Source organism: Schistocerca gregaria, chromosome 3 (genome assembly GCF_023897955.1).
Source record: "Schistocerca gregaria isolate iqSchGreg1 chromosome 3, iqSchGreg1.2, whole genome shotgun sequence".
In the NCBI taxonomy this organism is placed as follows: Eukaryota; Metazoa; Arthropoda; class Insecta; order Orthoptera; family Acrididae; genus Schistocerca; species Schistocerca gregaria.
Genome location: NC_064922.1, coordinates 43657890 through 43729978, shown reverse-complemented (window position 1 = coordinate 43729978; position 72089 = coordinate 43657890).

The window sequence follows — 72089 nt, the reverse complement described above, 5'->3', positions numbered from 1 at the left end:
CACATCTGGTGGCATTCTGTAAACTGTGGAGTATCAGAGTGTTGATGAAACACAGAAATTGCATCGGGATTGAACACAACAGTCACCATCCGCACTTTCCTCCAGGGTAGTAATTTCTGAAACAGTCTACGCTTTGATCGTTCCCTGTAAGACCAGTAGTAGTTTCCGATGCACATCTCGTGGCATTCTGTAATCTGTGGACTATCAGAGTGTTAATGAAACAAAGAAAATGCATCGGGATTGAATACAACAGTCACCATGTGCACTTTCCTCCATGGGAGTAATGTCTCAAAGAGTTTACGCTTTGATCGATCCCTGGAAGACCAGTAATCGTTTACGATGCACATCTGGAGGCATTCTGTAACCTGTGGAATATTAGAGTGATGATGAAACACAGAAATAGCATCGAGATTGAATACAACAGTCACCATGCGCATATTGCTCCATAAAAGTAATATCTCAAAGAGTCTACGCTTTGATCGTTCCCTGGAAGACCAGTAGTAGTTACCGATGAACATCTGGAGGTTTTCTGTAATCTGTGGACTATCAGAGTGCTGATGAAACACAGAAATTGCAATTGGATTGAATACTACAGTCACCATGCGCACTTTCCTCCATGGGAGTAATGTCTCAAAGAGTCTACGCTTTGATCGTTCCCTGGAAGACCGGTAGTAGTTTCCGATGAACATCTGGAGGCATTCTGTAATCTGTGGACTATCAGAGTGTTGATGAAACACAGAAATTGCATTGGGATTGAATACAACAGTCACCATGCAAACTTTCCTCCACGCTAGTAATGTCTCAAACAGTCTGCGCTTTGATCGTTCCCAGGAACACCAGTAGTAGTTTCCGATGGACATCTGGTGGCATTCTGTAATCTGTGGACTATCAGAGTGTTGATGAAACACAGAAAATGCATCGGGTTTGAATACAACAGTCACCATGCGCACTTTCCTCCTTGGGAGTAATTCTCAAACAGTCTATGCTTTGATCGTTCCCTGAATACCAGTAGTAGTTTCCGATGCATATCTGGTGCCATTCTGTAATCTGTTTACTATCTGAGTGTTGATGAAACACAAAAATTGCATCGGGAATGAATACAACAGTCACCATGCGCACTTTCCTCCACGGGAGGTATGTCTTAAACAGTCTACGCTTTGATCGTTCCCTGGAAGCCCGGTAGTAGTTTGCGATGCACATCTCGTGGCATTCTGTAATCTGTGGACTATCAGAGTATTGATGAAACACAGAAAATGCATCGGGATTGAATACAACAGTCACCATGCACACTTTCCTCCACGGGGGGTATGTCTCTAACAGTCTACGCTTTGATCGTTCCCTGGAAGACCAGTAGTAGTTTCCAATGCACATCTGGAGGCTTTCCGTGGTCTGTGGACTATCAGAGTGTTGATGAAACACAGAAATTGCATCGGGATTGAATACAACAATCACCATGCGCACTTGCCTAAATGGGAGTATTGTCTCTAACAGTCTACGATTTGATCGTTCCCTGGAAGACCAGTAGTAGTTTCCGATGCACATCTGGAGGCTTTCCGAAATCTGTGGACTATCAGAGTGATGATGAAACACAGAAATTACTTCGTGATTGAATACAACAGCCACCATGCGCACGTTCCTCCATGGGAATAATGTCTCAAACAGTCTACGCTTTGATCGTTCCCTGGAAGACCAGTAGTAGTTTCCGATGCACATCTGGAGGCTTTCCGTAATCTGTGGACTATCAGAGTGTTGATGAATCACAGAAATTGCATCGGAATTGATTACAACAGTCACCATGCGCACTTTCCTCCATGGGAGTAATGTCCCGAACAGTCTACGCTTTGATCGTTCCCTCGAAGACCAGTAGTAGTTTCCGATGCACATCTGGAGGCATTCTGAAATCTGTGGACTATCAGTGTGTTGATGAAACACCGAAATTGCATCGGGATTGAATACAACAGTCACCATGCGCACTTTCCTCCACGGGAGGTATGTCTCAAACACGTTCGCTTTTACCGTTAACTGGAAGACCAGTAGTAGATTCCGATGCACATCTGGAGGCATTCTGTAATTTTTGGACTATCAGGGTGTTGATGAAACACAGAAATTGCATCGGGATTGAATACAACAGTCACCATCCGCACTTTCCTCTATGGGAGTAATGTCTGAAACAGTCTTGGCTTTGATCGTTCCTGGAAGACCAGTAGATGTTTCCGATGCACATCTCGTGGCATTCTGTAAACTGTGGACTATCAGAGAGTTGATGAAACACAGAGAATGCATCGGGATTGAATACAACAGTCACCATGCGCACTTTCCTCCATGGGAGTTCATGTCTCAAAGAGTCTACGCTTTGATCGTTCCCTGGAAGTTCAGAAGTAGTTTCCGATGCACATCTGGAGGCATTCTGTAATCTGTGGAGTATCAGAGTGTTGATGAGACACAGAAATTGCATCGGGATTGAATACAACAGTCACCATGCGCACATTCCTCCATGGGAGTAATTATCAAACAGTCTACGCTTTGATCGTTCCCTGGAAGACCAGTAGTAGTTTCCGATGAACATCTGGTGGCATTCTGTAATCTGTGGACTATCAGAGTGTTGATGAAACACAGAAATTGCAACGGGATTGAATACAACATTCACCATGCGCACTTTCCTCCACGGAAGGTATGTCTCGAACAGTCTACGCTTTGATCGTTCCATGGAAGACCAGTAGTAGTTTCCGATGCACATCTGGAGGCATTCTGTAATCTGTGGACTATCAGAGTGTTGAAGAAAAACAGAAATTGCATCGGGATTGAATACAACAGTCACCATGCGCACATTCCTCCACAGGAGTAATGTCTCAAGCAGTCTACGCTTTGATCGTTCCCTGGAACACCAGTAGTAGTTTCCGATGCACATCTGGTGGCATTCTGTAATCTGTAGACAATCAGAGTGTTTTTGAAACACAGAAATTGCTTCGGGATTGAATACAACAGTCACCATGCGCACTTTCCTCCATGGGAGTAATGTGTCCAACAGTCTTCGCTTTGATCGTTCCCTGGAAGACCGGTAGTAGTTTCCGATTCACATCTGGAGGATTTCTTTAATCTGTGCACTATCAGAGTGTTGATGAAACACAGAAATTGCCTCGGGATTGAAACAACATTCACCATGCGCACTTTCCTCCATGGGAGTAATTCTCAAACAGTCTATGCTTTGATCATTCCTTGAAAGACCAGTAGTAGTTTCCGATGCATATCTGGTGCCATTCTGTATTCTGTGGACTATCAGAGTGTTGATGAAACACAGAAATAGCATTGGGATTGAATACAACAGTCACCATCCGCACTTTTCTCCATGGGAGTAATGTCTGAAACAGTCTACGCTTTGATCGATCCCTGGAAGACCAGTAGTAGTTTCCGATGCACATCTGGAGGCATTCTGTAATCTCTGGACTATCAGAGTGTTGATGAATCATAGAAAATGCATCGGGATTGAATACAACAGTCACCATGCGCACTTTCCTCCACGGGAGGTATGTCTCAAACACGTTCGCTTTGACCGTTATCTGGAAGACCAGTAGTAGTTTCCGATGCATATCTGGTGGCATTCAGCAATCTGTGGACTATCAGAGTGTTGATGAGACACAGAAATTGTTTCGGGAATGAATACAACAGTCAACATACGCACTTTCCTCCACGGGAGGTATGTCTCTAACAGTCTACGCTTTGATCGTTCCCTGGAAGACCAGTAGCAGTTTCCGATGCACATCCGGTGGCATTCTGTAAACTGTGGACTATCAGAGTGTTGATGAAACACAGAAATTGCATCGGGATTGAACACAACAGTCACGATACGCACTTTCCTCCATGGTAGTAGTTTCTGAAACAGTCTACGCTTTGATCGTTCCCTGTAAGACCAGTAGTAGTTTCCGATGCACATCTCGTGGCATTCTGTAATCTGTGGACTATCAGAGTGTTGATGAAACAAAGAAAATGCATCGGGATTGAATACAACAGTCACCATGCGCACTTTCCTCCACGGGAGGTATGTCTTAAACAGTCTACGCTTTGATCGTTCCCTGGAAGACCGGTAGTAGTTTGCGATGCACATCTCGTGGCATTCTGTAATCTGTGGACTATCAGAGTGTTGATGAAACAAAGAAAATGCATCGGGATTGAATACAACAGTCACCATGTGCACTTTCCTCCATGGGAGTAATGTCTCAAAGAGTTTACGCTTTGATCGATCCCTGGAAGACCAGTAATAGTTTACGATGCACATCTGGAGGCATCCTGTAACCTGTGGAATATTAGAGTGATGATGAAACACAGAAATAACATCGAGATTGAATACAACAGTCACCATGCGCATATTCCTCCATAAAAGTAATGTCTCAAAGAGTCTACGCTTTGATCGTTCCCTGGAAGACCAGTAGTAGTTACCGATGAACATCTGGAGGTTTTCTGTAATATGTGGACTATCAGAGTGCTGATGAAACGCAGAAATTGCAATTGGATTGAATACTACAGTCACCATGCGCACTTTCCTCCATGGGAGTAATGTCTCAAACAGTCTACGCTTTGATCGTTAGCTGGAAGACCAGTAGTAGTTTCCGATGCACATCGTGAAACATTCTGTAACCTGTGGACTATCAGAGTGTTGATGTAACACAGATATTGCATCGGGATTGAATACAACAGTCACCATGACATCATTCCTCCACGGGAGTATTGTCTCAAACAGTCTGCGCTTTGATCGTTCCCTGGAACACCAGTAGTAGTTTCCGATGCACATCTGGAGGCATTCTGTAATCTGTGGACTAACAGAGTGTTGATGAAACACAGAAATTGCATCGGGATTGAATACAACAGTCACCATGCGCACATTCCTCCATAAAAGTAATGTCTCAAAGAGTCTACGCTTTGATCGTTCCCTAGAAGACCGGTAGTAGTTTCCGATGAACATCTGGAGGCATTCTGTAATCTGTGGACTATCAGAGTTTTGATGAAACACAGAAATTGCATTGGGATTGAATACAACAGTCACCAAGCAAACTTTCCTCCACGCTAGTAATGTCTCAAACAGTCTGCGCTTTGATCGTTCCCAGGAACACCAGTAGTAGTTTCCGATGGACATCTGGTGGCATTCTGTAATCTGTGGACTATCAGAGTGTTGATGAAACACAGAAATTGCATCGGGTTTGAATACAACAGTCACCGTGCGCACTTTCCTCCTTGGGAGTAATTCTCAAACAGTCTATGCTTTGATCGTTCCCTGAATACCAGTAGTAGTTTCCGATGAATATCTGGCCCCATTCTGTAATCTGTTTACTATCAGAGTATTGATGAAACACAGAAAATGCATCGGGATTGAATACAACAGTCACCATGCACACTTTCCTCCACGGGGGGGTATGTCTCTAACAGTCTACGCTTTGATCGTTCCCTGGAAGACCAGTAGTAGTTTCCAATGCACATCTGGAGGCTTTCCGTGGTCTGTGGACTATCAGAGTGTTGATGAAACACAGAAATTGCATCGGGATTGAATACAACAATCACCATGCGCACTTTCCTAAATGGGAGTATTGTCTCTAACAGTCTACGATTTGATCGTTCCCTGGAAGACCAGTAGTAGTTTCCGATGCACATCTGGAGGCTTTCCGTAATCTGTGGACTATCAGAGTGATGATGAAACACAGAAATTACTTCGTGATTGAATACAACAGCCACCATGCGCACTTTCCTCCATGGGAATAATGTCTGAAACAGTCTACGCTTTGATCGTTCCCTGGAAGACCAGTAGTAGTTTCCGATGCACATCTGGAGGCTTTCCGTAATCTGTGGACTATCAGAGTGTTGATGAATCACAGAAATTGCATCGGAATTGATTACAACAGTCACCATGCGCACTTTCCTCCATGGGAGTAATGTCCCGAACAGTCTACGCTTTGATCGTTCCCTCGAAGACCAGTAGTAGTTTCCGATGCACATCTGGAAGCATTCTGAAATCTGTGGACTATCAGTGTGTTGATGAAACACAGAAATTGCATCGGGATTCAATACAACAGTCACCATGCGCACTTTCCTCCACGGGAGGTATGTCTCAAACACGTTCGCTTTGACCGTTAACTGGAAGACCAGTAGTAGTTTCCGATGCACATCTGGAGGCATTCTGTAATTTTTGGACTATCAGGGTGTCGATGAAACACATAAATTGCATCGGGATTGAATACAACAGTCACCATCCGCACTTTCCTCTATGGGAGTAATGTCTGAAACAGTCTTGGCTTTGATCGTTCCCTGGAAGACCAGTAGATGTTTCCGATGCACATCTCGTGGCATTCTGTAAACTGTGGACTATCAGAGAGTTGATGAAACACAGAGAATGCATCGGGATTGAATACAACAGTAACCATGCGCACTTTCCTCCATGGGAGTTCATGTCTCAAAGAGTCTACGCTTTGATCGTTCCCTGGAAGACCAGAAGTAGTTTCCGATGCACATCTGGAGGCATTCTGTAATCTGTGGAGTATCAGAGTGTTGATGAGACACAGAAATTGCATTGGGATTGAATACAACAGTCACCATGCACACGTTCCTCCATGGGAGTAATTATCAAACAGTCTACGCTTTGATCGTTCCCTGGAAGACCAGTAGTAGTTTCCGATGAACATCTGGTGGCATTCTGTAATCTGTGGACTATCAGAGTGTTGATGAAACACAGAAATTGCAACGGGATTGAATACAACATTCACCATGCGCACTTTCCTCCACGGGAGGTATGTCTCGAACAGTCTACGCTTTGATCGTTCCATGGAAGACCAGTAGTAGTTTCCGATGCACATCTGGAGGCATTCTGTAATCTGTGGACTATCAGAGTGTTGATGAAACACAGAAATTGCATCGGGATTGAATACAACAGTCACCATGCGCACATTCCTCCACACGAGTAATGTCTCAAGCAGTCTACGCTTTGATCTTTCCCTGGAACATCAGTAGTAGTTTCCGATGCACATCTGGTGGCATTTTGTAATCTGTAGACAATCAGAGTGTTGATGAAACACAGAAATTGCATCCGGATTGAATACAAGAGTCACCATGCGCACTTTCCTCCATGGGAGTAATGTGTCCAACAGTCTTCGCTTTGATCGTTCCCTGGAAGACCGGTAGTAGTTTCCGATTCACATCTGGAGGATTTCTGTAATCTGTGCACTATCAGAGTGTTGATGAAACACAGAAATTGCCTCGGGATTGAAACAACATTCACCATGCGCACTTTCCTACATGGGAGTAATTCTCAAACAGTCTGTGCTTTGATCATTCCTTGAAAGACCAGTAGTAGTTTCCGATGCATATCTGGTGAAATTCTGTATTCTGTGGACTATCAGAGTGTTGATGAAACACAGAAATTGCATCAAGATTGAATACAACAGTCACCATCCGCACTTCCCTCCATGGGAGTAATGTCTGAAACAGTCTTGGCTTTGATCGTTCCCTGGAAGACCAGTAGTAGTTTCCGATGCACATCTGGAGGCATTCTGTAATCTCTGGACATCAGAGTGTTGATGAATCATAGAAAACGCATCGGGATTGAATACAACGGTCACCATGCGAACTTTCCTCAATGGGAGTAATTCTCAAACAGTCTACGCTTTGATCGTTCCCTGGAACACCAGTAGTAGTTTCCGATGAGCATCTGGTGGCATTCTGTAATCTGTCGACTATCAGAGTGTTGGTGAAACACAGAAATTGCATCCTGATTGAATACAACAGTCACCATACGCACTTTCCTCCATGGGAGTAATGTCTCAAACAGTCTACGCTTTGATCATTCCCTGGAAGTAAAGAAGTAGTTTCCGATGCACATCTGGAGTCATTCTGTAATTTGTGGAGTACCAGAGTGTTGATGAGACACAGAATTTGCATCGGGATTGAATACAACAGTCACCATGCGCACTTTCCTCCAAGGGAGTTATATCTCAAGGAGTTTACGGTTTGATCGTTCCCTGCAAGACCAGTAGTAGTTTCCGATGCACATCTTGAGGCATTCTGTAATCTGTGAAGTATCAGAGTGTTGATGAGACACAGAATTTGCATCGGGATTGAATACAACAGTCACCATGCGCACTCTCCTCCATGGGAGTAATTCTCAAACAGTCTACGCTTTGATCGTTCCCTGGGAGACCAGTAGTAGTTTCCGAAGAACATCTGGTGGCATTCTGTAATCTGTGGACTATCAGAGTGTTGATGAAACACAGAAATTGCAACGGGATTGAATACAACATTCACCATGCGCCCTTTCCTCCACGGGAGGTATGTCTCAAAGAGTCTACGCTTTGATCGTTAGCTGGAAGACCAGTAGTAGTTTTCGATGCACATCTCGAGGCATTCTGTAATCTGTGGACTATTAGAGTGTTGATGAAACACAGAAATTACATCGGGATTGAATACAACAGTCACCATGTGCACATTCCACCATAAAAGTAAAGTCTCATACAATCTATGCTTTGATCGTTCCCTGGAAGACCGGTAGTAGTTTCCGATGAACATCTGGAGGCATTCTGTAACCTGTGGACTATCAGAGTGTTGATGTAACACAGAAATTGCATCGGGATTGATTACAACAGTCACCATGACCTCATTTCTCCACGGGAGTATTGTCTCAAACAGTCTGCGCTTTGATCGTTCCCTGGAACACCAGTAGTAGTTTCCGATGCACATCTGGAGGCATTCTGTAATCTGTGGACTAACAGAGTGTTGATGAAACACAGAAATTGCAACGGGATTGAATACAACAGTCACCATGCGCACTTTCCTACACGGGAGTAAAGTCTCAGACAATCTACGCTTTGATCATTCCCTGGAAGTAAAGAAGTAGTTTCCGATGCACTTCAGGAGGCATTCTGTAATTTGTGGAGTACCAGAGTGTTGATAAGACACAGAAATGGCATCGGGATTGATTACAAAAGTCACCATGCGCACTTTCCTCCATGGGAGTAATTCTCAAACAGTCTTGGGTTTGGTCGTTCCCTGGAAGACCAGTAGTAGTTTCCGATGCACATCTCGTGGCATTCTGTTATGTGTGGACTATCAGAGTGTTGATGAAACACAGAAAATCCATCGGGATTGAATACAACAGTCACCATGCGCACTTTCCTCCAAGGGAGTTATATCTCAAGGAGTTTACGATTTGATCGTTCCCTGGAAGACCAGTAGTAGTTTCCGATGCACATCTGGAGGCATTCTGTAATCCGTGGACTATCAGAGTTTTGATGAAACACAGAGATTGAATCCTGATTGAATACAACAGTCACCATGTGCACTTTCCTCCATGATAGTAATGTCTCAAACAGACTACGATTTGATCGTTCCCTGGAAGACCAGAAGTAGTTTCCGATGCACATCTGGATTCATTCTGTAATCTGTGGAGTATCAGAGTGTTGATGAGACACAGAAATTGCATCAGGATTGAATACAACAGTCACCATGCGCACTTTCCTCCATGGGAGTAATTCTCAAACAGTCTACGCTTTGATCGTTCCCTGGGAGACCAGTAGTAGTTTCCGATGAACATCTGGTGGCATTCTGTAATCTGTGGACTATCGGAGTGTTGATGAAACACAGAAATTGCAACGGGATTGAATACAACATTCACCATGCGCTCTTTCCTCCACGGGAGGTATGTCTCAAAGGGTCTACGCTTTGATCGTTAGCTGGAAGACCAGTAGTAGTTTCCGATGCACATCTCGACGCATTCTGTAATCTGTGGACTATCAGAGTGTTGATGAAACACAGAAATTGCATCGGGATTGAATACAACAGTCACCATGCGCACATTTCTCCATATAAGTAATGTCTCAAACAATCTATGTTTTGATCGTTCCCTGGAAGACCGGTAGTAGTTTCCGATGAACATCTGGAGGCATTCTGTAATCTGTGGACTATCAGAGTGTTGATGAAACACAGAAATTGCATTGGGATTGAATACAACAGTCACCATGCAAACTTTCCTCCACGCTAGTAATGTCTCAAACAGTCTGCGCTTTGATCGTTCCCAGGAACACCAGTAGTAGTTTCCGATGCACATCTGGTGGCATTCTGTAATCTGTAGACTATCAGAGTGTTGATGAAACACAGAAATTGCATCGGGATTGAATACAACAGTCACCATGCGCACTTTCCTCCTTGGTAGTAATTCTCAAACAGTCTACGCTTTGATCGTTCCCTGAATACCAGTAGTAGTTTTCGATGCATATCTGGTGCCATTCTGTAATCTGTTTACTATTAGAGTGTTGATGAAACACAGAAGTTGCATCGGGAATGAATACAACAGTCACCATGCGCACTTTCCTCCACGGGAGGTATGTCTTAAACAGTCTACGCTTTGATCGTTCCCTGGAAGACCGGTAGTATTTTGCGATGCACAGCTCGTGGCATTCTGTAATCTGTGGACTATCAGGGTATTGATGAAACACAGAAAATGCATCGGGATTGAATACAACAGTCACCATGCGCACTTTCCTCCATGGGAGTAATGACTCTAACAGTCTTCGCTTTGATCGTCCCTGGAAAACCAGTAGTAGTTTCCGATGCACATCTGGAGGCATTCTGTAATCTGTAGACTATCAGAGTGTTGATGAAACACAGAAATTGCATCGGGATTGAATACAACAGTCACCATGCGCACTTTCCTCCTTGGGAGTAATTCTCAAACAGTCTATGCTTTGATCGTTCCCTGAATACAAGTAGTAGTTTCCGATGCATATCTGGTGCCATTCTGTAATCTGTTTACTAACTGAGTGTTGATGAAACACTGAAATTGCATCGGGATTGATTACAACAGTCACCATGCAAACTTTCCTCCATGGGAGTAATTCTCAAACAGTCTTGGCTTTGGTCGTTCCCTGGAAGACCAGTAGTAGGTTCCGATGCACATCTCGTTGCATTCTGTAATCTCTGGACTATGAGAGTGTTGATGAATCACAGAAAATGCATCGGGATTGAATACAACAGTCACCATGCGCACTTTCCTGAATGGGAGTAATTCTCAAACAGTCTACGCTTTGATCGTTCCCTGGAACACCAGTAGTAGTTTCCGATGAACATCTGGTGGCATTCTGTAATCTGTGGACTATCAGAGTGTTGATGAAACACAGAAATTGCATCCTGATTCAATACCACATTCACTATGCGCACTTTCCTCCATGGGAGTAATGTCTCAAACAGTCTACGCTTTGATCATTCCCTGGAAGTAAAGAAGTAGTTTCCGATGCACATCTGGAGGCATTCTGTAATTTGTAGAGTACCAGAGTGTTGATGAGACACAGAAATTGCATCGATATTGATTTCAACAGTCACCATGCGCACTTTCCTCCAAGGGAGTTATATCTCAAGGAGTTTACGATTTGATCGTTCCCTGGAAGACCAGTAGTAGTTTCCGATGAACATCTGGTGGCATTCTGTAATCTGTGGACTATCAGAGTGTTGATGAAACACAGAAATTGCAACGGGATTGAATACAACAGTCACCATGCGCACTTTCCTCAATAGGAGTAATTCTCAAACAGTCTACGCTTTGATCGTTCCCTGGAACACCAGTAGTAGTTTCCGATGCACATCAGGAGGCATTCTGTAATCTGTGGAGTACCAGAGTGTTGATGAGACACTGAAATTGCATCGGGATTGATTACAACAGTCACCATGCAAACTTTCCTCCATGGGAGTAATTCTCAAACAGTCTTGGCTTTGGTCGTTCCCTGGAAGACCAGTAGTAGGTTCCGATGCACATCTCGTTGCATTCTGTTATGTGTGGACTATCAGAGTGTTGATGAAACACAGAAAATGCATCGGGATTGAATACAACAGTCACCGTGCGCACTTTCCTCCAAGGGAGTTATATCTCAAGGAGTTTACGATTTGATCGTTCCCTGGAAGACCAGTAGTAGTTTCCGATGAACATCTGGTGGCATTCTGTAATCTGTGGACTATCAGAGTGTTGATGAAACACAGAAATTGCAACGGGATGAATACAACATTCACCATGCGCTCTTTCCTTCACGGGAGGTATGTCTCAAAGAGTCTACGCTTTGATCGTTAGCTGGAAGACCAGTAGTAGTTTCCGATGCACATCTGGTGGCATTCTGTAATCTGTAGACTATCAGAGTGTTGATGAAACACAGAAATTGCATCGGGAATGAATACAACAGTCACCATGCGCACTTTCCTCCTTGGGAGTAATTCTCAAACAGTCTATGCTTTGATCGTTCCCTGAATACAAGTAGTAGTTTCCGATGCATATCTGGTGCCATTCTGTAATCTGTTTACTAACTGAGTGTTGATGAAACACAGAAATTGCATCGGGAATGAATACAACAGTCACCATGCGCACTTTCCTCCGCGGAAGGTATGTCTTAAACAGTCTGCGCTTTGATCGTTCCCTGGAAGACCGGTAGTAGTTTGCGATGCACATCTCGTGGCATTCTGTAATCTGTGGACTATCAGAGTATTGATGAAACACCGAAAATGCATCAGGATTGAATACAACAGTCACCATGCGCACTTTCCTCCATGGGAGTAATGTCTCAAAGAGTTTACGCTTTAATCGTTCCCTGGAAGACCAGTAGTAGTTTCCGATGCACATCTGGTGGCATTGTGTAATCTGTGGACTATTAGAGTGTTGATGAAACACAGAAATTGCATCGGGATTGAATACAACAGTCACCAGGCGCACTTTCCTCTATGGGAGTAATGTCTCTAACAGTCTTCGCTTTGATCGTCCCTGGAAAACCAGTAGTAGTTTCCGATGCACATCTGGAGGCTTTCTGTAATCTGTGGACTATCAGAGTGTTGATGAAACACAGAAATTGCCTCTGGATTGAAAACAACATTCAACATGCGCACTTTCCTCCATGGGAGTAATTCTCAAACAGTCTATGCTTTGATCGTTCCCTGGAAGACCAGTAGTAGTTTCCGATGCACATCTGGTGGCATTCTGTAATCTGTGGCCTACCAGAGTGTTGATGAAACACAGAAATTCCATCGGGAATGAATACAACAGTCACCATGCGCACTTTGCTCCACAGAAGTAGTTTCCGATGCACATCTCGTGGCATTCTGTAATCTGTGGTCTATCAGAGTGTTGATGAAACACAGAAAATGCATCGGGATTGAATACAACAGTCACCATGCGCACTTTCCTCCAAGGGAGTTATATCTCAAGGAGTTTACGATTTGATCGTTCCCTGGAAGACCAGTAGTAGTTTCCGATGAACATCTGGTGGCATTCTGTAATCTGTGGACTATCAGAGTGTTGATGAAACACAGAAATTGCAACGGGATTGAATACAACATTCACCATGCGCTCTTTCCTCCACGGGAGGTATGTCTCAAAGAGTCTACGCTTTGATCGTTAGCTGGAAGACCAGTAGTAGTTTCCGATGCACATCTGGTGGCATTCTGTAATCTGTAGACTATCAGAGTGTTGATGAACCACAGAAATTACATCGGGATTGAATACAACAGTCACCATGCGCACTTTCCTCCTTGGGAGTAATTCTCAAACAGTCTATGCTTTGATCGTTCCCTGAATACAAGTAGTAGTTTCCGATGCATATCTGGTGCCATTCTGTAATCTGTTTACTAACTGAGTGTTGATGAAACACAGAAATTGCATCGGGAATGAATACAACAGTCACCATGCGCACTTTCCTCCACGGGAGGTATGTCTTAAACAGTCTGCGCGTTGATCGTTCCCTGGAAGACCGGTAGTAGTTTGCGATGCACATCTTGTGGCATTCTGTAATCTGTGGACTATCAGAGTGTTGATGAAACACAGAAATTGCAACGGGATTGAATGCAACAGTCACCATGCGCACTTTCCTCCATGGGAGTAATGTCTCAAAGAGTTTACGCTTTGATCGTTCCCTGGAAGACCAGTAGTAGTTTCCGATGCACATCTGGTGGCATTGTGTAATCTGTAGACTATTAGAGTGTTGATGAAACACAGAAATTGCATCGGGATTGAATACAACAGTCACCATGCGCACTTTCCTCTATGGGAGTAATGTCTCTAACAGTCTTCGCTTTGATCGTTCCCTGGAAAACCAGTAGTAGTTTCCGATGCACATCTGGAGGCTTTCTGTAATCTGTGGACTATCAGAGTGTTGATGAAACACAGAAATTGCCTCTGGATTGAAAACAACATTCTACATGCGCACTTTCCTCCATGGGAGTAATTCTCAAACAGTCTATGCTTTGATCGTTCCCTGGAAGACCAGTAGTAGTTTCCGATGCACATCTGGTGGAATTCTGTAATCTGTGGCCTACCAGAGTGTTGATGAAACACAGAAATTGCATCGGGAATGAATACAACAGTCACCATGCGCACTTTGCTCCACGGGAGGTATGTCTGAAACAGTCTACGCTTCGATCGTTCCCTGGAAGACCATTAGTAGTTTCCGATGCACATCTCGTGGCATTCAGTAATCTGTGGTCTATCAGAGTGTTGATGAAACACCGAAAATGCATCGGGATTGAATACAACAGTCACCATGCGCACATTCCTCCATGGGAGTAAAGTCTCAAAGAGTTTACGATTTGATTATTCCTTGGAAGACCAGTAGTAGTTTCCGATGCACATCTGGGGGCATTCTGTAATCTGTGGACTATCAGAGTGTTTATGAAACACAAAAATAGCATCGGGATTGAATACAACTTTCTCCATGCGCAGTTTCCTCCATGGGAGAAATGTCTCAAACAGTCTACGCTTTGATCGTTCCCTGGAAGACCAGTAGTAGTTTCAATTGCACATCTGGAGGCATTCTGTAATCTGTGGACTATCAGAGTGTTGATGAAACAAAGAAATTGCATTGGGATTGAATACAACAGTCACCATGAGCACATTCCTCCATGAAAGTAATGTCTCAAACAGTCTACGCTTTGATCGTTCCCTGAAAGACCAGTAGTAGTTTCCGGTGCACATCTGGAGGCATACTGTAATCTGTGGACTATCAGAGTGTTGATGAAACACAGAAATTGCAACGGGATTGAATACAACATTCACCATGCGCTCTTTCCTCCACGGGAGGTATGTCTCAAAGAGTCTACGCTTTGATCGTTAGCTGGAAGACCAGTAGTAGTTTCCGATGCACATCTGGTGGCATTCTGTAATCTGTAGACTATCAGAGTGTTGATGAACCACAGAAATTACATCGGGATTGAATACAACAGTCACCATGCGCACTTTCCTCCTTGGGAGTAATTCTCAAACAGTCTATGCTTTGATCGTTCCCTGAATACAAGTAGTAGTTTCCGATGCATATCTGGTGCCATTCTGTAATCTGTTTACTAACTGAGTGTTGATGAAACACAGAAATTGCATCGGGAATGAATACAACAGTCACCATGCGCACTTTCCTCCACGGGAGGTATGTCTTAAACAGTCTGCGCGTTGATCGTTCCCTGGAAGACCGGTAGTAGTTTGCGATGCACATCTTGTGGCATTCTGTAATCTGTGGACTATCAGAGTGTTGATGAAACACAGAAATTGCAACGGGATTGAATGCAACAGTCACCATGCGCACTTTCCTCCATGGGAGTAATGTCTCAAAGAGTTTACGCTTTGATCGTTCCCTGGAAGACCAGTAGTAGTTTCCGATGCACATCTGGTGGCATTGTGTAATCTGTGGACTATCAGAGTGTTGATGAAACACAGAAATTGCAACGGGATTGAATGCAACAGTCACCATGCGCACTTTCCTCCATGGGAGTAATGTCTCAAAGAGTTTACGCTTTGATCGTTCCCTGGAAGACCAGTAGTAGTTTCCGATGCACATCTGGTGGCATTGTGTAATCTGTGGACTATTAGAGTGTTGATGAAACACAGAAATTGCAACGGGATTGAATACAACAGTCACCATGCGCACTTTCCTCACTGGGAGTAATGTCTCAAACAGTCTGCGCTTTGATCGTTCCCAGGAACACCAGTAGTAGTTTCCGATGCACATCTGGTGGCATTCTGTAATCTGTAGACTATCAGAGTGTTGATGAAACACAGAAATTGCATCGGGATTGAATACAACAGTCACCATGCGCACTTTCCTCCTTGGGAGTAATTCTCAAACAGTCTATGCTTTGATCGTTCTCTGATTACCAGTAGTAGTTTCCGATGCATATCTGGTGCCACTCTGTAATCTGTTTACTATCTGAGTGTTGATGAAACACAGAAATTGCATCGGGAATGAATACAACAGTCACCATGCGCACTTTCCTCCACGGGAGGTATGTCTTAAACTGTCTACGCTTTGATCGTTCCCTTGAAACCGGTAGTAGTTTGCGATGCACATCTCGTGGCATTCTGTAATCTGTGGACTATCAGAGTATTGATGAAACACAGAAAATGCATCGGGGTTGAATACAACAGTCACCATGCACACTTTCCTCCACGGGGGATAAGTCTCTAACAGTCTACGCTTTGATCGTTTCCTGGAAGACCAGTAGTAGTTTCCGATGCACATCTGGAGGCTTCCCGTAATCTGTGGACTTTCAGAGTGATGATGAAACACAGAATATACTTCGTGATTGCATACAACAGCAACCATGCGCACTTTCCTCCATGGGAATAATGTCTCAAACAGTCTACGCTTTGATCGTTCCCTGGAAGACCAGTAGTAGTTTCCGATGCACATCTGGAGGCTTCCCGTAATCTGTGGACTATCAGAGTGTTGATGAATCACAGAAATTACATCGGAATTGATTACAACAGTCACCATGCGCACTTTTCTCCATGGGAGTAATGTCCCGAACAGTCTACGCTTTGATCGTTCCCTCGAAGACCAGTAGTAGTTTCCGATGCACATCTGGAGGCATTCTGAAATCTGTGGACTATCAGTGTGTTGATGAAACACAGAAATTGCATCGGGATTGAATACAACAGTCACCATCCGCACTTTCCTTCATGGGAGTAATGTCTGAAACAGTCTTGGCTTTGATCGTTCCCTGGAAGACCAGTAGATGTTTCCGATGCACATCTCGTGGCATTCTGTAATCTGTGGAATATCAGTGTGTTGATGAAACACAGAGAATGTATCGGGATTGAATAAACAGTCACCATGCGCACTTTCCTCCATGGGAGTAATGTCTCAAAGAGTCTACGCTTTGATCGTTCCCTGAAAGACCAGAAGTAGTTTCCGATGCACATCTTGTGGCATTCTGTTATGTGTGGACTATCAGAGTGTTGATGAAACACAGAAAATGCATCGGGATTGAATACAACAGTCACCATGCGCACTTTCCTCATAGGGAGTTATATCTCAAGGAGTTTACGATTTGATCGTTCCCTGCAAGACCAGTAGTAGTTTCCGATGCACATCTGGAGGCATTCTGTAATCTTTGGAGTATCAGAGTGTTGATGAGACACAGAAATTGCATCGGGATTGATTACAACAGTCACCATGCGCACTTTCCTCCATGGGAGTACTTCTCAAACAGTCTTGGCTTTGGTCGTTCCCTGGAAGACCAGTAGTAGTTTCCGAAGCACATCTTGTGGCATTCTGTTATGTGTGGACTATCAGAGTGTTGATGAAACACAGAAAATGCATCGGGATTGAATACAACAGTCACCATGCGCACTTTCCTCATAGGGAGTTATATCTCAAGGAGTTTACGATTTGATCGTTCCCTGCAAGACCAGTAGTAGTTTCCGATGCACATCTGGAGGCATTCTGTAATCTGTGGAGTATCAGAGTGTTGATGAGACACAGAAATTGCATCGGGATTGAATACAACAGTCACCATGCGCACTTTCCTCCATGGGAGTAATTCTCAAACAGTCTACGCTTTGATCGTTAACTGGGAGACCAGTAGTAGTTTCCGATGAACATCTGGTGGCATTCTGTAATCTGTGGACTATCAGAGTGTTGATGAAACACAGAAATTGCAACGGGATTGAATACAACATTCACCATGCGCTCTTGACTCCACGGGAGGTATGTCTCAAAGAGTCTACGCTTTGATCGTTAGCTGGAAGACCAGTAGTAGTTTCCGATGCACATCTGGTGGCATTCTGTAATCTGTAGACTATCAAAGTGTTGATGAAACACAGAAATTGCATCGGGATTGAATACAACAGTCACCATGCGCACTTTCCTCCTTGGGAGTAATTCTCAAACAGTCTATGCTTTGATCGTTCCCTGAATACAAGTAGTAGTTTCCGATGCATATCTGGTGCCATTCTGTAATCTGTTTACTAACTGAGTGTTGATGAAACACAGAAATTGCATCGGGAATGAATACAACAGTCACCATGCGCACTTTCCTCCACGGGAGGTATGTCTTAAACAGTCTGCGCTTTGATCGTTCCCTGGAAGACCGGTAGTAGTTTGCGATGCACATCTCGTGACATTCTGTAATCTGTGGACTATCAGAGTATTGATGAAACACAGAAAATGCATCGGGGTTGAATACAACAGTCACCATGCACACTTTCCTCCACGGGGGATAAGTCTCTAACAGTCTACGGTTTGATCGTTCCCTGGAAGACCAGTAGTAGTTTCCGATGAACATCTGGTGGCATTCTGTAATCTGTGGACTATCAGAGTGTTGATGAAACACAGAAATTGCAACGGGATTGAATACAACATTCACCATGCGCTCTTTCCTCCACGGGAGGTATGTCTCAAAGAGTCTACGCTTTGATCGTTAGCTGGAAGACCAGTAGTAGTTTCCGATGCACATCTGGTGGCATTCTGTAATCTGTAGACTATCAGAGTGTTGATGAACCACAGAAATTACATCGGGATTGAATACAACAGTCACCATGCGCACTTTCCTCCTTGGGAGTAATTCTCAAACAGTCTATGCTTTGATCGTTCCCTGAATACAAGTAGTAGTTTCCGATGCATATCTGGTGCCATTCTGTAATCTGTTTACTAACTGAGTGTTGATGAAACACAGAAATTGCATCGGGAATGAATACAACAGTCACCATGCGCACTTTCCTCCACGGGAGGTATGTCTTAAACAGTCTGCGCGTTGATCGTTCCCTGGAAGACCGGTAGTAGTTTGCGATGCACATCTTGTGGCATTCTGTAATCTGTGGACTATCAGAGTGTTGATGAAACACAGAAATTGCAACGGGATTGAATGCAACAGTCACCATGCGCACTTTCCTCCATGGGAGTAATGTCTCAAAGAGTTTACGCTTTGATCGTTCCCTGGAAGACCAGTAGTAGTTTCCGATGCACATCTGGTGGCATTGTGTAATCTGTGGACTATTAGAGTGTTGATGAAACACAGAAATTGCATCGGGATTGAATACAACAGTCACCATGCGCACTTTCCTCTATGGGAGTAATGTCTCTAACAGTCTTCGCTTTGATCGTTCCCTGGAAAACCAGTAGTAGTTTCCGATGCACATCTGGAGGCTTTCTGTAATCTGTGGACTATCAGAGTGTTGATGAAACACAGAAATTGCCTCTGGATTGAAAACAACATTCTACATGCGCACTTTCCTCCATGGGAGTAATTCTCAAACAGTCTATGCTTTGATCGTTCCCTGGAAGACCAGTAGTAGTTTCCGATGCACATCTGGTGGAATTCTGTAATCTGTGGCCTACCAGAGTGTTGATGAAACACAGAAATTGCATCGGGAATGAATACAACAGTCACCATGCGCACTTTGCTCCACGGGAGGTATGTCTGAAACAGTCTACGCTTCGATCGTTCCCTGGAAGACCATTAGTAGTTTCCGATGCACATCTCGTGGCATTCAGTAATCTGTGGTCTATCAGAGTGTTGATGAAACACCGAAAATGCATCGGGATTGAATACAACAGTCACCATGCGCACATTCCTCCATGGGAGTAAAGTCTCAAAGAGTTTACGATTTGATTATTCCTTGGAAGACCAGTAGTAGTTTCCGATGCACATCTGGGGGCATTCTGTAATCTGTGGACTATCAGAGTGTTTATGAAACACAAAAATAGCATCGGGATTGAATACAACTTTCTCCATGCGCAGTTTCCTCCATGGGAGAAATGTCTCAAACAGTCTACGCTTTGATCGTTCCCTGGAAGACCAGTAGTAGTTTCAATTGCACATCTGGAGGCATTCTGTAATCTGTGGACTATCAGAGTGTTGATGAAACAAAGAAATTGCATTGGGATTGAATACAACAGTCACCATGAGCACATTCCTCCATGAAAGTAATGTCTCAAACAGTCTACGCTTTGATCGTTCCCTGAAAGACCAGTAGTAGTTTCCGGTGCACATCTGGAGGCATACTGTAATCTGTGGACTATCAGAGTGTTGATGAAACACAGAAATTGCAACGGGATTGAATACAACATTCACCATGCGCTCTTTCCTCCACGGGAGGTATGTCTCAAAGAGTCTACGCTTTGATCGTTAGCTGGAAGACCAGTAGTAGTTTCCGATGCACATCTGGTGGCATTCTGTAATCTGTAGACTATCAGAGTGTTGATGAACCACAGAAATTACATCGGGATTGAATACAACAGTCACCATGCGCACTTTCCTCCTTGGGAGTAATTCTCAAACAGTCTATGCTTTGATCGTTCCCTGAATACAAGTAGTAGTTTCCGATGCATATCTGGTGCCATTCTGTAATCTGTTTACTAACTGAGTGTTGATGAAACACAGAAATTGCATCGGGAATGAATACAACAGTCACCATGCGCACTTTCCTCCACGGGAGGTATGTCTTAAACAGTCTGCGCGTTGATCGTTCCCTGGAAGACCGGTAGTAGTTTGCGATGCACATCTTGTGGCATTCTGTAATCTGTGGACTATCAGAGTGTTGATGAAACACAGAAATTGCAACGGGATTGAATGCAACAGTCACCATGCGCACTTTCCTCCATGGGAGTAATGTCTCAAAGAGTTTACGCTTTGATCGTTCCCTGGAAGACCAGTAGTAGTTTCCGATGCACATCTGGTGGCATTGTGTAATCTGTGGACTATCAGAGTGTTGATGAAACACAGAAATTGCAACGGGATTGAATGCAACAGTCACCATGCGCACTTTCCTCCATGGGAGTAATGTCTCAAAGAGTTTACGCTTTGATCGTTCCCTGGAAGACCAGTAGTAGTTTCCGATGCACATCTGGTGGCATTGTGTAATCTGTGGACTATTAGAGTGTTGATGAAACACAGAAATTGCAACGGGATTGAATACAACAGTCACCATGCGCACTTTCCTCACTGGGAGTAATGTCTCAAACAGTCTGCGCTTTGATCGTTCCCAGGAACACCAGTAGTAGTTTCCGATGCACATCTGGTGGCATTCTGTAATCTGTAGACTATCAGAGTGTTGATGAAACACAGAAATTGCATCGGGATTGAATACAACAGTCACCATGCGCACTTTCCTCCTTGGGAGTAATTCTCAAACAGTCTATGCTTTGATCGTTCTCTGATTACCAGTAGTAGTTTCCGATGCATATCTGGTGCCACTCTGTAATCTGTTTACTATCTGAGTGTTGATGAAACACAGAAATTGCATCGGGAATGAATACAACAGTCACCATGCGCACTTTCCTCCACGGGAGGTATGTCTTAAACTGTCTACGCTTTGATCGTTCCCTTGAAACCGGTAGTAGTTTGCGATGCACATCTCGTGGCATTCTGTAATCTGTGGACTATCAGAGTATTGATGAAACACAGAAAATGCATCGGGGTTGAATACAACAGTCACCATGCACACTTTCCTCCACGGGGGATAAGTCTCTAACAGTCTACGCTTTGATCGTTTCCTGGAAGACCAGTAGTAGTTTCCGATGCACATCTGGAGGCTTCCCGTAATCTGTGGACTTTCAGAGTGATGATGAAACACAGAATATACTTCGTGATTGCATACAACAGCAACCATGCGCACTTTCCTCCATGGGAATAATGTCTCAAACAGTCTACGCTTTGATCGTTCCCTGGAAGACCAGTAGTAGTTTCCGATGCACATCTGGAGGCTTCCCGTAATCTGTGGACTATCAGAGTGTTGATGAATCACAGAAATTACATCGGAATTGATTACAACAGTCACCATGCGCACTTTTCTCCATGGGAGTAATGTCCCGAACAGTCTACGCTTTGATCGTTCCCTCGAAGACCAGTAGTAGTTTCCGATGCACATCTGGAGGCATTCTGAAATCTGTGGACTATCAGTGTGTTGATGAAACACAGAAATTGCATCGGGATTGAATACAACAGTCACCATCCGCACTTTCCTTCATGGGAGTAATGTCTGAAACAGTCTTGGCTTTGATCGTTCCCTGGAAGACCAGTAGATGTTTCCGATGCACATCTCGTGGCATTCTGTAATCTGTGGAGTATCAGTGTGTTGATGAAACACAGAGAATGTATCGGGATTGAATAAACAGTCACCATGCGCACTTTCCTCCATGGGAGTAATGTCTCAAAGAGTCTACGCTTTGATCGTTCCCTGAAAGACCAGAAGTAGTTTCCGATGCACATCTTGTGGCATTCTGTTATGTGTGGACTATCAGAGTGTTGATGAAACACAGAAAATGCATCGGGATTGAATACAACAGTCACCATGCGCACTTTCCTCATAGGGAGTTATATCTCAAGGAGTTTACGATTTGATCGTTCCCTGCAAGACCAGTAGTAGTTTCCGATGCACATCTGGAGGCATTCTGTAATCTTTGGAGTATCAGAGTGTTGATGAGACACAGAAATTGCATCGGGATTGATTACAACAGTCACCATGCGCACTTTCCTCCATGGGAGTACTTCTCAAACAGTCTTGGCTTTGGTCGTTCCCTGGAAGACCAGTAGTGGTTTCCGAAGCACATCTTGTGGCATTCTGTTATGTGTGGACTATCAGAGTGTTGATGAAACACAGAAAATGCATCGGGATTGAATACAACAGTCACCATGCGCACTTTCCTCATAGGGAGTTATATCTCAAGGAGTTTACGATTTGATCGTTCCCTGCAAGACCAGTAGTAGTTTCCGATGCACATCTGGAGGCATTCTGTAATCTGTGGAGTATCAGAGTGTTGATGAGACACAGAAATTGCATCGGGATTGAATACAACAGTCACCATGCGCACTTTCCTCCATGGGAGTAATTCTCAAACAGTCTACGCTTTGATCGTTAACTGGGAGACCAGTAGTAGTTTCCGATGAACATCTGGTGGCATTCTGTAATCTGTGGACTATCAGAGTGTTGATGAAACACAGAAATTGCAACGGGATTGAATACAACATTCACCATGCGCTCTTGACTCCACGGGAGGTATGTCTCAAAGAGTCTACGCTTTGATCGTTAGCTGGAAGACCAGTAGTAGTTTCCGATGCACATCTGGTGGCATTCTGTAATCTGTAGACTATCAAAGTGTTGATGAAACACAGAAATTGCATCGGGATTGAATACAACAGTCACCATGCGCACTTTCCTCCTTGGGAGTAATTCTCAAACAGTCTATGCTTTGATCGTTCCCTGAATACAAGTAGTAGTTTCCGATGCATATCTGGTGCCATTCTGTAATCTGTTTACTAACTGAGTGTTGATGAAACACAGAAATTGCATCGGGAATGAATACAACAGTCACCATGCGCACTTTCCTCCACGGGAGGTATGTCTTAAACAGTCTGCGCTTTGATCGTTCCCTGGAAGACCGGTAGTAGTTTGCGATGCACATCTCGTGACATTCTGTAATCTGTGGACTATCAGAGTATTGATGAAACACAGAAAATGCATCGGGGTTGAATACAACAGTCACCATGCACACTTTCCTCCACGGGGGATAAGTCTCTAACAGTCTACGGTTTGATCGTTCCCTGGAAGACCAGTAGTAGTTTCCGATGCACATCTGGAGGCTTCCCGTAATCTGTGGACTATCAGAGTGATGATGAAACACAGAAATTACTTCGTGATTGCATACAACAGCAACCATGCGCACTTTCCTCCATGGGAATAATGTCTCAAACAGTCTACGCTTTGATCGTTCCCTGGAAGACCAGTAGTAGTTTCCGATGCACATCTGGAGGCTTCCCGTAATCTGTGGACTATCAGAGTGTTGATGAATCACAGAAATTACATCGGAATTGATTACAACAGTCACCATGCGCACTTTTCCCCATGGGAGTAATGTCCCGAACTGTCTACGCTTTGATCGTTCATTCGAAGACCAGTAGTAGTTTCCGATGCACATCTGGAGGCATTCTGAAATCTGTGGACTATCAGTGTGTTGATGAAACACAGAAATTGCATCGGGATTGAATACAACAGTCACCATGCGCACTTACCTCCACGGGAGGTATGTCTCAAACACGTTCGCTTTGACCGTTAACTGGAAGACCAGTAGTAGTTTCCGATGCACATCTGGAGGCATTCTGTAACTTTTGGACTATCAGGGTATTGATGAAACACAGAAATTGCATCGGGATTGAATACAACAGTCACCATCCGCACTTTCCTCCATGGGAGTAATGTCTGAAACAGTCTTGGCTTTGATCGTTCCCTGGAAGACCAGTAGATGTTTCCGATGCACATCTCGTGGCATTCTGTAATCTGTGGAGTATCAGAGTGTTGATGAAACACAGAGAATGTATCGGGATTGAATAAACAGTCACCATGCGCACTTTCCTCCATGGGAGTAATGTCTCAAAGAGTCTACGCTTTGATCGTTCCCTGAAAGACCAGAAGTAGTTTCCGATGCACATCTAGAGGCATTCTGTAATCTGTGGAGTATCAGAGTGTTGATGAGACACAGAAATTGCATCGGGATTGAATACAACAGTCACCATGCGCACTTTCCTCCATGGGGGTAATTATCAAACAGTCTACGCTTTGATCGTTCCCTGGAAGACCAGTAGTAGTTTCCGATGAACATCTGGTGGCATTCTGTAATCTGTGGACTATCAGAGTGTTGATGAAACACAGAAATTGCAACGGGATTGAATACAACATTCACCATGCGCACTTTCCTCCACGGGAGGTATGTCTCGAACAGTCTACGCTTTGATCGTTTCATGGAAGACCAGTAGTAGTTTCCGATGGACATCTGGAGGCATTCTGTAATCTGTGGACTATCAGAGTGTTGATGAAACACAGAAATTGCATCGGGATTGAATAAAACAGTCGCCATGTGCACATTCCTCCACAGGAGTAATGTCTCAAGCAGTCTACGCTTTGATCGTTCCCTGGAACACCAGTAGTAGTTTCCGATGCACATCTGGTGGAATTCTGTAATCTGTAGACAATCAGAGTGTTGATGAAACACAGAAATTGCCTCGGGATTGAATACAACAGTCACCATGCGCACTTTCCTCCATGGGACTAATGTGTCCAACAGTCTTCGCTTTGATCGTTCCCTGGAACACCGGTAGTAGTTTCCGATTCACATCTGGAGGATTTCTGTAATCTGTGGACTATCAGAGTGTTGATGAATCACAGAAAATGCATCGGGATTGAATACAACAGTCACCATGCGCACTTTCCTTAATGGGAGTAATTCTGAAACAGTCTACGCTTTGATCGTTCCCTGGAACACCAGTAGTAGTTTCCGATGAACATCTGGTGTCATTCTGTAATCTGTGGACTATCAGAGTGTTTATGAAACACAGAAATTGCATCCTGATTGAATACAACAGTCACCATGCGCACTTTCCTCCATGGGAGTAATGTCTCAAACAGTCTACGCTTTGATCATTCCCTGGAAGTAAAGAAGTATTTTCCGATGCACATCTGGAGGCATTCTGTAATTTGTGGAGTACCAGAGTGTTGATGAGACACAGAAATTGCATCGGGATTGATTACAACAGTCACCATGCGCACTTTCCTCCATGGGAGTACTTCTCAAACAGTCTTGGCTTTGGTCGTTCCCTGGAAGAACAGTAGTAGTTTCCGAAGCACATCTTGTGGCATTCTGTTATGTGTGGACTATCAGAGTGTTGATGAAACACAGAAAATGCATCGGGATTGAATACAACAGTCCCCATGCGCACTTTCCTCCAAGGGAGTTATATCTCAAGGAGTTTACGATTTGATCGTTCCCTGCAAGACCAGTAGTAGTTTCCGATGCACATCTGGAGGCATTCTGTAATCTGTGGAGTATCAGAGTGTTGATGAGACACAGAAATTGCATCGGGATTGAATACAACAGTCACCATGCGCACTTTCCTCCATGGGAGTAATTCTCAAACAGTCTACGCTTTGATCGTTCCCTGGGAGACCAGTAGTAGTTTCCGATGAACATCTGGTGGTATTCTGTAATCTGTGGACTATCAGAGTGTTGATGAAACACAGAAATTGCAACTGGATTGAATACAACATTCACCATGCGCTCTTTCCTCCACGGGAGGTATGTCTCAAAGAGTTTACGCTTTGATCGTTAGCTGGAAGACCAGTAGTAGTTTCCGATGCACATCTCGAGGCATTCTGTAATCAGTGGACCATCAGAGTGTTGATGAAACACAGAAATTGCATCGGGATCGAATACAACAGTCACCATGCGCACATACCTCCATAAAAGTAATGTCTCAAACAATCTATGCTTTGATCGTTCCCTGGAAGACCGGTAGTAGTTTCCGATGAACATCTGGAGGCACTCTGTAACCTGTGGACTGTCAGAGTGTTGATGTAACACAGAAATTGCATCGGGATTGAATACAACAGTCACCATGACCTCATTCCTCCACAGGAGTATTGTATCAAACAGTCTGCGCTTTGATCGTTCCCTGGAACACCAGTAGTATTTTCCGATGCACATCTCGTGGCATTCTGTAATCTGTGGACTAACAGAGTGTTGATGAAACACAGAAATAGCATCGGGATTGAATACAACAGTCACCACGCGCACATTCCTCCATAAAAGTAATGTCTCAAAGATTCTACGCTTTGATCGTTCCCTGGAAGACCGGTAGTAGTTTCCGATGAACATCAGGAGGCATTCTGTAATCTGTGGACTATCAGAGTGTTGATGAAACACAGAAATTGCATTGGGATTAAATACAACAGTCACCATGCAAACTTTCCTCCACGCTAGTAATGTCTCAAACAGTCTGCGCTTTGATCGTTCCCAGTAACACCAGTAGTAGTTTCCGATGCACATCTGGTGGCATTCTGTAATCTGTAGACTATCAGAGTGTTGATGAAACACAGAAATTGCATCGGGAATGAATACAACAGTCACCATGCGCACTTTCCTCCACGGGAGGTATGTCTTAAACAGTCTACGCTTTGATCGTTCCCTGGAAGACCGGTAATAGATTGCGATGCACATCTCGTGGCATTCTGTAATCTGTGGACTATCAGAGTATTGATGAAACACAGAAAATGCATCGGGATTGAATACAAGAGTCACCATGCGCACTTTCCTCCATGGGAGTAATGTCTCAAAGAGTTTACGCTTTGATCGTTCCCTGGAAGACCAGTAGTAGTTCCCGATGCACATCTGGAGGCATTCTGTAATCTGTGGACTATTAGAGTGTTGATGAAACACAGAAATTGCATCGGGATTGAATACAACAGTCACCATGCGCACTTTCCACTATGGGAGTAATGTCTCTAACAGTCTTCGCTTTGATCGTTCCCTGGAAAAGCAGTAGTAGTTTCCGATGCACATCTGGAGGCTTTCTGTAATCTGTTGACTATCAGAGTGTTGATGAAACACAGAAATTGCCTCTGGATTGAAAACAACATTCAACATGCGCACTTTCCTCCATGGGAGTAATTCTCAAACAGTCTATGCTTTGATCGTTCCCTGGAACACCAGTAGTAGTTTCCGATGCACATCTGGTGGCATTCTGTAATCTGTGGACTATCAGAGTGTTGATGAAACACAGAAATTATATCAGGATTGAATACAACAGTCACTATCAGCACTTTCCTCCATGGGAGTAATGTCTGAAACAGTCTACGCTTTGATCGTTCCCTGGAAGACCAGTAGTAGTTTCCGATGCACATCTGGAGGCTTCCCGTAATCTTTGTACTATCAGAGTGATGATGAAACACAGAAATTACTTCGTGATTGCATACAACAGCAACCATGCGCACTTTCCTCCATGGGAATAATGTCTCAAACAGTCTACACTTTGATCGTTCCCTGGAAGACCAGTAGTAGTTTCCGATGCACATCTGGAGGCTTCCCGTAATCTGTGGACTATCAGAGTGTTGATGAATCACAGAAATTACATCGGAATTGATTACAACAGTCACCATGCGCACTTTTCTCCATGGGAGTAATGTCCCGAACAGTCTACGCTTTGATCGTTCCCTCGAAGACCAGTAGTAGTTTCCGATGCACATCTGGAGGCATTCTGAAATCTGTGGACTATCAGTGTGTTGATGAAACACAGAAATTGCATCGGGATTGAATACAACAGTCACCATGCGCACTTACCTCCACGGGAGGTATGTCTCAAACACGTTCGCTTTGACCGTTAACTGGAAGACCAGTAGTAGTTTCCGATGCACATCTGGAGGCATTCTGTAACTTTTGGACTATCAGGGTGTTGATGAAACACAGAAATTGCATCGGGATTGAATACAACAGTCACCATCCGCACTTTCCTCCATGGGAGTAATGTCTGAAACAGTATTGGCTGTGATCGTTCCCTGGAAGACCAGTAGATGTTTCCGATGCACATCTCGTGGCATTCTGTAATCTGTGGAGTATCAGAGTGTTGATGAAACACAGAGAATGTATCGGGATTGAATACAACAGTCACCATGCGCACTTTCCTCCATGGGAGTAATGTCTCAAAGAGTCTACGCTTTGATCGTTCCCTGAAAGACCAGAAGTAGTTTCCGATGCACATCTAGAGGCATTCTGTAATCTGTGGAGTATCAGAGTGTTGATGAGACACAGAAATTGCATCGGGATTGAATACAACAGTCACCATGCGCACTTTCCTCCATGGGGGTAATTATCAAACAGTCTACGCTTTGATCGTTCCCTGGAAGACCAGTAGTAGTTTCCGATGAACATCTGGTGGCATTCTGTAATCTGTGGACTATCAGAGTGTTGATGAAACACAGAAATTGCAACGGGATTGAATACAACATTCACCATGCGCACTTTCCTCCACGGGAGGTATGTCTCGAACAGTCTACGCTTTGATCGTTCCATGGAAGACCAGTAGTAGTTTCCGATGGACATCTGGAGGCATTCTGTAATCTGTGGACTATCAGAGTGTTGATGAAACACAGAAATTGCATCGGGATTGAATAAAACAGTCGCCATGCGCACATTCCTCCACAGGAGTAATGTCTCAAGCAGTCTACGCTTTGATCGTTCCCTGGAACACCAGTAGTAGTTTCCGATGCACATCTGGTGGCATTCTGTAATCTGTAGACAATCAGAGTGTTGATGAAACACAGAAATTGCCTCGGGATTGAATACAACAGTCACCATGCGCACTTTCCTCCATGGGACTAATGAGTCCAACAGTCTTCGCTTTGATCGTTCCCTGGAAGACCGGTAGTAGTTTCCGATTCACATCTGGAGGATTTCTGTAATCTGTGGACTATCAGAGTGCTGATGAAACACGGAAATTGCCTCGGGATTGAAACAACATTCACCATGCGCACTTTCCTCCATGGGATTAATTCTCAAACAGTCTATGCTTTGATCATTCCCTGAAAGACCAGTAGTAGTTTCCGATGCATATCTGGTGCCATTCTGTATTCTGTGGACTATCAGAGTGTTGATGAAACACAGAAATAGCATTGGGATTGAATACAACAGTCACCATCCGCACTTTCCTCCATGGGAGTAATGTCTGAAACAGTCTACGCTTTGATCGTTCCCTGGAAGACCAGTAGTAGCTTCCGATGCACATCTGGAGGCATTCTGTAATCTCTGGACTATCAGAGTGTTGATGAAACACAGAAATAGCATTGGGATTGAATACAACAGTCACCATCCGCACTTTCCTCCATGGGAGTAATGTCTGAAACAGTCTACGCTTTGATCGTTCCCTGGAAGACCAGTAGTAGTTTCCGATGCACATCTGGAGGCATTCTGTAATTTGTGGAGTACCAGAGTGTTGATGAGACACAGAAATTGCATCGGGATTGATTACAACAGTCACCATGCGCACTTTCCTCCATGGGAGTACTTCTGAAACAGTCTTGGCTTTGGTCGTTCCCTGGAAGACCAGTAGTAGTTTCCGAAGCACAACTTGTGGCATTCTGTTATGTGTGGACTATCAGAGTGTTGATGAAACACAGGAAATGCATCGGGATTGAATACAACAGTCACCATGCGCACTTTCCTCCAAGGGAGTTATATCTCAAGGAGTTTACGATTTGATCGTTCCCTGCAAGACCAGTAGTAGTTTCCGATGCACATCTGGAGGCATTCTGTAATCTGTGGAGTATGAGTGTTGATGAGACACAGAAATTGCATCGGGATTGAATACAACAGTCACCATGCGCACTTTCCTCCATGGGAGTAATTCTCAAACAGTCTACGCTTTGATCGTTCCCTGGGAGACCAGTAGTAGTTTCCGATGAACATCTGGTGGTATTCTGTAATCTGTGGACTATCAGAGTGTTGATGAAACACAGAAATTGCAACGGGATTGAATACAACATTCACCATGCGCTCTTTCCTCCACGGGAGGTATGTCTCAAAGAGTTTACGCTTTGATCGTTAGCTGGAAGACCAGTAGTAGTTTCCGATGCACATCTCGAGGCATTCTGTAATCAGTGGACCATCAGAGTGTTGATGAAACACAGAAATTGCATCGGGATCGAATACAACAGTCACCATGCGCACATACCTCCATAAAAGTTATGTCTCAAACAATCTATGCTTTGATCGTTCCCTGGAAGACCGGTAGTAGTTTCCGATGAACATCTGGAGGCACTCTGTAACCTGTGGACTGTCAGAGTGTTGATGTAACACAGAAATTGCATCGGGATTGAATACAACAGTCACCATGACCTCATTCCTCCACGGGAGTATTGTCTCAAACAGTCTGCGCTTTGATCGTTCCCTGGAACACCAGTAGTATTTTCCGATGCACATCTGGAGGCATTCTGTAATCTGTGGACTAACAGAGTGTTGATGAAACACAGAAATAGCATCGGGATTGAATACAACAGTCACCACGCGCACATTCCTCCATAAAAGTAATGTCTCAAAGATTCTACGCTTTGATCGTTCCCTGGAAGACTGGTAGTAGTTTCCGATGAACATCTGGAGGCATTCTGTAATCTGTGGACTATCAGAGTGTTGATGAAACACAGAAATTGCATTGGGATTAAATACAACAGTCACCATGCAAACTTTCCTCCACGCTAGTAATGTCTCAAACAGTCTGCGTTTGATCGTTCCCAGTAACACCAGTAGTAGTTTCCGATGCACATCTGGTGGCATTCTGTAATCTGTAGACTATCAGAGTGTTGATGAAACACAGAAATTGCATCGGGAATGAATACAACAGTCACCATGCGCACTTTCCTCCACGGGAGGTATGTCTTAAACAGTCTACGCTTTGATCGTTCCCTGGAAGACCGGTAGTAGATTGCGATGCACATCTCGTGGCATTCTGTAATCTGTGGACTATCAGAGTATTGATGAAACACAGAAAATGCATCGGGATTGAATACAACAGTCACCATGCGCACTTTCCTCCATGGGAGTAATGTCTCAAAGAGTTTACGCTTTGATCGTTCCCTGGAAGACCAGTAGTAGTTCCCGATGCACATCTGGAGGCATTCTGTAATCTGTGGACTATTAGAGTGTTGATGAAACACAGAAATTGCCTCTGGATTGAAAACAACATTCAACATGCGCACTTTCCCCCATGGGAGTAATTCTCGAACAGTCTATGCTTTGATCGTTCCCTGGAACACCAGTAGTAGTTTTCGATGCACATCTGGTGGCATTCTGTAATCTGTGGACTATCAGAGTGTTGATGAAACACAGAAATTACATCAGGATTCAATACAACAGTCACTATCAGCACTTTCCTCCATGGGAGTAATGTCTGAAACAGTCTACGCTTTGATCGTTCCCTGGAAGACCAGTAGTAGTTTCCGATGCATATCTCGTGGCATTCTGTAATCTGTGGTCTATCAGAGTGTTGATGAAATACAGAAAATGCATCGGGATTGAATACAACAGTCACCATGCGCACTTTCCTCCATGGGAGTAAAGTATCAAAGAGTTTACGCTTTGATTGTTCCCTTGAAGACCAGTAGTAGTTTCCGATGCACATCTGGGGGCATTCTGTAATCTGTGGACTATTAGAGTGTTGATGAAACACAGAAATTTCATCGGGATTGAATACAACAGTCACCATGCGCACATTACTCCATAAAAGTAATGTCTCAAACAGTCTACGCATTGATCGTTTCCTGGAAGACCAGTAGTAGTTTCCGATGCACATCTGGAATCATTCTGTAATCTGTGGACTATCAGAGTGTTGATGAAATACAGAAATTGCATCGGGTTTGAATACAACAGTCACCATGCGCACTTTCCTCCATGGGAGTAATGTTTCAAACAGTCTACGCTTTGATTGTTCCCTGGAAGACCAGTAATAGTTTCCGATGCACATCATGAGGCATTCTGTAATCTGTGGACTATCAGAGTGTTGATGAAACACAGAAAATGCATCGGGATTGAATACAACAGTCACCGTGCGCACTTTCCTACACGGGAGTAAAGTCTCAGACAATCTACGCTTTGATCGTACCCTGGAAGACTAGTTGTAGTTTCCGATGCACTTCTGGTGGCATTCTGTAATGTGTAGACTATCAGAGTGTTGATGAAGCACAGTAATTGCATCGGGATTGAATAAAACATTCACCATGCTCACTTTTTTCCATGGGAGTAATGTCTCCAACAGTCAACGCTTTGATCGTTCCCTGGAAGAAAAGTTGTAGTTTCCGATTAACATCTGGAGGCATTCTGTTATCTGTGGACTATCAGAGTGTTGATGAAACACAGAAATTGCATCGGGATTGAGTACAACCGTCACCGTGCGCACATTGCTCCATAAATGTAATGTCTCAAACAGTCTACGCTTTGATCGTTCCCTGGAGACCGGTAGTAGTTTCCGATGAATATCTGGAGGCATTCTGTAATCTGTGGACTATCAGAGTGTTGATGAAACACAGAAATAGCATCGGCGTTGATACAACAGTCACCATGCGCACTTTCCTCCATGCTAGTAATGTGTCAAACAGTCTGCGCTTTGATCGTTCCCTGGAAGACCAGTAGTAGTTTCCGATGAACATCTGGAGGCATTCTGTAACCTGTGGACTATCAGAGTGTTGATAAAACACAGAACTTGCATCGGGATTGAATACAACAGTCACCATGCGCACATTCCTCCACGGGAGTAATGTCTCAAACAGTCTACGCATTGATTCGTCCGTGGAATACCAGCAGTAGTTTCCGATGCACAACTGGTGGCATTCTGTATTCTGTAGACTATCAGAGTGTTGATGAAACACAGAAATTGCATCGGGATTGAATACAACAGTCACCATGCGCACTTTCCTCCATGGGAGAAATTTGTCTAACAGTCTTCGCTTTGATCGTTCCCTGGAAGACCAGTAGTAGTTTCCGATGCACATCTGGAGGCTTTCTGTAATCTTTGGACTATCAGAGTGTTGATGAAACACAGAAATTGCCTCGGGATTGAAATCAACATTCACCATGCGCACTTTCCTCCATGGGAGTAATGCTCAAACAGTATATGCTTTGATCGTTCCCTGAAGACCAGTTGTAGTTTCAATTGCACATCTGGAGGCATTCTGTAATCTGTGGACTATCAGAGTGTTGATGAAGCACTGAAATTGCATTGGGATTGAATACAACAGTCACCATGCGCACTTTCCCCCATCGGAGTAATGTGTCTAACAGTCTTCGCCTTGATCGTTCCCTGGAAGACCATCTGGTGGCATTCTGTAATCTGTAGACAATCAGAGTGTTGATGAAACACAGAAATTGCCTCGGGATTGAATACAACAGTCACCATGCGCACTTTCCTCCATGGGACTAATGTGTCCAACAGTCTTCGCTTTGATCGTTCCCTGGAAGACCGGTAGTAGTTTCCGTTTCACATCTGGAGGATTTCTGTAATCTGTGGACTATCAGAGTGTTGATGAATCACAGAAAATGCATCGGGATTGAATACAACAGTCACCATGCGCACTTTCCTTAATGGGAGTAATTCTGAAACAGTCTACGCTTTGATCGTTCCCTGGAACACCAGTAGTAGTTTCCGATAAACATCTGGTGTCATTCTGTAATCTGTGGACTATCAGAGTGTTTATGAAACACAGAAATTGCATCCTGATGGAATACAACAGTCACCATGCGCACTTTCCTCCATGGGAGTAATGTCTCAAACAGTCTACGCTTTGATCATTCCCTGGAAGTAAAGAACTATTTTCCGATGCACATCTGGAGGCATTCTGTAATTTGTGGAGTACCAGAGTGTTGATGAGACACAGAAATTGCATCGGGATTGATTACAACAGTCACCATGCGCACTTTCCTATATGGGAGTACTTCTCAAACAGTCTTGGCTTTGGTCGTTCCCTGGAAGACCAGTAGTAGTTTCCGAAGCACATCTTGTGGCATTCTGTTATGTGTGGACTATCAGAGTGTTGATGAAACACAGAAAATGCATCGGGATTGAATACAACAGTCACCATGCGCACTTTCCTCCAAGGGAGTTATATCTCAAGGAGTTTACGATTTGATCGTTCCCTGCAAGACCAGTAGTAGTTTCCGATGCACATCTGGAGGCGTTCTGTAATCTGTGGAGTATCAGAGTGTTGATGAGACACAGAAATTGCATCGGGATTGAATACAACAGTCACCATGCGCACTTTCCTCCATGGGAGTAATTCTCAAACAGTCTACGCTTTGATCGTTCCCTGGGAGACCAGTAGTAGTTTCCGATGAACATCTGGTGGTATTCTGTAATCTGTGGACTATCAGAGTGTTGATGAAACACAGAAATTGCAACTGGATTGAATACAACATTCACCATGCGCTCTTTCCTCCACGGGAGGTATGTCTCAAAGAGTTTACGCTTTGATCGTTAGCTGGAAGACCAGTAGTAGTTTCCGATGCACATCTCGAGGCATTCTGTAATCAGTGGACCATCAGAGTGTTGATGAAACACAGAAATTGCATCGGGATCGAATACAACAGTCACCATGCGCACATACCTCCATAAAAGTAATGTCTCAAACAATCTATGCTTTGATCGTTCCCTGGAAGACCGGTAGTAGTTTCCGATGAACATCTGGAGGCACTCTGTAACCTGTGGACTGTCAGAGTGTTGATGTAACACAGAAATTGCATCGGGATTGAATACAACAGTCACCATGACCTCATTCCTCCACAGGAGTATTGTCTCAAACAGTCTGCGATTTGATCGTTCCCTGGAACACCAGTAGTATTTTCCGATGCACATCTGGAGGCATTCTGTAATCTGTGGACTAACAGAGTGTTGATGAAACACAGAAATAGCATCGGGATTGAATACAACAGTCACCACGCGCACATTCCTCCATAAAAGTAATGTCTCAAAGATTCTACGCTTTGATCGTTCCCTGGAAGACCGGTAGTAGTTTCCGATGAACATCTGGAGGCATTCTGTAATCTGTGGACTATCAGAGTGTTGATGAAACACAGAAATTGCATTGGGATTAAATACAACAGTCACCATGCAAACTTTCCTCCACGCTAGTAATGTCTCAAACAGTCTGCGCTTTGATCGTTCCCAGTAACACCAGTAGTAGTTTCCGATGCACATCTGGTGGCATTCTGTAATCTGTAGACTATCAGAGTGTTGATGAAACACAGAAATTGCATCGGGAATGAATACAACAGTCACCATGCGCACTTTCCTCCACGGGAGGTATGTCTTAAACAGTCTACGCTTTGATCGTTCCCTGGAAGACCGGTAGTAGATTGCGATGCACATCTCGTGGCATTCTGTAATCTGTGGACTATCAGAGTATTGATGAAACACAGAAAATGCATCGGGATTGAATACAACAGTCACCATGCGCACTTTCCTCCATGGGAGTAATGTCTCAAAGAGTTTACGCTTTGATCGTTCCCTGGAAGACCAGTAGTAGTTCCCGATGCACATCTGGAGGCATTCTGTAATCTGTGGACTATTAGAGTGTTGATGAAACACAGAAATTGCATCGGGATTGAATACAACAGTCACCATGCGCACTTTCCACCATGGGAGTAATGTCTCTAACAGTCTTCGCTTTGATCGTTCCCTGGAAAACCAGTAGTAGTTTCCGATGCACATCTGGAGGCTTTCTGTAATCTGTGGACTATCAGAGTGTTGATGAAACACAGAAATTGCCTCTGGATTGAAAACAACATTCAACATGCGCACTTTCCTCCATGGGAGTAATTCTCAAACAGTCTATGCTTTGATCGTTCCCTGGAACACCAGTAGTAGTTTCCGATGCACATCTGGTGGCATTCTGTAATCTGTGGACTATCAGAGTGTTGATGAAACACAGAAATTACATCAGGATTGAATACAACAGTCACTATCAGCACTTTCCTCCACGGGAGTAATGTCTGAAACAGTCTACGCTTTGATCGTTCCCTGGAAGACCAGTAGTAGTTTCCGATGCATATCTCGTGGCATTCTGTAATCTGTGGTCTATCAGAGTGTTGATGAAATACAGAAAATGCATCGGGATTGAATACAACAGTCACCATGCGCACTTTCCTCCATAAAAGTAATGTCTCAAAGAGTTTACGCTTTGACTGTTCCCTTGAAGACCAGTAGTAGTTTCCGATGCACATCTGGGGGCATTCTGTAATCTGTGGACTATTAGAGTGTTGATGAAACACAGAAATTTCATCGGGATTGAATACAACAGTCACCATGCGCACATTACTCCATAAAAGTAATGTCTCAAACAGTCTACGCTTTGATCGTTTCCTGGAAGACCAGTAGTAGTTTCCGATGCACATCTGGAATCATTCTGTAATCTGTGGACTATCAGAGTGTTGATGAAATACAGAAATTGCATCGGGTTTGAATACAACAGTCACCATGCGCACTTTCCTCCATGGGAGTAATGTTTCAAACAGTCTACGTTTTGATTGTTCCCTGGAAGACCAGTAATAGTTTCCGATGCACATCATGAGGCATTCTGTAATCTGTGGACTATCAGAGTGTTGATGAAACACAGAAAATGCATCGGGATTGAATACAACAGTCACCATGCGCACTTTCCTACACGGGAGTAAAGTCTCAGACAATCTACGCTTTGATCGTACCCTGGAAAACTAGTTGTAGTTTCCGATGCACTTCTGGTGGCATTATGTAATGTGTAGACTATCAGAGTGTTGATGAAACACAGTAATTGCATCGGGATTGAATAAAACATTCACCATGCTCACTTTTTTCCATGGGAGTAATGTCTCCAACAGTCTACGCTTTGATCGTTTCCCTGAAGACAAGTAGTAGTTTCCGATGCACATCTGGAGGCTTTCTGTAATCTGTGGACTATCAGGGTGTTGATGAAACACAGAAATTGCCTCTGGATTGAAAACAACATTCAACATGCGCACTTTCCTCCATGGGAGTAATTCTCAAACAGTCTATGCTTTGATCGTTCCCTGGAACACCAGTAGTAGTTTCCGATGCACATCTGGTGGCATTCTGTAATCTGTGGACTATCAGAGTGTTGATGAAACACAGAAATTACATCAGGATTGAATACAACAGCCACTATCAGCACTTTCCTCCATGGGAGTAATGTCTGAAACAGTCTACGCTTTGATCGTTCCCTGGAAGACCAGTAGTAGTTTCCGATGCACATCTGGAGGCTTCCCGTAATCTGTGGACTATCAGAGTGATGATGAAACACAGAAATTACTTCGTGATTGCATACAACAGCAACCATGCGCACTTTCCTCCATGGGAATAATGTCTCAAACAGTCTACGCTTTGATCGTTCCCTTGAAGACCAGTAGTAGTTTCCGATGCACATCTGGAGGCTTCCCGTAATCTGTGGACTATCAGAGTGTTGATGAATCACAGAAATTACATCGGAATTGATTACAACAGTCACCATGCGCACTTTTCTCCATGGGAGTAATGTCCCGAACAGTCTACGCTTTGATCGTTCCCTCGAAGACCAGTAGTAGTTTCCGATGCACATCTGGAGGCATTCTGAAATCTGTGGACTATCAGTGTGTTGATGAAACACAGAAATTGCATCGGGAATGAATACAACAGTCACCATGCGCACTTACCTCCACGGGAGGTATGTCTCAAACACGTTCGCTTTGACCGTTAACTGGAAGACCAGTAGTAGTTTCCGATGCACATCTGGAGGCATTCTGTAACTTTTGGACTATCAGGGTGTTGATGAAACACAGAAATTGCATCGGGATTGAATACAACAGTCACCATCCGCACTTTCCTCCATGGGAGTAATGTCTGAAACAGTATTGGCTGTGATCGTTCCCTGGAAGACCAGTAGATGTTTCCGATGCACATCTCGTGGCATTCTGTAATCTGTGGAGTATCAGAGTGTTGATAAAACACAGAGAATGTATCGGGATTGAATACAACAGTCACCATGCGCACTTTCCTCCATGGGAGTAATGTCTCAAAGAGTCTACGCTTTGATCGTTCCCTGAAAGACCAGAAGTAGTTTCCGATGCACATCTAGAGGCATTCTGTAATCTGTGGAGTATCAGAGTGTTGATGAGACACAGAAATTGCATCGGGATTGAATACAACAGTCACCATGCGCACTTTCCTCCACGGGAGTAATTATCAAACAGTCTACGCTTTGATCGTTCCCTGGAAGACCAGTAGTAGTTTCCGATGAACATCTGGTGGCATTCTGTAATCTGTGGACTATCAGAGTGTTGATGAAACACAGAAATTGCAACGGGATTGAATACAACATTCACCATGCGCACTTTCCTCCACGGGAGGTATGTCTCGAACAGTCTACGCTTTGATCGTTCCATGGAAGACCAGTAGTAGTTTCCGATGGACATCTGGAGGCATTCTGTAATCTGTGGACTATCAGAGTGTTGATGAAACACAGAAATTGCATCGGGATTGAATAAAACAGTCGCCATGCGCACATTCCTCCACAGGAGTAATGTCTCAAGCAGTCTACGCTTTGATCGTTCCCTGGAACACCAGTAGTAGTTTCCGATGCACATCTGGTGGCATTCTGTAATCTGTAGACAATCAGAGTGTTGATGAAACACAGAAATTGCCTCGGGATTGAATACAACAGTCACCATGCGCACTTTCCTCCATTGGACTAATGTGTCCAACAGTCTTCGCTTTGATCGTTCCCTGGAAGACCGGTAGTAGTTTCCGATTCACATCTGGAGGATTTCTGTAATCTGTGGACTATCAGAGTGTTGATGAAACACGGAAATTGCCTCGGGATTGAAACAACATTCACCATGCGCACTTTCCTCCATGGGATTAATTCTCAAACAGTCTATGCTTTGATCATTCCCTGAAAGACCAGTAGGAGTTTCCGATGCATATCTGGTGCCATTCTGTATTCTGTGGACTATCAGAGTGTTGATGAAACACAGAAATAGCATTGGGATTGAATACAACAGTCACCATCCGCACTTTCCTCCAAGGGAGTTATATCTCAAGGAGTTTACGATTTGATCGTTCCCTGCAAGACCAGTAGTAGTTTCCGATGCACATCTGGAGGCATTCTGTAATCTGTGGAGTATCAGAGTGTTGATGAGACACAGAAATTGCATCGGGATTGAATACAACAGTCACCATGCGCACTTTCCTCCATGGGAGTAATTCTCAAACAGTCTACGCTTTGATCGTTCCCTGGGAGACCAGTAGTAGTTTCCGATGAACATCTGGTGGTATTCTGTAATCTGTGGACTATCAGAGTGTTGTTGAAACACAGAAATTGCAACGGGATTGAATACAACATTCACCATGCGCTCTTCCTCCACGGGAGGTATGTCTCAAAGAGTTTACGCTTTGATCGTTAGCTGGAAGACCAGTAGTAGTTTCCGATGCACATCTCGAGGCATTCTGTAATCAGTGGACCATCAGAGAGTTGATGAAACACAGAAATTGCATCGGGATCGAATACAACAGTCACCATGCGCACATACCTCCATAAAAGTAATGTCTCAAACAATCTATGCTTTGATCGTTCCCTGGAAGACCGGTAGTAGTTTCCGATGAACATCTGGAGGCACTCTGTAACCTGTGGACTGTCAGAGTGTTGATGTAACACAGAAATTGCATCGGGATTGAATACAACAGTCACCATGACCTCATTCCTCCACGGGAGTATTGTCTCAAACAGTCTGCGCTTTGATCGTTCCCTGGAACACCAGTAGTATTTTCCGATGCACATCTGGAGGCATTCTGTAATCTGTGGACTAACAGAGTGTTGATGAAACACAGAAATAGCATCGGGATTGAATACAACAGTCACCACGCGCACATTCCTCCATAAAAGTAATGTCTCAAAGATTCTACGATTTGATCGTTCCCTGGAAGACCGGTAGTAGTTTCCGATGCACATCTGGAGGCTTTCTGTAATCTGTGGACTATCAGAGTGTTGATGAAACACAGAAATTGCCTCTGGATTGAAAACAACATTCAACATGCGCACTTTCCTCCATGGGAGTAATTCTCAAACAGTCTATGCTTTGATCGTTCCCTGGAACACCAGTAGTAGTTTTCGATGCACATCTGGTGGCATTCTGTAATCTGTGGACTATCAGAGTGTTGATGAAACACAGAAATTACATCAGGATTGAATACAAAAGTCACTATCAGCACTTTCCTCCATGGGAGTAATGTCTGAAACAGTCTACGCTTTGATCGTTCCCTGGAAGACCAGTAGTAGTTTCCGAAGCTTATCTCGTGGCATTCTGTAATCTGTGGTCTATCAGAGTGTTGATGAAATACAGAAATTGCATCGGGATTGAATACAACAGTCACCATGCGCACTTTCCTCCATGGGAGTAAAGTATCAAAGAGTTTGCGCTTTGATTGTTCCCTTGAAGACCAGTAGTAGTTTCCGATGCACATCTGGGGGCATTCTGTAATCTGTGGACTATTAGAGTGTTGATGAAACACAGAAATTTCATCGGGATTGAATACAACAGTCACCATGCGCACATTACTCCATAAAAGTAATGTCTCAAACAGTCTACGCATTGATCGTTTCCTGGAAGACCAGTAGTAGTTTCCGATGCACATCTGGAATCATTCTGTAATCTGTGGACTATCAGAGTGTTGATGAAATACAGAAATTGCATCGGGTTTGAATACAACAGTCACCATGCGCACTTTCCTCCATGGGAGTAATGTTTCAAACAGTCTACGCTTTGATTGTTCCCTGGAAGACCAGTAATAGTTTCCGATGCACATCATGAGGCATTCTGTAATCTGTGGACTATCAGAGTGTTGATGAAACACAGAAAATGCATCGGGATTGAATACAACAGTCACCATGCGCACTTTCCTACACGGGAGTAAAGTCTCAGACAATCTACGCTTTGATCGTACCCTGGAAGACTAGTTGTAGTTTCCGATGCACTTCTGGTGGCATTCTGTAATGTGTAGACTATCAGAGTGTTGATGAAGCACAGAAATTGCATCGGGATTGAATAAAACATTCACCATGCTCACTTTTTTCCATGGGAGTAATGTCTCCAACAGTCTACGCTTTGATCGTTCCCTGGAAGACCAGTAGTAGGTTCCGGTGAACATCTGGAGGCTTTCTGTAATCTGTGGACTATCAGAGTGTTGATAAAACACAAAAATTGGATCGGGATTGAATACATCATTCTCCATGCGCAGTTTCCTCCATGGGAGAAATGTCTCAAACAGTCTACGCTTTGATCGTTCCATGGAAGACCAGTAGTAGTTTCAATTGCACATCTGGAGGCATTCTGTAATCTGTGGACTATCAGAGTGTTGATGAAACACAGAAATTGCATCGGGATTGAATACAACAGTCACCATGATCACATTCCTCCATGAAAGTAATGTCTCAAACTGTCTACGCTTTGATCGTTCCCTGAAAGACCAGTAGTAGCTTCCGGTGCACATCTGGAGGCATTCTGTAATCTGTGGACAATCAGAGTGTTGATGAAACACAGAAATTGCATCGGGATTGAATACAACAGTCACCATGCGCACTTTCCTCCATGGGAGTAATGTCTCTAACAGTCTACGCTTTGATCGTTCCCTGGAAGCCCAGTAGTAGTTTCCGATGCACATCTGGAGGCTTTCCGTAATCTGTGGACTATCAGAGTGTTGATGAAACACAGAAATTGCATCGGGATTGAATACAACTGTCACCATGCGCACTTTCCTCCATGGGAGTAATGTCTCAAACAGTCTACGCTGTGATCGTTCCCTGGAAGAAAAGTTGTAGTTTCCGATTAACATCTGGAGGCATTCTGTTATTTGTGGACTATCAGAGTGTTGATGAAACACAGAAATTGCATCGGGATTGAATACAACAGTCACCATGCGCACTTTCCTCCATGGGAGAAATGTCTCAAACAGTCTACGCTTTGATCGTTCCCTGGAAGACCAGTAGTTGTTTCCGATGCACATCTGGAGGCTTTCCGTAATCTGTGGACTATCAGAGTGTTGATGAATCACAGAAATTGCATCGGGATTGAGTACAACAGTCACCGTGCGCACATTGCTCCATAAATGTAATGTCTCAAACAGTCTACGCTTTGATCGTTCCCTGGAAGACCGGTAGTAGTTTCCGATGAATATCTGGAGGCATTCTGTAATCTGTGGACTATCAGAGTGTTGATGAAACACAGAAATAGCATCGGGGTTGATACAACAGTCACCATGCGCACTTTCCTCCATGCTAGTAATGTGTCAAAGAGTCTGCGCTTTGATCGTTCCCTGGAAGACCAGTAGTAGTTTCCGATGAACATCTGGAGGCATTCTGTAACCTGTGGACTATCAGAGTGTTGATAAAACACAGAACTTGCATCGGGATTGATGACAACAGTCACCATGCGCACATTCCTCCACGGGAGTAATGTCTCAAACAGTCTACGCATTGATTCGTCCGTGGAATACCAGCAGTAGTTTCCGATGCACAACTGGTGGCATTCTGTATTCTGTAGACTATCAGAGTGTTGATGGAACACAGAAATTGCATCGGGATTGAATACAACAGTCACCATGCGCACTTTCCTCCATGGGAGAAATGTGTCTAACAGTCTTCGCTTTGATCGTTCCCTGGAAGACCAGTAGTAGTTTCCGATGCACATCTGGAGGCTTTCTGTAATCTTTGGACTATCAGAGTGTTGATGAAACACAGAAATTGCCTCGGGATTGAAAACAACATTCACCATGCGCACTTTCCTCCATGGGAGTAATGCTCAAACAGTATATGCTTTGATCGTTCCCTGAAGACCAGTTGTAGTTTCAATTGCACATCTGGAGGCATTCTGTAATCTGTGGACTATCAGAGTGTTGATGAAGCACTGAAATTGCATTGGGATTGAATACAACAGTCACCATGCGCACTTTCCCCCATGGGAGTAATGTGTCTAACAGTCTTCGCCTTGACCGTTCCCTGGAAGACCATCTGGTGGCATTCTGTAATCTGTGGACTATCAGAGTGTTGATGAAACACAGAATTTGCAACGGGATTGAATACAACATTCACCATGCGCACTTTCCTCCTCGGGAGGTATGTCTCAAACAGTCTACGCCTTGATCGTTCCCTGGAAGACCAGTAGTAGTTTCCGATGCACATCTGGAGGCATTCTGTAATCTGTGGGCTATCAGAGTGTTGATGAAACACAGAAATTGCATCGGGATTGAATACAACAGTCACCATGCGCACATTCCTCCATAAAAGTAATGTCTCAAACAGTCTACGCTTTGATCGTTCCCTGGAAGACCGGTAGTAGTTTCCGATGAACATCTGGTGGCATTCTGTAATCTGTAGGCTATCAGAGTGTTGATGAAACACAGAAATTGCTTCGGGATTGAATACAACAGTCACCATGCGCACTTTCCTCCATGGGAGTTATGTCTGAAACAGTCTACGCTTTGATCGTTTCCTGGAAGACCAGTAGTAGTTTCCAATGCACATCTGGAGGCATTCTATAATCTGTGGACTATTAGAGTGTTGATGAAACACAGAAATTGCATCGGGATTGAATACAACAGTCACCATGCGCACTTTCCTTCATGGGAGTAATGTCTCTAACAGTCTTCGCTTTAATCGTTCCCTGGGAGACCAGTAGTAGTTTCCGATGCACATCTGGCGGCTTTCTGTAATCTGTGGACCATTAGAGTGTTGATGAAACACAGAAATTGCCTCGGAATTGAAAACAACATTCACCATGCGCACTTTGCTCCATGGGAGTAATTCGCAAACAGTCTATGCTTTAACGTTCCCTGGAAGACCAGTAGTAGTTTCCCATGCACTTCTGGTGGCATTCTGTAATGTGTCGACTATCAGAGTGTTGATGAAACACAGTAATTGCATCGGGATTGAATAAAACAGTCACCATGCTCACTTTCCACCATGGGAGTAATGTCTCTAACAGTCTACGCTTAGATCGTTCCCTGGATGACCAGTAGTAGTTTCCGATGAACATCTGGAGGCTTTCTGTAATCTGTGGACCATCAGAGTGTTGATGAAACACAAAAATTGCATCGGGATTGAATACAACAGTCACCATGCGTACATTCCTCCATAAAAGTAACGTCTCAATCAGTCTACGCTTTGATCGTTTCCTGGAAGACCAGTAGTAGTTTCCGATTCACATGTGGAGGCATTCTGTAATCTGTGGACTATCAGAGTGTTGATGAAACGCAGACATTGCATCGGGATTGAATACAACAGTCACCATGCGCACTTTCCTCCATGGGGGTAATGTCTCATGCAGTCTACGCTTTCATCGTTCCCCGGAAGACCAGTAGTAGTTTCGATTCACATCTGGAGGCATTCTGTAATCTGTGGACTATCAGAGTGTTGTTGAAACACAGAAATTGCATCGGGATTGAATACAACAGTCACCATGCGTACATTCCTCCATAAAAGTAACGTCTCAATCAGTCTACGCTTTGATCGTTTCCTGGAAGACCAGTAGTAGTTTCCGATTCACATGTGGAGGCATTCTGTAATCTGTGGACTATCAGAGTGTTGATGAAACACAGAAATTGCATCGGGATTGAATAATACAGTCACCATGCGCTGTTTCTTACATAAAAGTAATGTCTCAAACAGTCTACGCTTTCTACGTTCCCTGGAAGACCAGTAGTGGTTTCCGATGCACATCTCGTGGCATTCTGTAATCTGTGGTCTATCAGAGTGTTGATGAAACACAGTAAATGCATCGGGATTGAATACAACAGTCACCATGCGCACTTTCCTCCATGGGAGTATTGTCTCAAAGAGTTTACGTTTTGATTCTGAAGTGGAAGACCAGTAGTAGTTTCCGATGCACATCTGGAGGCATTCTGTAATCTGTGGACTATTAGAGTGTTGATGAAACACAGAAATTGCATCGGGATTGAATACAACAGTCACCATGCGCACATTCTTCCATAAAAGTAATGTCTCAAACAGTCTACGCTTTGATCGTTCCCTGGAAGACCAGTAGTAGTTTCCGATGCACATCTGGAGGCATTCTGTAATCTGTGGAGTATCAGAGTGTTGATGAAACTCAGAAATTGCATCGGGATTGAATACAACAGCCACCATGCGCACTTTCCTCCATGGGAGTAATGTCCCAAACAGTCTACGCTTTGATCGTTCCCTGGAGGACCAGTAGTAGTTTCCGATTAACATCTGGAGGCATTCTGTAACCTGTGGACTATCAGAGTGTTGATGAAACACAGAAATTGAATCGGGATTGAATACAACAGTCACAATGCGTACATTTCTCCATAAAAGTAACGTCTCAATCAGTCTACGCTTAGATCGTTTTCTGGAAGACCAGTAGTAGTTTCCGATTCACATGTGGAGGCATTCTGTAATCTGTGGACTATCAGAGTGTTGATGAAACACAGAAATTGCATCGTGATTGAATACAACAGTCACCATGCGCACTTTCCTCCATGGGTGTAATGTCTCAAATAGTCTACGCTTTGATTGTTCCCTGCAAGACCAGTAGTAGTTTCCGAAGCACATCTGGAGGCATTCCGTAATCTGTGGACTATCAGAGTGTTGATGAAACACAGAAAATGCATCGGGATAGAATACAACAGTCACGATGCGCACTTTCCTACACGGGAGTAATGTCTCAAACAATCTACGCTTTGATCGTTCCCTGGAAGACCAGTAGTAGTTTCCCATGCACTTCTGGTGGCATTCTGTAATGTGTCGACTATCAGAGTGTTGATGAAACACAGTAATTGCATCGGGATTGAATAAAACAGTCACCATGCACACTTTCCACCATGGGAGTAATGTCTCTAACAGTCTACGCTTAGATCGTTCCCTGGATGACCAGTAGTAGTTTCCGATGAACATCTGGAGGCTTTCTGTAATCTGTGGACCATCAGAGTGTTGATGAAACACAAAAATTGCATCGGGATTGAATACAACATTCTCCATGAGCAGTTTCCTCCATGGGAGTAATGTCTCAAACAGTCTACGCTTTGATCGTTCCCTGGAAGACCAGTAGTAGTTTCAATTGCACATCTGGAGGCATTCTGTAATCTGTGGACTATCAGAGTGTTGATGAAACGCAATCATTGCATCGGGATTGAATACAACAGTCACCATGCGCACTTTCCTCCATGGGGATAATGTCTCATGCAGTCTACGCTTTCATCGTTCCCCGGAAGACCAGTAGTAGTTTCGATTCACATCTGGAGGCATTCTGTAATCTGTGGACTATCAGAGTGTTGTTGAAACACAGAAATTGCATCGGGATTGAATACAACAGTCACCATGCGTACATTCCTCCATAAAAGTAACATCTCAATCAGTCTACGCCTTGGTCGTTTCCTGGAAGACCAGTTGTAGTTTCCGATTCACATGTGGAGGCATTGTGTAATCTGTGGACTATCAGAGTGTCGATGAAACACAGAAATTGCATCGGGATTGAATAATACAGTCACCATGCGCTGTTTCTTACATAAAAGTAATGTCTCAAACAATCTACGCTTTCTACGTTCCCTGGAAGACCAGTAGTGGTTTCCGATGCACATCTCGTGGCATTCTATAATCTGTGGTCTATCAGAGTGTTGATGAAACACAGTAAATGCATCGGGATTGAATACAACAGTCACCATGCGCACTTTCCTCCATGGGAGTATTGTCTCAAAGAGTTTACGCTTTGATTCTGAAGTGGAAGACCAGTAGTAGTTTCCGATGCACATCTGGAGGCATTCTGTAATCTGTGGACAATTAGAGTGTTGATGAAACGCAGAAATTGCATCGGGATTGAATACAACAGTCACAATGCGTACATTTCTCCATAAAAGTAACGTCTCAATCAGTCTACGCTTTGATCGTTTCCTGCAAGACCAGTAGTAGTTTCCGATTCACATGTGGAGGCATTCTGTAATCTGTGGACTATCAGAGTGTTGTTGAAACACAGAAATTGCATCGGGATTGAATACAACAGTCACCATGCGCAGATTCGTCCATAAAAGTAATGTCTCAAACAGTCTACGCTTTGATCGTTCCCTGGAAGACAAGTAGTATTTCCGATGCACATCTGGAGGCATTCTGTAATCTGTGGAGTATCAGAGTGTTGATGAAACTCAGAAATTGCATCGGGATTGAATACAACAGTCACCATGCGCCCTTTCCTCCATGGGAGTAATGTCCCAAACAGTCTACGCTTTGATCGTTCCCTGGAGGACCAGTAGTAGTTTCCGATTAACATCTGGAGGCATTCTGTAACCTGTGGACTATCAGAGTTTTGATGAAACACAGAAATTGCATCGGGATTGAATACAACAGTCACAATGCGTACATTTCTCCATAAAAGTAACGTCTCAATCAGTCTACGCTTTGATCGTTTCCTGCAAGACCAGTAGTAGTTTCCGATTCACATGTGGAGGCATTCTGTAATCTGTGGACCATTAGAGTGTTGATGAAACACAGAAATTGCCTCGGAATTGAAAACAACATTCACCATGCGCACTTTGCTCCATGGGAGTAATTCGCAAACAGTCTATGCTTTAACGTTCCCTGGAAGACCAGTAGTAGTTTCCCATGCACTTCTGGTGGCATTCTGTAATGTGTCGACTATCAGAGTGTTGATGAAACACAGTAATTGCATCGGGATTGAATAAAACAGTCACCATGCTCACTTTCCACCATGGGAGTAATGTCTCTAACAGTCTACGCTTAGATCGTTCCCTGGATGACCAGTAGTAGTTTCCGATGAACATCTGGAGGCTTTCTGTAATCTGTGGACCATCAGAGTGTTGATGAAACACAAAAATTGCATCGGGATTGAATACAACATTCTCCATGAGAAGTTTCCTCCATGGGAGTAATGTCTCAAACAGTCTACGCTTTGATCGTTCCCTGGCAGACCAGTAGTAGTTTCAATTGCACATCTGGAGGCATTCTGTAATCTGTGGACTATCAGAGTGTTGATGAAACGCAGACATTGCATCGGGATTGAATACAACAGTCACCATGCGCACTTTCCTCCATGGGGGTAATGTCTCATGCAGTCTACGCTTTCATCGTTCCCCGGAAGACCAGTAGTAGTTTCGATTCACATCTGGAGGCATTCTGTAATCTGTGGACTATCAGAGTGTTGTTGAAACACAGAAATTGCATCGGGATTGAATACAACAGTCACCATGCGTACATTCCTCCATAAAAGTAACGTCTCAATCAGTCTACGCTTTGATCGTTTCCTGGAAGACCAGTAGTAGTTTCCGATTCACATGTGGAGGCATTCTGTAATCTGTGGACTATCAGAGTGTTGATGAAACACAGAAATTGCATCGGGATTGAATAATACAGTCACCATGCGCTGTTTCTTACATAAAAGTAATGTCTCAAACAGTCTACGCTTTCTACGTTCCCTGGAAGACCAGTAGTGGTTTCCGATGCACATCTCGTGGCATTCTGTAATCTGTGGTCTATCAGAGTGTTGATGAAACACAGTAAATGCATCGGGATTGAATACAACAGTCACCATGCGCACTTTCCTCCATGGGAGTATTGTCTCAAAGAGTTTACGTTTTGATTCTGAAGTGGAAGACCAGTAGTAGTTTCCGATGCACATCTGGAGGCATTCTGTAATCTGTGGACTATTAGAGTGTTGATGAAACACAGAAATTGCATCGGGATTGAATACAACAGTCACCATGCGCACATTCTTCCATAAAAGTAATGTCTCAAACAGTCTACGCTTTGATCGTTCCTTGGAAGACCAGTAGTAGTTTCCGATGCACATCTGGAGGCATTCTGTAATCTGTGGAGTATCAGAGTGTTGATGAAACTCAGAAATTGCATCGGGATTGAATACAACAGCCACCATGCGCACTTTCCTCCATGGGAGTAATGTCCCAAACAGTCTACGCTTTGATCGTTCCCTGGAGGACCAGTAGTAGTTTCCGATTAACATCTGGAGGCATTCTGTAACCTGTGGACTATCAGAGTGTTGATGAAACACAGAAATTGAATCGGGATTGAATACAACAGTCACAATGCGTACATTTCTCCATAAAAGTAACGTCTCAATCAGTCTACGCTTAGATCGTTTTCTGGAAGACCAGTAGTAGTTTCCGATTCACATGTGGAGGCATTCTGTAATCTGTGGACTATCAGAGTGTTGATGAAACACAGAAATTGCATCGTGATTGAATACAACAGTCACCATGCGCACTTTCCTCCATGGGTGTAATGTCTCAAATAGTCTACGCTTTGATTGTTCCCTGCAAGACCAGTAGTAGTTTCCGAAGCACATCTGGAGGCATTCCGTAATCTGTGGACTATCAGAGTGTTGATGAAACACAGAAAATGCATCGGGATAGAATACAACAGTCACGATGCGCACTTTCCTACACGGGAGTAATGTCTCAAACAATCTACGCTTTGATCGTTCCCTGGAAGACCAGTAGTAGTTTCCCATGCACTTCTGGTGGCATTCTGTAATGTGTCGACTATCAGAGTGTTGATGAAACACAGTAATTGCATCGGGATTGAATAAAACAGTCACCATGCACACTTTCCACCATGGGAGTAATGTCTCTAACAGTCTACGCTTAGATCGTTCCCTGGATGACCAGTAGTAGTTTCCGATGAACATCTGGAGGCTTTCTGTAATCTGTGGACCATCAGAGTGTTGATGAAACACAAAAATTGCATCGGGATTGAATACAACATTCTCCATGAGCAGTTTCCTCCATGGGAGTAATGTCTCAAACAGTCTACGCTTTGATCGTTCCCTGGAAGACCAGTAGTAGTTTCAATTGCACATCTGGAGGCATTCTGTAATCTGTGGACTATCAGAGTGTTGATGAAACGCAATCATTGCATCGGGATTGAATACAACAGTCACCATGCGCACTTTCCTCCATGGGGATAATGTCTCATGCAGTCTACGCTTTCATCGTTCCCCGGAAGACCAGTAGTAGTTTCGATTCACATCTGGAGGCATTCTGTAATCTGTGGACTATCAGAGTGTTGTTGAAACACAGAAATTGCATCGGGATTGAATACAACAGTCACCATGCGTACATTCCTCCATAAAAGTAACATCTCAATCAGTCTACGCCTTGGTCGTTTCCTGGAAGACCAGTTGTAGTTTCCGATTCACATGTGGAGGCATTGTGTAATCTGTGGACTATCAGAGTGTCGATGAAACACAGAAATTGCATCGGGATTGAATAATACAGTCACCATGCGCTGTTTCTTACATAAAAGTAATGTCTCAAACAATCTACGCTTTCTACGTTCCCTGGAAGACCAGTAGTGGTTTCCGATGCACATCTCGTGGCATTCTGTAATCTGTGGTCTATCAGAGTGTTGATGAAACACAGTAAATGCATCGGGATTGAATACAACAGTCACCATGCGCACTTTCCTCCATGGGAGTATTGTCTCAAAGAGTTTACGCTTTGATTCTGAAGTGGAAGACCAGTAGTAGTTTCCGATGCACATCTGGAGGCATTCTGTAATCTGTGGACAATTAGAGTGTTGATGAAACGCAGAAATTGCATCGGGATTGAATACAACAGTCACAATGCGTACATTTCTCCATAAAAGTAACGTCTCAATCAGTCTACGCTTTGATCGTTTCCTGCAAGACCAGTAGTAGTTTCCGATTCACATGTGGAGGCATTCTGTAATCTGTGGACTATCAGAGTGTTGTTGAAACACAGAAATTGCATCGGGATTGAATACAACAGTCACCATGCGCAGATTCGTCCATAAAAGTAATGTCTCAAACAGTCTACGCTTTGATCGTTCCCTGGAAGACAAGTAGTATTTCCGATGCACATCTGGAGGCATTCTGTAATCTGTGGAGTATCAGAGTGTTGATGAAACTCAGAAATTGCATCGGGATTGAATACAACAGTCACCATGCGCCCTTTCCTCCATGGGAGTAATGTCCCAAACAGTCTACGCTTTGATCGTTCCCTGGAGGACCAGTAGTAGTTTCCGATTAACATCTGGAGGCATTCTGTAACCTGTGGACTATCAGAGTTTTGATGAAACACAGAAATTGCATCGGGATTGAATACAACAGTCACAATGCGTACATTTCTCCATAAAAGTAACGTCTCAATCAGTCTACGCTTTGATCGTTTCCTGCAAGACCAGTAGTAGTTTCCGATTCACATGTGGAGGCATTCTGTAATCTGTGGACTATCAGAGTGTTGATGAAACACAGAAATTGCATCGTGATTGAATACAACAGTCACCATGCGCTGTTTCTTACATAAAAGTAATGTCTCAAACAGTCTACGCTTTCATCGTTCCCTGGAAGACCAGTTGTGGTTTCCGATGCACATCTCGTGGCATTCTGTAATCTGTGGTCTATCAGAGTGTTGATGAAACACAGTAAATGCATCGGGATTGAATTCAACAGTCACCATGCGCACTTTCCTCCATGGGAGTAATGTCTCAAAGAGTTTACGCTTTGATTCTTCAGTTGAAGACCAGTAGTAGTTTCCGATGCACATCTGGAGGTATTCTGTAATCTGTGGACTATTAGAGTGTGGATGAAACACAGGAATTGCATCGGGATTGAATACAACAGTCACAATGCGCACATTCCTCCATAAAAGTAATGTCTCAAACAGTCTACGCTTTGATCGTTCCCTGGAAGACCAGTAGTAGTTTCCGATACACATCTGGAGGCATTCTGTAATCTGTGGAGTATCAGAGTGTTGATGAAACACAGAAATTGCATCGGTATTGAATACAACAGTAACCATGCGCACTTTCCTCCATGTGAGTAATGTCTCAAACAGTCTGCGCTTTGATCGTTCCCTGGAAGACCAGTAGTAGTTTCCGATGCATATCTGCAGGCATTCTGTTATCTGTGGACTATTAGAGTGTGGATGAAACACAGAAATTGCATCGGGATTGAATACAACAGTCACAATGCGCACATTCCTCCATAAAAGTAATGTCTCAAACAGTCTACGCTTTGATCGTTCCCTGGAAGACCAGTAGTAGTTTCCGATGCAAATTTGGAGGCATTCTGTAATCTGTGGAATATCAGAGTGTTGATGAAACACAGAAATTGCATCGGTATTGAATACAACAGTCACCATGCGCACTTTCCTCCATGGGAGTAATGTCACAAACAGTCTACGCTTTGATCGTTCAAGGGAAGACCAGTAGTAGTTTCCGATGCACATTTCGTGGCATTCTGTAATCTGTGGACTATCGGAGTGTTGATGAAACACAGAAAATGCATCGGGAATGAATACAACAGTCACCATGCGCACTTTCCTCCTTGGGAGTAATGTCTCAAAGAGTTTACGCTTTGATTGTTCCCTGGAAGACCAGTAGTAGTTTCCGATGCACATCTGGAGGCATTCTGTAACCTGTGGACTATTAGAGTGTTGATGAAACACAGAAATTGCATCGGGATTGAAAACAACCGTCACCATGCGCACATTCCTTCATAAAAGTAATGTCTCAAACAGTCTACGCTTTGATCGTTAGCTGGAAGACCAGTAGTAGTTTCCAATGCATATCTCGTGGCATTCTGTAATCTGTGGACTATCAGAGTGTTGATGAAACACAGAGAATGCATCGGGATTGAAAACAATAGTCACCATGCGCACTTTCCTCCATGGAGTAATGTCTCAAAGAGTTTACGCTTTGATCGTTCCCTGGAAGACCAGTAGTAGTTTCCGATGCACATTTGGGGCATTCTGTAATCTGTGGGCTATCAGAGTGTTGATGAAACACAGAAATTGCATCGGAATTAAATACAACAGTCACCATGCGCTGTTTCTTATATAAAAGTAATGTGTCAAACAATCTATGCTTTGATCGTTCCCTCGAAGACCAGTAGTAGTTTCCGATGCACCTCTGGTGGCATTCTGTAATGTGTAAACTATCAGAGTGTTGATGAAACACAGTAATTGCATCGGGATTGAATAAAACAGTCATAATGCTCACTTTCCTCCGTGGGAGTAATGTCTCTAACAGTCTACGCTTTGATCGTACCTTGGAAGACCAGTAGTAGTTTCCGATTCACATGTGGAGGCATTCTGTAATCTGTGGACTATCAGAGTGTTGATGAAACACAGAAATTGCATCGGGATTGAATACAACAGTCACCATGCGCTGTTTCTTACATAAAAGTAATGTCTCAAACAGTCTACGCTTTCATCGTTCCCTGGAAGACCAGTAGTGGTTTCAGATGCACATCTCGTGGCATTCTGTAATCTGTGGTCTATCAGAGTGTTGATGAAACACAGTAAATTGCATCGGGATTGAATACAACAGTCACCATGCGCACTTTCCTCCATGCGAGTATTGTCTCAAAGAGTTTACGCTTTGATTCTGAAGTGGAAGACCAGTAGTAGTTTCCGATGCACATCTGGAGGCATTCTGTAATCTGTGGACTATTAGAGTGTTGATGAAACACAGAAATTGCATCAGGATTGAATACAACAGTCACCATGCGCACATTATTCCATAAAAGTAATGTCTCAAACAGTCTACGCTTTGATCGTTCCCTGGAAGACCAGTAGTAGTTTCCGATGCACATCTGGAGGCATTCTCTAATCTGTGGAGTATCAGAGTGTTGATGAAACTCAGAAATTGCATCGGGATTGAATACAACAGTCACCATGCGCACTTTCCTCCATGGGAGTAATGTCCCAAACAGTCTACGCTTTGATCGTTCCCTGGAGGACCAGTAGTAGTTTCCGATTAACATCTGGAGGCATTCTGTAACCTGTGGACTATCAGACTGTTGATGAAACACAGAAATTGAATCGGGATTGAATACAACAGTCACAATGCGTACATTTCTCCATAAAAGTAACGTCTCAATCAGTCTACGCTTTGATCGTTTCCTGGAAGACCAGTAGTAGTTTCCGATTCACATGTGGAGGCATTCTGTAATCTGTGGACTATCAGAGTGTTGATGAAACACAGTAAATGCATCGGGATTGAATACAACAGTCACCATGCGCACTTTCCTCCATGGGGGTAATGTCTCAAAGAGTTTACGCTTTGATCGTTCCCTGGAAGACCAGTAGTAGTTCCCGATGCACATCTGGAGGCATTCTGTAATCTGTGGACTATTAGAGTGTTGATGAAACACAGAAATTGCATCGGGATTGAATACAACAGTCACCATGCGCACTTTCCACTATGGGAGTAATGTCTCTAACAGTCTTCGCTTTGATCGTTCCCTGGAAGACCAGTAGTAGTTTCCGATACACATCTGGAGGCATTCTGTAATCTGTGGAGTATCAGAGTGTTGATGAAACACAGAAATTGCATCGGTATTGAATACAACAGTAACCATGCGCACTTTCCTCCATGTGAATAATGTCTCAAACAGTCTACGCTTTGATCGTTCCCTGGAAGACCAGTAGTAGTTTCCGATGCATATCTGCAGGCATTCTGTTATCTGTGGACTATCAGAGTGTTGATGAAACACAGAAAATGCATCGGGATTGAATACAACAGTCACCATGAGCACTTTCCTCCACGGGAGTATTGTCACAAACAATCTACGCTTCGATCGTTCCCTGGAGGACCAGTAGTAGTTTCCGATGCTCCTCTGGTGGCATTCTGTAATGTGTAGACTATCAGAGTGTTGATGAAACACAGAAATTGGATCGGGATTGAATACAACATTCTCCATGCGCAGTTACCTCCATGGGAGTAATGTCTCAAACAGTCTACGTTTTGATCGTTCCCTGGAAGACCAGTAGTAGTTTCCGATGCAAATTTGGAGGCATTCTGTAATCTGTGGAGTATCAGAGTGTTGATGAAACACAGAAATTGCATCGATATTGAATACAACAGTCACCATGCGCACTTTCCTCCATGGGAGTAATGTCACAAACAGTCTACGCTTTGATCGTTCAAGGGAAGACCAGTAGTAGTTTCCGATGCACATCTCGTGGCATTCTGTAATCTGTGGACTATCGGAGTGTTGATGAAACACAGAAAATGCGTCGGGAATGAATACAACAGTCACCATGCGCACTTTCCTCCATGGGAGTAATGTCTCAAAGAGTTTACGCTTTGATTGTTCCCTGGAAGACCAGTAGTAGTTTCCCATGCACATCTGGAGGCATTCTGTAACCTGTGGACTATTAGAGTGTTGATGAAACACAGAAATTGCATCGGGATTGAAAACAACCGTCACCATGCGCACATTCCTTCATAAAAGTAATGTCTCAAACAGTCTACGCTTTGATCGTTAGCTGGAAGACCAGTAGTAGTTTCCAATGCATATCTCGTGGCATTCTGTAATCTGTGGACTATCAGAGTGTTGATGAAACACAGAGAATGCATCGGGATTGAAAACAATAGTCACCATGCGCACTTTCCTCCATGGGAGTAATGTCTCAAAGAGTTTACGCTTTGATCGTTCCCTGGAAGACCAGTAGTGGTTTCCGATGCACATTTGGGGCATTCTGTAATCTGTGGACTATCAGAGTGTTGATGAAACACAGAAATTGCATCGGAATTAAATACAACAGTCACCATGCGCTGTTTCTTATATAAAAGTAATGTGTCAAACAATCTATGCTTTGATCGTTCCCTCGAAGACCAGTAGTGGTTTCAGATGCACATCTCGTGGCATTCTGTAATCTGTGGTCTATCAGAGTGTTGATGAAACACAGTAAATTGCATCGGGATTGAATACAACAGTCACCATGCGCACTTTCCTCCATGCGAGTATTGTCTCAAAGAGTTTACGCTTTGATTCTGAAGTGGAAGACCAGTAGTAGTTTCCGATGCACATCTGGAGGCATTCTGTAATCTGTGGACTATTAGAGTGTTGATGAAACACTGAAATTGCATCAGGATTGAATACAACAGTCACCATGCGCACATTATTCCATAAAAGTAATGTCTCAAACAGTCTACGCTTTGATCGTTCCCTGGAAGACCAGTAGTAGTTTCCGATGCACATCTGGAGGCATTCTCTAATCTGTGGAGTATCAGAGTGTTGATGAAACTCAGAAATTGCATCGGGATTGAATACAACAGTCACCATGCGCACTTTCCTCCATGGGAGTAATGTCCCAAACAGTCTACGCTTTGATCGTTCCCTGGAGGACCAGTAGTAGTTTCCGATTAACATCTGGAGGCATTCTGTAACCTGTGGACTATCAGACTGTTGATGAAACACAGAAATTGAATCGGGATTGAATACAACAGTCACAATGCGTACATTTCTCCATAAAAGTAACGTCTCAATCAGTCTACGCTTTGATCGTTTCCTGGAAGACCAGTAGTAGTTTCCGATTCACATGTGGAGGCATTCTGTAATCTGTGGACTATCAGAGTGTTGATGAAACACAGAAATTGCATCGTGATTGAATACAACAGTCACCATGCGCTGTTTCTTACATAAAAGTAATGTCTCAAACAGTCTACGCTTTCATCGTTCCCTGGAAGACCAGTAGTGGTTTCCGATGCACATCTCGTGGCATTCTGTAATCTGTGGTCTATCAGAGTGTTGATGAAACACAGTAAATGCATCGGGATTGAATACAACAGTCACCATGCGCACTTTCCTCCATGGGAGTAATGTCTCAAAGAGTTTACGCTTTGATTCTTCAGTGGAAGACCAGTAGTAGTTTCCGATGCACATCTGGAGGCATTCTGTAATCTGTGGACTATTAGAGTGTTGATGAAACACAGAAATTGCATCGGGATTGAATACAACAGTCACCATGCGCACATTCCTCCATAAAAGTAATGTCTCAAACAGTCTACGCTTTGATCGTTCCCTGGAAGACCAGTAGTAGTTTCCGATACACATCTGGAGGCATTCTGTAATCTGTGGAGTATCAGAGTGTTGATGAAACACAGAAATTGCATCGGTATTGAATACAATAGTAACCATGCGCACTTTCCTCCATGTGAATAATGTCTCAAACAGTCTACGCTTTGATCGTTCCCTGGAAGACCAGTAGTAGTTTCCGATGCATATCTGCAGGCATTCTGTTATCTGTGGACTATCAGAGTGTTGATGAAACACAGAAAATGCATCGGGATTGAATACAACAGTCACCATGCGCACTTTCCTCCACGGGAGTATTGTCACAAACAATCTACGCTTCGATCGTTCCCTGAAAGACCAGTAGTAGTTTCCGATGCTCCTCTGGTGGCATTCTGTAATGTGTAGACTATCAGAGTGTTGATGAAACACAGAAACTGGATCGGGATTGAATACAACATTCTCCATGCGCAGTTTCCTCCATGGGAGTAATGTCTCAAACAGTCTACGATTTCATCGTTCCCTGGAAGACCAGTAGTAGTTTCCGATGCAAATTTGGAGGCATTCTGTAATCTGTGGACTATCAGAGTGTTGATGAAACACAGAAATTGCATCGGGATTGAATACAACAGTCACCATGCGCACTTTCCCTCATGGGAGTAATGTCACAAACATTCTACGCTTTGATCGTTCAAGGGAAGACCAGTAGTAGTTTCCGATGCACATCTCGTGGCATTCTGTAATCTGTGGACTATCGGAGTGTTGATGAAACACAGAAAATGCATCGGGAATGAATACAACAGTCACCATGCGCACTTTCCTCCATGGGAGTAATGTCTCAAAGAGTTTACGCTTTGATTGTTCCCTGGAAGACCAGTAGTAGTTTCCGATGCACATCTGGAGGCATTCTGTAATCTGTGGACTATTAGAGTGTTGATGAAACACAGAAATTGCATCGGGATTGAAAACAACAGTCACCATGCGCACATTCCTTCATAAAAGTAATGTCTCAAACAGTCTACGCTTTGATCGTTAGCTGGAAGACCAGTAGTAGTTTCCGATGCACATCTCTTGGCATTCTGTAATCTGTGGACTATCAGAGTGTTGATGAAACACAGAGAATGCATCGGGATTGAAAACAATAGTCACCATGCGCACTTTCCTCCATGGGAGTAACGTCTCATAGAGTTTACGCTTTGATCGTTCCCTGGAAGACCAGTAGTAGTTTCCGATGCACATTTGGGGCATTCTGTAATCTGTGGACTATCAGAGTGTTGATGAAACACAGAGATTGCATCGGGATTGAATACAACTGTCACCATGCGCTCTTTCTTATATAAAAGTAATGTGTCAAACAATCTATGCTTTGATCGTTCCCTCGAAGACCAGTAGTAGTTTCCGATGCACCTCTGGTGGCATTCTGTAATGTGTAAGCTATCAGAGTGTTGATGAAACACAGTAATTGCATCGGGATTTAAATGAAACAGTCATAATGCTCACTTTCCTCCGTGGGAGTAATGTCTCTAACAGTCTACGCTTTGATCGTTCCCTGGAAGACCAGTAGTAGTTTCCGATTCACATGTGGAGGCATTCTGTAGTCTGTGGACTATCAGAGAGTTGATGAAACACAGAAATTGCATCGGGATTGAATACAACAGTCACCATGCGCTGTTTCTTACATAAAAGTAATGTCTCAAACAGTCTACGCTTTCATCGTTCCCTGGAAGACCAGTAGTGGTTTCCGATGCACATCTCGTGACATTCTGTAATCTGTGGTCTATCAGAGTATTGATGAAACACAGTAAATTGCATCGGGATTGAATACAACAGTCACCATGCGCACTTTCCTCCATGGGAGTGATGTCTCAAAGAGTTTACGCTTTGATTCTTCAGTGGAAGACCAGTAGTAGTTTCCAATGCACATGTGGAGGCACTCTGTAATCTGTGGACTATTAGAGTGTTGATGAAACACAGAAATTGCATCGGGATTGAATACAACAGTCACCATGCGCACATTCCTCCATAAAAGTAATGTCCCAAACAGTCTACGCTTTGATCGTTCCCTGGAAGACAGTAGTAGTTTCCGATGCACATCTGGAGGCATTCTGTAATCTGTGGAGAATCAGAGTGTTGATGAAACACAGAAATTGCATCGGTATTGAATACAACAGTCACCATGCGCACTTTCCTCCATGGGAGTAATGTCTCAAAGAGTTTACGCTTTGATTCTTCAGTGGAAGACCAGTAGTAGTTTCCGATGCACATCTGGAGGCATTCTGTAATCTGTGGACTATTAGAGTGTTGATGAAACACAGAAATTGCATCGGGATTGAATACAACAGTCACCATGCGCACATTCCTCCATAAAAGTAATGTCTCAAACAGTCTACGCTTTGATCGTTCCCTGGAAGACCAGTAGTAGTTTCCGATACACATCTGGAGGCATTCTGTAATCTGTGGAGTATCAGAGTGTTGATGAAACACAGAAATTGCATCGGTATTGAATACAACAGTAACCATGCGCACTTTCCTCCACGTGAGTAATGTCTCAAACAGTCTACGCTTTGATCGTTCCCTGGAAGACCAGTAGTAGTTTCCGATGCATATCTGCAGGCATTCTGTTATCTGTGGACTATCAGAGTGTTGATGAAACACAGAAAATGCATCGGGATTGAATACAACAGTCACCATGCGCACTTTCCTCCACGGGAGTATTGTCACAAACAATCTACGCTTCGATCGTTCCCTGGAAGACCAGTAGTAGTTTCCGATGCTCCTCTGGTGGCATTCTGTAATGTGTGGACTATCAGAGTGTTGATGAAACACAGAAATTGGATCGGGATTGAATACAACATTCTCCATGTGCAGTTTCCTCCATGGGAGTAATGTCTCAAACAGTCTACTCTTTGATCGTTCCCTGGAAGACCAGTAGTAGTTTCCGATGCAAATTTGGAGGCATTCTGTAATCTGTGGAGTATCAGAGTGTTGATGAAACACAGATATTGCATCGGGAGTGAATACAACAGTCACCATGCGCACTTTCCTCCATGGGAGTAATGTCACAAACAGTCTACGCTTTGATCGTTCAAGGGAAGACCAGTAGTAGTTTCCGATGCACATCTGGCGGCTTTCTGTAATCTGTGGACCATTAGAGTGTTGATGAAACACAGAAATTGCCTCGGAATTGAAAACAACATTCACCATGCGCACTTTCCTCCATGGGAGTAATTCTCAAACAGTCTATGCTTTTATCGTTCCCTGGAAGACCAGTAGTAGTTTCCCATGCACTTCTGGTGGCATTCTGTAATGTGTCGACTATCAGAGTGTTGATGAAACACAGTAATTGCATCGGGATTGAATAAAACAGTCACCATGCTCACTTTCCACCATGGGAGTAATGTCTCTAACAGTCTACGCTTAGATCGTTCCCTGGATGACCAGTAGTAGTTTCCGATGAACATCCGGAGGCTTTCTGTAATCTGTGGACCATCTGAGTGTTGATGAAACACAAAAATTGCATCGGGATTGAATACAACATTCTCCATGAGCAGTTTCCTCCATGGGAGTAATGTCTCAAACAGTCTACGCTTTGATCGTTCCCTGGAAGACCAGTAGTAGTTTCAATTGCACATCTGGAGGCATTCTGTAATCTGTGGACTATCAGAGTGTTGATGAAACGCAGACATTGCATCGGGATTGAATACAACAGTCACCATGCGCACTTTCCTCCATGGGGGTAATGTCTCATGCAGTCTACGCTTTCATCGTTCCCCGGAAGACCAGTAGTAGTTTCGATTCACATCTGGAGGCATTCTCTAATCTGTGGAGTATCAGAGTGTTGATGAAACTCAGAAATTGCATCGGGATTGAATACAACAGTCACCATGCGCACTTTCCTCCATGGGAGTAATGTCCCAAACAGTCTACGCTTTGATCGTTCCCTGGAGGACCAGTAGTAGTTTCCGATTAACATCTGGAGGCATTCTGTAACCTGTGGACTATCAGACTGTTGATGAAACACAGAAATTGAATCGGGATTGAATACAACAGTCACAATGCGTACATTTCTCCATAAAAGTAACGTCTCAATCAGTCTACGCTTTGATCGTTTCCTGGAAGACCAGTAGTAGTTTCCGATTCACATGTGGAGGCATTCTGTAATCTGTGGACTATCAGAGTGTTGATGAAACACAGTAAATGCATCGGGATTGAATACAACAGTCACCATGCGCACTTTCCTCCATGGGAGTAATGTCTCAAAGAGTTTACGCTTTGATCGTTCCCTGGAAGACCAGTAGTAGTTCCCGATGCACATCTGGAGGCATTCTGTAATCTGTGGACTATTAGAGTGTTGATGAAACACAGAAATTGCATCGGGATTGAATACAACAGTCACCATGCGCACTTTCCACTATGGGAGTAATGTCTCTAACAGTCTTCGCTTTGATCGTTCCCTGGAAGACCAGTAGTAGTTTCCGATACACATCTGGAGGCATTCTGTAATCTGTGGAGTATCAGAGTGTTGATGAAACACAGAAATTGCATCGGTATTGAATACAACAGTAACCATGCGCACTTTCCTCCATGTGAATAATGTCTCAAACAGTCTACGCTTTGATCGTTCCCTGGAAGACCAGTAGTAGTTTCCGATGCATATCTGCAGGCATTCTGTTATCTGTGGACTATCAGAGTGTTGATGAAACACAGAAAATGCATCGGGATTGAATACAACAGTCACCATGCGCACTTTCCTCCACGGGAGTATTGTCACAAACAATCTACGCTTCGATCGTTCCCTGGAAGACCAGTAGTAGTTTCCGATGCTCCTCTGGTGGCATTCTGTAATGTGTAGACTATCAGAGTGTTGATGAAACACAGAAATTGGATCGGGATTGAATAGAACATTCTCCATGCGCAGTTACCTCCATGGGAGTAATGTCTCAAACAGTCTACGTTTTGATCGTTCCCTGGAAGACCAGTAGTAGTTTCCGATGCAAATTTGGAGGCATTCTGTAATCTGTGGAGTATCAGAGTGTTGATGAAACACAGAAATTGCATCGATATTGAATACAACAGTCACCATGCGCACTTTCCTCCATGGGAGTAATGTCACAAACAGTCTACGCTTTGATCGTTCAAGGGAAGACCAGTAGTAGTTTCCGATGCACATCTCGTGGCATTCTGTAATCTGTGGACTATCGGAGTGTTGATGAAACACAGAAAATGCGTCGGGAATGAATACAACAGTCACCATGCGCACTTTCCTCCTTGGGAGTAATGTCTCAAAGAGTTTACGCTTTGATTGTTCCCTGGAAGACCAGTAGTAGTTTCCCATGCACATCTGGAGGCATTCTGTAACCTGTGGACTATTAGAGTGTTGATGAAACACAGAAATTGCATCGGGATTGAAAACAACCGTCACCATGCGCACATTCCTTCATAAAAGTAATGTCTCAAACAGTCTACGCTTTGATCGTTCCCTGGAAGACCAGTAGTAGTTTCCGATGCACATCTGGAGGCATTCTCTAATCTGTGGAGTATCAGAGTGTTGATGAAACTCAGAAATTGCATCGGGATTGAATACAACAGTCACCATGCGCACTTTCCTCCATGGGAGTAATGTCCCAAACAGTCTACGCTTTGATCGTTCCCTGGAGGACCAGTAGTAGTTTCCGATTAACATCTGGAGGCATTCTGTAACCTGTGGACTATCAGACTGTTGATGAAACACAGAAATTGAATCGGGATTGAATACAACAGTCACAATGCGTACATTTCTCCATAAAAGTAACGTCTCAATCAGTCTACGCTTTGATCGTTTCCTGGAAGACCAGTAGTAGTTTCCGATTCACATGTGGAGGCATTCTGTAATCTGTGGACTATCAGAGTGTTGATGAAACACAGAAATTGCATCGTGATTGAATACAACAGTCACCATGCGCTGTTTCTTACATAAAAGTAATGTCTCAAACAGTCTACGCTTTCATCGTTCCCTGGAAGACCAGTAGTGGTTTCCGATGCACATCTCGTGGCATTCTGTAATCTGTGGTCTATCAGAGTGTTGATGAAACACAGTAAATGCATCGGGATTGAATACAACAGTCACCATGCGCACTTTCCTCCATGGGAGTAATGTCTCAAAGAGTTTACGCTTTGATTCTTCAGTGGAAGACCAGTAGTAGTTTCCGATGCACATCTGGAGGCATTCTGTAATCTGTGGACTATTAGAGTGTTGATGAAACACAGAAATTGCATCGGGATTGAATACAACAATCACCATGCGCACATTCCTCCATAAAAGTAATGTCTCAAACAGTCTACGCTTTGATCGTTCCCTGGAAGACCAGTAGTAGTTTCCGATACACATCTGGAGGCATTCTGTAATCTGTGGAGTATCAGAGTGTTGATGAAACACAGAAATTGCATCGGTATTGAATACAACAGTAACCATGCGCACTTTCCTCCATGTGAATAATGTCTCAAACAGTCTACGCTTTGATCGTTCCCTGGAAGACCAGTAGTAGTTTCCGATGCATATCTGCAGGCATTCTGTTATCTGTGGACTATCAGAGTGTTGATGAAACACAGAAAATGCATCGGGATTGAATACAACAGTCACCATGCGCACTTTCCTCCACGGGTGTATTGTCACAAACAATCTACGCTTCGATCGTTCCCTGAAAGACCAGTAGTAGTTTCCGATGCTCCTCTGGTGGCATTCTGTAATGTGTAGACTATCAGAGTGTTGATGAAACACAGAAACTGGATCGGGATTGAATACAACATTCTCCATGCGCAGTTTCCTCCATGGGAGTAATGTCTCAAACAGTCTACGATTTGATCGTTCCCTGGAAGACCAGTAGTAGTTTCCGATGCAAATTTGGAGGCATTCTGTAATCTGTGGAGTATCAGAGTGTTGATGAAACACAGAAATTGCATCGGGATTGAATACAACAGTCACCATGCGCACTTTCCCTCATGGGAGTAATGTCACAAACAGTCTACGCTTTGATCGTTCAAGGGAAGACCAGTAGTAGTTTCCGATGCACATCTCGTGGCATTCTGTAATCTGTGGACTATCGGAGTGTTGATGAAACACAGATAATGCATCGGGAATGAATACAACAGTCACCATGCGCACTTTCCTCCATGGGAGTAATGTCTCAAAGAGTTTACGCTTTGATTGTTCCCTGGAAGACCAGTAGTAGTTTCCGATGCACATCTGGAGGCATTCTGTAATCTGTGGACTATTAGAGTGTTGATGAAACACAGAAATTGCATCGGGATTGAAAACAACAGTCACCATGCGCACATTCCTTCATAAAAGTAATGTCTCAAACAGTCTACGCTTTGATCGTTAGCTGGAAGACCAGTAGTAGTTTCCGATGCACATCTCTTGGCATTCTGTAATCTGTGGACTATCAGAGTGTTGATGAAACACAGAGAATGCATCGGGATTGAAAACAATAGTCACCATGCGCACTTTCCTCCATGGGAGTAATGTCTCATAGAGTTTACGCTTTGATCGTTCCCTGGAAGACCAGTAGTAGTTTCCGATGCACATTTGGGGCATTCTGTAATCTGTGGACTATCAGAGTGTTGATGAAACACAGAGATTGCATCGGGATTGAATACAACTGTCACCATGCGCTCTTTCTTATTTAAAAGTAATGTGTCAAACAATCTATGCTTTGATCGTTCCCTCGAAGACCAGTAGTAGTTTCCGATGCACCTCTGGTGGCATTCTGTAATGTGTAAGCTATCAGAGTGTTGATGAAACACAGTAATTGCATCGGGATTTAAATGAAACAGTCATAATGCTCACTTTCCTCCGTGGGAGTAATGTCTCTAACAGTCTACGCTTTGATCGTTCCCTGGAAGACCAGTAGTAGTTTCCGATTCACATGTGGAGGCATTCTGTAATCTGTGGACTATCAGAGAGTTGATGAAACACAGAAATTGCATCGGGATTGAATACAACAGTCACCATGCGCTGTTTCTTACATAAAAGTAATGTCTCAAACAGTCTACGCTTTCATCGTTCCCTGGAAGACCAGTAGTGGTTTCCGATGCACATCTCGTGACATTCTGTAATCTGTGGTCTATCAGAGTATTGATGAAACACAGTAAATTGCATCGGGATTGAATACAACAGTCACCATGCGCACTTTCCTCCATGGGAGTGATGTCTCAAAGAGTTTACGCTTTGATTCTTCAGTGGAAGACCAGTAGTAGTTTCCAATGCACATGTGGAGGCACTCTGTAATCTGTGGACTATTAGAGTGTTGATGAAACACAGAAATTGCATCGGGATTGAATACAACAGTCACCATGCGCACATTCCTCCATAAAAGTAATGTCCCAAACAGTCTACGCTTTGATCGTTCCCTGGAAGACAGTAGTAGTTTCCGATGCACATCTGGAGGCATTCTGTAATCTGTGGAGAATCAGAGTGTTGATGAAACACAGAAATTGCATCGGGATTGAATACAACAGTCACCATGCGCACTTTCCTCCATGGGAGTAATGTCTCAAAGAGTTTACGCTTTGATTCTTCAGTGGAAGACCAGTAGTAGTTTCCGATGCACATCTGGAGGCATTCTGTAATCTGTGGACTATTAGAGTGTTGATGAAACACAGAAAATGCATCGGGATTGAATACAACAGTCACCATGCGCACATTCCTCCATAAAAGTAATGTCTCAAACAGTCTACGCTTTGATCGTTCCCTGGAAGACCAGTAGTAGTTTCCGATACACATCTGGAGGCATTCTGTAATCTGTGGAGTATCAGAGTGTTGATGAAACACAGAAATTGCATCGGTATTGAATACAACAGTAACCATGCGCACTTTCCTCCACGTGAGTAATGTCTCAAACAGTCTACGCTCTGATCGTTCCCTGGAAGACCAGTAGTAGTTTCCGATGCATATCTGCAGGCATTCTGTTATCTGTGGACTATCAGAGTGTTGATGAAACACAGAAAATGCATCGGGATTGAATACAACAGTCACCATGCGCACTTTCCTCCACGGGAGTATTGTCACAAACAATCTACGCTTCGATCGTTCCCTGGAAGACCAGTAGTAGTTTCCGATGCTCCTCTGGTGGCATTCTGTAATGTGTGGACTATCAGAGTGTTGATGAAACACAGAAATTGGATCGGGATTGAATACAACATTCTCCATGTGCAGTTTCCTCCATGGGAGTAATGTCTCAAACAGTCTACGCTTTGATCGTTCCCTGGAAGACCAGTAGTAGTTTCCGATGCAAATTTGGAGGCATTCTGTAATCTGTGGAGTATCAGAGTGTTGATGAAACACAGATATTGCATCGGGAGTGAATACAACAGTCACCATGCGCACTTTCCTCCATGGGAGTAATGTCACAAACAGTCTACGCTTTGATCGTTCAAGGGAAGACCAGTAGTAGTTTCCGATGCACATCTGGCGGCTTTCTGTAATCTGTGGACCATTAGAGTGTTGATGAAACACAGAAATTGCCTCGGAATTGAAAACAACATTCACCATGCGCACTTTCCTCCATGGGAGTAATTCTCAAACAGTCTATGCTTTTATCGTTCCCTGGAAGACCAGTAGTAGTTTCCCATGCACTTCTGGTGGCATTCTGTAATGTGTCGACTATCAGAGTGTTGATGAAACACAGTAATTGCATCGGGATTGAATAAAACAGTCACCATGCTCACTTTCCACCATGGGAGTAATGTCTCTAACAGTCTACGCTTAGATCGTTCCCTGGATGACCAGTAGTAGTTTCCGATGAACATCCGGAGGCTTTCTGTAATCTGTGGACCATCTGAGTGTTGATGAAACACAAAAATTGCATCGGGATTGAATACAACATTCTCCATGAGCAGTTTCCTCCATGGGAGTAATGTCTCAAACAGTCTACGCTTTGATCGTTCCCTGGAAGACCAGTAGTAGTTTCAATTGCACATCTGGAGGCATTCTGTAATCTGTGGACTATCAGAGTGTTGATGAAACGCAGACATTGCATCGGGATTGAATACAACAGTCACCATGCGCACTTTCCTCCATGGGGGTAATGTCTCATGCAGTCTACGCTTTCATCGTTCCCCGGAAGACCAGTAGTAGTTTCGATTCACATCTGGAGGCATTCTGTAATCTGTGGACTATCAGAGTGTTGTTGAAACACAGAAATTGCATCGGGATTGAATACAACAGTCACCATGCGTACATTCCTCCATAAAAGTAACATCTCAATCAGTCTACGCTTTGGTCGTTTCCTGGAAGACCAGTTGTAGTTTCCGATTCACATGTGGAGGCATTCTGTAATCTGTGGACTATCAGAGTGTTGATGAAACACAGAAATTGCATCGGGATTGAATAATACAGTCACCATGCGCTGTTTATTACATAAAAGTAATGTCTCAAACAATCTACGCTTTCTACGTTCCCTGGAAGACCAGTAGTGGTTTCCGATGCACATCTCGTGGCATTCTGTAATCTGTGGTCTATCAGAGTGTTGATGAAACACAGTAAATGCATCGGGATTGAATACAACAGTCACCATGCGCACTTTCCTCCATGGGAGTATTGTCTCAAAGAGTTTACGCTTTGATTCTGAAGTGGAAGACCAGTAGTAGTTTCCGATGCACATCTGGAGGCATTCTGTAATCTGTGGACAATTAGAGTGTTGATGAAACACAGAAATTGCATCGGGATTGAATACAACAGTCACCATGCGCAGATTCGTCCATAAAAGTAATGTCTCAAACAGTCTACGCTTTGATCGTTCCCTGGAAGACCAGTAGTAGTTTCCGATGCACATCTGGAGGCATTCTGTAATCTGTGGAGTATCAGAGTGTTGATGAAACTCAGAAATTGCATCGGGATTGAATACAACAGTCACCATGCGCCCTTTCCTCCATGGGAGTAATGTCCCAAACAGTCTACGCTTTGATCGTTCCCTGGAGGACCAGTAGTAGTTTCCGATTAACATCTGGAGGCATTCTGTAACCTGTGGACTATCAGAGTGTTGATGAAACACAGAAATTGCATCGGGATTGAATACAACAGTCACAATGCGTACATTTCTCCATAAAAGTAACGTCTCAATCAGTCTACGCTTTGATCGTTTCCTGGAAGACCAGTAGTAGTTTCCGATTCACATGTGGAGGCATTCTGTAATCTGTGGACTATCAGAGTGTTGATGAAACACAGAAATTGCACCGTGATTGAATACAACAGTCACCATGCGCTGTTTCTTACATAAAAGTAATGTCTCAAACAGTCTACGCTTTCATCGTTCCCTGGAAGACCAGTTGTGGTTTCCGATGCACATCTCGTGGCATTCTGTAATCTGTGGTCTATCAGAGTGTTGATGAAACACAGTAAATGCATCGGGATTGAATTCAACAGTCACCATGCGCACTTTCCTCCATGGGAGTAATGTCTCAAAGAGTTTACGCTTTGATTCTTCAGTTGAAGACCAGTAGTAGTTTCCGATGCACATCTGGAGGCATTCTGTAATCTGTGGACTATTAGAGTGTTGATGAAACACAGAAATTGCATCGGGATTGAATACAACAGTCACCATGCGCACATTCCTCCATAAAAGTAATGTCTCAAAGAGTCTACGCTTTGATCGTTCCCTGGAAGACCAGTAGTAGTTTCCGATACACATCTGGAGGCATTCTGTAATCTGTGGAGTATCAGAGTGTTGATGAAACACAGAAATTGCATCGGTATTGAATACAACAGTAACCATGCGCACTTTCCTCCATGTGAGTAATGTCTCAAACAGTCTGCGGTTTGATCGTTCCCTGGAAGACCAGTAGTAGTTTCCGATGCATATCTGCAGGCATTCTGTTATCTGTGGACTATCAGAGTGTTGATGAAACACAGAAAATGCATCGGGATTGAATACAACAGTCACCATGCGCACTTTCCTCCACGGGAGTATTGTCACAAACAATCTACGCTTTGATCGTTCCCTGGAAGACCAGTAGTAGTTTCCGATGCTCCTCTGGTGGCATTCTGTAATGTGTAGACTATCAGAGTGTTGATGAAACACAGAAATTGGATCGGGATTGAATACAACATTCTCCATGCGCAGTTACCTCCATGGGAGTAATGTCTCAAACAGTCTACGTTTTGATCGTTCCCTGGAAGACCAGTAGTAGTTTCCGATGCAAATTTGGAGGCATTCTGTAATCTGTGGAGTATCAGAGTGTTGATGAAACACAGAAACTGCATCGGTATTGAATACAACAGTCACCATGCGCACTTTCCTCCATGGGAGTAATGTCACAAACAGTCTACGCTTTGATCGTTCAAGGGAAGACCAGTAGTAGTTTCCGATGCACATCTCGTGGCATTCTGTAATCTGTGGACTATCGGAGTGTTGATGAAACACAGAAAATGCATCGGGAATGAATACAACAGTCACCATGCGCATTTTCCTCCTTGGGAGTAATGTCTCAAAGAGTTTACGCTTTGATTGTTCCCTGGAAGACCAGTAGTAGTTTCCGATGCACATCTGGAGGCATTCTGTAACCTGTGGACTATTAGAGTGTTGATGAAACACAGAAATTGCATCGGGATTGAAAACAACCGTCACCATGCGCACATTCCTTCATAAAAGTAATGTCTCAAACAGTCTACGCTTTGATCGTTAGCTGGAAGACCAGTAGTAGTTTCCAATGCATATCTCGTGGCATTCTGTAATCTGTGGACTATCAGAGTGTTGATGAAACACAGAGAATGCATCGGGATTGAAAACAATAGTCACCATGCGCACTTTCCTCCATGGGAGTAATGTCTCAAAGAGTTTACGCTTTGATCGTTCCCTGGAAGACCAGTAGCAGTTTCCGATGCACATTTGGGGCATTCTGTAATCTGTGGACTATCAGAGTGTTGATGAAACACAGAAATTGCATCGGAATTAAATACAACAGTCACCATGCGCTGTTTCTTATATAGAAGTAATGTGTCAAACAATCTATGCTTTGATCGTTCCCTCGAAGACTAGTAGTAGTTTCCGATGCACCTCTGGTGGCATTCTGTAATGTGTAAACTATCAGAGTGTTGATGAAACACAGTAATTGCATCGGGATTGAATAAAACAGTCATAATGCTCACTTTCTTCCGTGGGAGTAATGTCTCTAACAGTCTACGCTTTGATCGTACCCTGGAAGACCAGTAGTAGTTTCCGATTCACATGTGGAGGCATTCTGTAATCTGTGGACTATCAGAGTGTTGATGAAACACAGAAATTGCATCGGGATTGAATACAACAGTCACCATGCGCAGTTTCTTACATAAAAGTAATGTCTCAAACAGTCTACGCTTTCATCGTTCCCTGGAAGACCAGTAGTGGTTTCAGATGCACATCTCGTGGCATTCTGTAATCTGTGGTCTATCAGAGTGTTGATGAAACACAGTAAATTGCATCGGGATTGAATACAACAGTCACCATGCGCACTTTCCTCCATGCGAGTATTGTCTCAAAGAGTTTACGCTTTGATTCTGAAGTTGGAAGACCAGTAGTAGTTTCCGATGCACATCTGGAGGCATTCTGTAATCTGTGGACTATTAGAGTGTTGATGAAACACAGAAATTGCATCAGGATTGAATACAACAGTCACCATGCGCACATTATTCCATAAAAGTAATGTCTCAAACAGTCTACGCTTTGATCGTTCCCTGGAAGACCAGTAGTAGTTTCCGATGCACATCTGGAGGCATTCTCTAATCTGTGGAGTATCAGAGTGTTGATGAAACTCAGAAATTGCATCGGGATTGAATACAACAGTCACCATGCGCACTTTCCTCCATGGGAGTAATGTCCCAAACAGTCTACGCTTTGATCGTTCCCTGGAGGACCAGTAGTAGTTTCCGATTAACATCTGGAGGCATTTTGTAACCTGTGGACTATCAGACTGTTGATGAAACACAGAAATTGAATCGGGATTGAATACAACAGTCACAATGCGTACATTTCTCCATAAAAGTAACGTCTCAATCAGTCTACGCTTTGATCGTTTCCTGGAAGACCAGTAGTAGTTTCCGATTCACATGTGGAGGCATTCTGTAATCTGTGGACTATCAGAGTGTTGATGAAACACAGAAATTGCATCGTGATTGAATACAACAGTCACCATGCGCTGTTTCTTACATAAAAGTAATGTCTCAAACAGTCTACGCTTTCATCGTTCCCTGGAAGACCAGTAGTGGTTTCCGATGCACATCTCGTGGCATTCTGTAATCTGTGGTCTATCAGAGTGTTGATGAAACACAGTAAATGCATCGGGATTGAATACAACAGTCACCATGCGCACTTTCCTCCATGGGAATAATGTCTCAAAGAGTTTACGCTTTGATTCTTCAGTGGAAGACCAGTAGTAGTTTCCGATGCACATCTGGAGGCATTCTGTAATCTGTGGACTATTAGAGTGTTGATGAAACACAGAAATTGCATCGGGATTGAATACAACAGTCACCATGCGCACATTCCTCCATAAAAGTAATGTCTCAAACAGTCTACGCTTTGATCGTTCCCTGGAAGACCAGTAGTAGTTTCCGATACACATCTGGAGGCATTCTGTAATCTGTGGAGTATCAGAGTGTTGATGAAACACAGAAATTGCATCGGTATTGAATACAACAGTAACCATGCGCACTTTCCTCCATGTGAATAATGTCTCAAA